Source organism: Cannabis sativa, chromosome 2 (genome assembly GCF_029168945.1).
Source record: "Cannabis sativa cultivar Pink pepper isolate KNU-18-1 chromosome 2, ASM2916894v1, whole genome shotgun sequence".
NCBI classification, from domain to species: domain Eukaryota; kingdom Viridiplantae; phylum Streptophyta; class Magnoliopsida; order Rosales; family Cannabaceae; genus Cannabis; species Cannabis sativa.
In genome coordinates this window covers 29671338-29743426 of record NC_083602.1, presented here as the reverse complement: position 1 = coordinate 29743426, position 72089 = coordinate 29671338, and the positions used below count along the sequence as shown (strand labels likewise).

Here is a 72089-nt window from a genome sequence, read left to right as displayed (position 1 = left end):
TTATTTTTTAATTATTTTTTATTAAAATTATTATTTGGACTAATAATGGCTCAACACGTCGTAATAATAATAACTTAATGGATCTGTCAAATTTAAGACTAACGGGCCTACAAAAAATGTGATCTTGAGAACTATTGCTACTATTTTTCAAGGTTGGGGATTAATCTGCATTATAGTGAACTTTTTAAGGACTTTTGCTACAAATTTTGCTTTATTAAATAATATAATGTTTAAGATTAAAATTATTATATATTATGTATATTATTATGAGTATAATATATGATGTGATTGAGAATTACATACATGTAATATTCACATAAATTGTAATATATGAGGTGGAGTTACTTACATTTTGTAACCTCCACATTATCACCAATTATGTGTGTAAAGAGTGGTTACACAACTTAATCTTTTAAAATTCAAAGCTATAATACAAATATAGTTGTTGAGGATTTAATTTTATCATTTATAATGTGTATAAGTGATATAAAATAAAATGAGAATGATTTTGAATGCTTTGGAGAGTTATTTACAAAAGTTAAAAAAATTTGGTAACTAGTAACTAGTTACGGTTTTTTTTTTTTTTTTTTTTTTTTTTTTTTTTTATGATTTGAATGCTTTTGACAACGGGGATGCTTTCTAACAACTTCCATAACCTCCAAATCACTCATTTAATCTCATTTACACCCAATTAAGTGATGATAACAGCCATTGGGTGTAAAGTATTTGAAATTCAAAGTGTGTGATCCTAAACACTATAAATAAAGACATTGGTTCATTCTTTAAGACATACTCTTCTCTTCTATCTTTCAAACACAAAGCTAAAAAGTTCTAAGGCTTGATAATTCCTAGAAGTATTTCCACAAAGCCCTAAGTGTTTCATAGAGGGGGAAATAATCTTCTTGGGCAAAGGTGTAAAAACCTTGTTCAAGCTTTTAGTGATCTTTATCTCCACTTTGGGTGTTTGTTCTTTTATTCTTACTTTATTCTATTCTCTAGTTTTATATTATTCTCTTTTTCTTCTCTAAACACTCTTATACATACATACATACTATTATATATATTATATCTTTACTATATAGTATTATATATTATATATGTACATAATATATACACTCTTTATATATACTATATATCTTTAATAAATGTCATCTATATTATATATATACTATATCATGTTAGAGATTTTATTACAATAAAAGATAAATCAAAATATATACAACTTAATCATAAAAATAATACAAGAACAGTAAAAGAGATTGATTAAATAGATGTTATAACACACTTATATACACTATATATATTATATAAAGGAAAGGTAGAAGAAAAAGAATACAACATATGTAATATAATACATATAACAAGAGAAGAATATATATACACTTACTACAATCTTGAGTGTAGATTAGTGGGAATCACTATGACTTGAACAAGGTATTACACCTTTGTCTAAAAGCTTATTTTCCCTATCTCTAAGCACTAAGAGAACTCTCATAGTAAAGCTTTGAGAATTATCAAGCCTTAGGGTTTTCTAACAATGTACTTTTTTGATAGAAAATTTCTCATCTAAATGAGCACATTAGACTCCTTTATATATTGTGTTTATGTGATCACACTTCAAACACATCATCTCATTTCTCTCATATAAATGAGTATTTATATAATTTGTAACGATTATATTTCATAACTTTTGAATCCTATCATCAATTTTGTGTAACATCTTTTTTATTACACCAAAATATGATCAACCAAAAAAAGTTACAAAAGTAATTAATTGTAACTCTTCTCCATCTTACAAAGTGTAGGTTAAATAAATCATATATTACACAATTTATTTACTAAATACTTAATATATATTTTCACATAATAATATATTACCACATTTTAATCTATACATTATATTATTAAATAATATAACAATCCCCTACTAGATTAAAATGTGTGACACACATGTAACATTTATTTAATCAATCAAAATCAAAATATAATATTTCCCCACTTTGATTAAATAAATACATACTTTCAAAAAAAATCTTGCTTAGGTGTATTAGGTAAATGTCTTTCGACTTAAATTTTACGTTAGTGTAGTTACCACAAAATTTGATGAAATTTTAGTTTCCATAACATTGAATCACTATTCATTTAGCACAAACCGGTGATAACACACACACACCCTTGGTAATGCTCACTTGAGACCGCATGTCTCGCTCTTGCACCGGTAATAGCCATGTGCAAAATTCTAATTCATGGACTCTCTAGAGAATACTCCTAATTCTCATAAGAGGCGGCACCACCTCTAGTCCATATAGGTGGAGTTTTAGTATCTCATTACTCTTTAGACACTTCTTAAGCTTAAGTGAGTTTTCTTAAGCTTAAACTCCATTAAAAAACTTTTCGATTTTAACTCTCAATCTTCACCACATGTACTCATCCATAGATGAGACAATTGAGTAACACATTCACTCTATTAACTTATTATTACCTATTGAACTTAAGACTAGATTTTTACTAGTGTTAAGATAGGTTACCATCAATGAGCAAAACACTAAGAGAGTTTAGGTCACATCCCTAAAAAATTCATGCTTTAATCTTTTATGGAGATTAAATGATTTGTTATAACATCTCACTATTGATTCCATGTGAATCATGCATGCCAAAATATAGTGTTCGCTTTGTGACCACTTTTCTCCTTAAGTACTTAAGCTTTGAAAATTCAATCATAAAAAATTAATTTTCACACACAACTCAAATTTTCAATAATTTTGATACCAAACATATCAAAATTAAACACTAATTTAGACACCAAATATGTCTAAATTACACTTTATTTTAAGACACCAAACATATCTCAAATTCTCATATTGGAGTATGCACCCCCACACTTTCAGATTTTACTATCAAGATAAAATTTTATATCTTATTTTGGAATATAGATGACCTCTTTGTCTTTATAATTTATCTTAAATTTAATTTCTTTTTTGAAATTATTTTTAAAATTTTTTACGCCAAATATTGTTGTTGGAGGAATTTCGACAACACCAAATAAAAATAAAAATATAATTATTTAATGAAAAAGTGCGAGTACTCAACCTAGAATGGCGAGTATTCAAAGAGCAAACAAACAGACGTACTGGAAAATATAATGAACACAAGGGAATTGTACTGGTTCAGTCAGATCACGGTCTACTTAGTCCACTGTTGCAAGGATTTTTCTGTCTGTCCATTTCATATTGGATCACTCCTTTATATACAAAGCAAGTGTCATTTGATTATACAAAAGTTAATTAATTATCAAACCGTTTTACATTTAATATCAACATTAAATCAATGAAAACGTAAATGGAATAAATGAAGAACAGTTTCGACTCAATTCACTAAATACAACAACGTATGCGACCTTAATGGTGCAAGTTGTCTGTTCATATTCTTGCATAATCTCGCGGGCCTAGTGTAAAGCCCGCTTAGTTAATTTGGAAATTAGCAGTTATTTATGTTAATCAGGAAATTATTTATAGCTATTTAAATAATTTATCATTGTTACTTATGGAATTCAGATATGCATAATTATGTCATCAGCAGTTTTTATATTTCGCATTTCCGGTGTCCGGTATTTTGGAACTCGGCGTTTAGCTCAGTAGAAATCACAACTTAGTATGTTAGTATTTTGGGGACGGGTTTTAGACATTGGGAATGTCGGGAATGGCCGGGAATTTAGAATGTCCCAAAAATACCCCTTTAGTATGATTTTAGTGATTTTATGGTGGAGGGGCAAAATGGTCTTTTTGCCCCATTAGTGTTTTGGCTTTTAGTGGCTTTTAATTGGAATTAAATGTTTAGTTGTTTAATTGTCTTTGGCTGAAAAAGGATTTAATAAATGAGTAATGTGTTGTATGTTATTCCTTTTTTTTCAAAAAAATCATTAAGTGTCAAAAGTAAGAAATTTTTCATGCAAACTCTCTCTTTCTCTCTCCCTTATTTCGGCTGAGCTTTGGGGTGCAAAGGCTGGATTCTTTTGGTGATTCAAGCCCTAAAATTTCATCTCTTGTGATCTCTTGTTGTGGCAGGTGCTTCCTAGTCCCCTTCCCTTGATTTTCTTGGAAAAATATGTTGAAAAAGTTGTGTAAATGCATGTGATTGTGGAATGTTGTTACTGCTGTGTTTTGTTGTTGATTTAGGTTGATTCAAAGCATGATTATTGATGTTAAATGAGTTGTTTGAAGCATGAGTAGCTAGGTTGTTCAAGCTTTTAAATTATATGTGAAAATTGATGATTTTTGTGTGAAAATGCTAGGTTTAGTTTCTGTGTTATTGCTGGATGTTATTGTTAGTTTGCGCAGGTGTTTTAATGCTTAGTTAAGTAGAATTAACTAGGCTAGGGTGCATGCTAGTTGGGTTTAACCAAGTTTGAGTTCTGGAACTCAAAGCTTGGTCTTCAATGGTGAAATTTGCTTGTGAGGTTTCGGGTAGGTTTCGAGGCCTTGGAATGGTCATTTGGGACCTATAGAGCAGGTGTCCGGGAAAGTTTGGGATCAATTGGGTTCGAATTGGTCATGATATGAGAATTTTTGGTTGTCGCTCGCGAGAACCGGAATTCCGCTGAGCATCCGAATTCGGATGGGGTTCGCATTTTTCCGTAACCGAATTCGGTTGGGCAACCGGCCTTCCTATTGGGGATTTTTCAGAACCCTAGTTTTCCTCGTTTTTGGGTTTTTAGGGGTATTGCCATGCTTTTTATCGATAGGGAAACTTTTAGTTTCAAGTTTTAGTCCCCGGGAAGTGATTTAGCGTGTCACTTATAGCGTTGTGATTTTTATGGTTTAGGAGCCAGTAATCCGCCGTTCGCCTTCGGCCGATCGGGTTGACCTAAGACACTCGAAATCTAACTGTGTAAGATTAGTATAACGATATGCATATGTAGATTACATGTTTAGCGTGCATGTAGGAAGCCTGTTAGATTACATTAGATATGTATTTAGGCTTCGAACCACCCAACCCCGTCACGTCGGTACGACAGCCGGAGTATGACCCGGCGGAGTATGACCGGCTCGACCGATCAGCCGACACCGGTTGGTGGTTCGGGCTATTGACCTATCCCGTCTGGTACGACAGTGCCGAGTATGACCAGCAATGAGTATGACCGGTTCGACCGATTAGGAGGATACTTGTCAATAGTACCGTCCCCCGAACGTTCAAAACTCCGCACCATGTTGGACATGGCAAGGTAGGTGCTCGCACCATGTTGGACATGGCGGTAGGCGGGACTCGCATCGTGTTGGACATAGCCGGGCTTTTATGTATGATATTAGTATGCTTTTCTTACCGAGTCCGTCGACCACGGTTTACGTTCATGTGTAGGTAAAGGCAAGGCGCTAAGCCGATGGACCGTGAGCGAGCTTATGGGATTGTACATGTCGTGGCGCAGTTAGGCTGAGCGTACGATCCTCGGGACGCCAGGCCGAGATTTTGTAACGGTCGTTAGATGACCTTATTTTTGATGTAAAAGTTGAATAGTAAAAACGTTTGTAAATATTTTATAAATCGGGATCCCGAGACTTTTTGGTAAAATGGTTTATAAGTTTAATGAAAAAGCAAAATTTTAATTAATCACGTTTTTCCATAAACCTCGTTGATTAGCAACGAGCTGCACAGTACGTTTAAAAATCACGTAATACGCCTAAATTAGTTAGGGTGTTACACCTAGGATGCGTAAAGGACTAACGAGTCTATGTGTTAAGATATCTGTGGCTTATCCGAGCCGCATATATGGATATCTTGTAAAACTCGATGACTTAGGATGTGCAAGTCCTTACTGGGTCATCGAGCGCGTTTAGGTCATCCGGACCAGCTCGCAAAGTAAAGAATCGATCTTTACTGATTTATAGAAAAATCTTTATAGACATCAAGATATATATACGAGCCTTAAACCCGACCTTGTTGGTCCTGCACCATGTGAGGCGTAATAATACGACTAGACTCTGTTAGGGTCACATCATCTCGCTGAGTCTGGTTTAGGCGAGGTTTATACTCGAGTGGTCTCCTTTTGACAGCTCAACACTCCTCGAGGAGAGCAAGTCCACGTGTCATCTTTATGAGAGCCTGGTCTCGAGTTTTTAGGTGAAAAATTCACACTATAACACATGCCCCTAGTTTCACGATTGACAGCTATGTCGTGAGGGAAACTATGAGAGAGAGAGAGCGAGACGGGCAAAAGGTTGTCACGAGGTGGTGACCTTTGATTGTCTTGTCGAGGATTTCGAAAAGACAGCTCTAATTATTACTTTTAATCCTTTGAGGTGCCACATCATCAGAACCCTTCGAGGTTTGTGCAGGCGTGATTATTGGTAACCATTGGATTGAGAGACTTTAGGCATTCTTTTGCCACGTGTCTCCATCCCAATAAATGAGAGATATTAGTATTTAAACTCCCTAATACGAAATGATATTTTATTCATTTCCCTCTCATTTTTGTATTCCCCTTTTCTCTCCTCTGAATTTCGAACTCTCAAAATTTCTTTGCATTTTCTAAGTTTTCTTCATCTGAGAAGGACTTTGAAGTTTGCGATAAGCCAAAAAATACTTTCACCTTTGGTGGTATATTAAGAATCAAACCCCATTCCACCAACGAGATAACCAGATGAATCTGCAACTCTCTCCTCAACCTGGAGCGACCACGCCAAAGCGTAGCCACTCTTGACATTATAAACCCCGTCTCTATCATAGTGCCAGCACCAACCATCTTCTACCCCACGCCTCGCTAATGGAATAGAGAAAATTATGTGCACATCCATTGGCAAAAAAACTTGTTGAAGCTTTCCCACATTCCAAGTACCAGATGGAAGGATAAATTCACTCACCTGGCAATTATCATTAAGCCCTCTTGTGATGGGCTGAAAAGACCTCGGATGCGGGAGCCATGGATCCTTGAAAGTCCTAACTTGTATTCCATCTCCAATGGACCTTTGAGGACCACATTTAAGCAATTCCATGTCCTAGATCAAACTCGACCAAAGATGAGAAGAACCATCTTTTTTAGTGGCCTCAAGGACAGAGCAATTTGGGAAATATTTATATTTCAAAATTTGAGTAGGCAATGAATCTAGATATAGAAATAATCTCCATACTTGCTTAGCTAACAAAGCTTGATTAAAAAGTTGAAAGTCCCAAAATCAAAACCCGCCCATCGCCTTAGGCTAACATGCAGTTTTCCATTTCTCCCAGGGAATCTTCCCTTGATCACAAGATGAACCCCACCAAAATTGTCTACAATAGACTTTAATTTTCACAAGTTGTTGACGAGAGTTTAAAGACACTCATCATATAAAGTGCAAATAGCTTGAAGAATAGATTTGATAAGAACTTCTCTCCCACCAGCTAAAAAGAAATTTTGCTTCCATCCTCGCACATGCTTCCTAACCTTCTCACATATCCCCTCGAATGCCTGCTTTTTGTTTCTACCAATCACCATAGGCGAACCCAAGTACTTGTTATGAGTAGCTGCTGATGTGAGCCCCAATACGCTCAAAACCCCATCTTGATCCACTTGTTGCACATTCAGACTAAAAGTGATGGCAGACTTCTCAAAGTCAATCTTTTGACTAGAGGTAGCGTCATAAGTTAGAAGGATACGCTTTATAGTTTCAGTATCACCTTTATTAGCCCTACCAAACACAAGGCTATCGTCTGCAAAGAATAAGTGAGTAACACGTGGCCCCGATCTAGAACATCAAAACTCCATCAGTTCAACTCTGGCCTCCGCAAGAGAGAACAACGAAGACAATGATTCCACACAGAAGAGAAAAAGATAAGGAGATAAAGGACATCCCTGTCTTAACCCTCTATCGAAATCACTCGACCTTTAAGATGACCATTGATTAAAAAAGTGTACTCTAGGGTCGTCACACAATCCATGATATTCCTAACCCAACCCTCAGCAAAGCCAAACTGGCGCATCATATTGGCTAAGAATCTCCATTCCACCCGGTCATATGTTTTACTCATGTAAAACTTGAGTGCCATAAATCCCCTTCTCCCATTATTTCTTTTAAATAGTGAATGAAGTAGCTCAAAACTAACCATAATGTTGTCATGTATCGAACCCCCTTGAACAAATGCACTTTGGAAAGATGAGATGAGGGGGCCAAGAATACTTTTCATCCTCAGTGATAAAGCTTTTGCAATGATTTTATACATTACATTACACAAAGTAATAGGTCTATACTCTTTAACCAATCTTGACTTTTGTACTTTTGGTATCAACACTACGTTTGACTTATTAAACTGTCACACCAAAGCACCATCATTTAAGATTGCAAGGTGTACATGGCTAACCCTTTCACCCACAATATCCTAAAATCTCTAAAAAAAAATAAAGCGTGATATTCGTCTGGTCCCGGAGCTTTAGTGGCGCCAATGGCCATAACAGCCTGGTGAATATCCTCCTGAGTCAATGGTGTAATTATGTAATACCCTACTAGTTTAGGCATGTTAATGTGATTTTTAACTAACTGCGCAGCTCGCTGCTAATAAACGAGTTTATCGAAAATCGTGATTAATTAAAACTTTACTTAATTAATTATAAATACTAAAATAATATACTTATATTAAACCGGGATCCCGTTTACAAAAGTTTTACTATGCATATACAAAAGTTTGTCGCGTAGCGACTATACAAAATAAGCCCTAATGTCCCAAAGATCGTATGCTCCAGGCCTAACCGCCCCGATATGTACAATCTTCATTTGCTCGCTCTCACGGCTGCTCAACCTTAGCCTTGCCCTTACCTTCACATGCAAACAATAACTGTGAGTCGACAGACTTAGTAAGAAAAACATAAACAATAACATAACAATAACCAGGATTATAATCAGGCGCCCATACACCTAACCATCACCCTATCCCCGTGTCAAACATGGTGCTAAGTCTAGAACATACGACAGTACTACTAACCATAATATCAACCTAAACTCGATATGCTAGTCGTACCAATACGATACTATCAAGTAGTACAGTACCATCGACCATGATATCAGCCTATACTCGATACGCTAGTCGTACTCTAGTCGTACCGATATGATATTATCGAATAGTACATAAGCCAACATACATTTATCGATATCCAATATAATACTAAATATACTGATATCGCTATTAAAATATAATCTAACAGGCTTAACTAACATGCACACTAAACATGTAAATTCATATGTATATCATTATACTAATCTTCCCTTATTACCGAATTCAGGTGTGCTGGCCAACCTGAGTGGAACAGATGCTCGACGAATTACAGGCCCCTAAATCACATTATTCAAAAAACTAGTGAGTGATATGCTAAATCACTTTCCGGGGACTTAAACTTTAAACTAAAAGTTTCCTTATCAATAAATAACATGGCGATACTCTAAATATCGTAAAAATATGAAAAACTAGGGTTCCCAAAACTGTCCTAACCGGTAGACCGGTTCCCTAATTCCAGTTCTGTGGGGTTTCCTAGGGACCAATCGATCGACCAGTTCCTACAGGTCCCCCTGAACTGGAATTCTAGTTCAGTGTAGGAATTACACAAAATTCCATTACAGCCTCAATTCAACCCCAAACTCTACCAAACTTTCTAGACCTGCTATATATACTATAATAAACATATTCCAAGCAACAAAATAACTAAACAAGCTCAGAATCAAAATCTACCATTAAAGAGCAAAGCTTGAGTTCTTAAACTCAAAGCTTGTTAAAACATCACAACAACCCTTAAATACACTTCAAATCAACATAATAAACCTTAACTCATCTCCAGAAAACAATTTCGAACAACACTAGAAGCTACAACACCCAAACTCCCAAAAATAAAGCAAAACTTAACTTAAAGCTTAACAAATCTATAGAGCAAGATGCTAGAGAGGTTACCTTGGGTGGAAACACTAAAAGCTTGCTGGAAATTCTTTAAATTGAGCTGAAAAAGTTCAAACCCTAGTTAGTTTCCAAGGAGAGAGAGAGAGAGAGAGAGAGAGAGAGAGAGAGAGAGAGAGAGAGAGAGAGAGAGAGAGAGAGAGAGAGAGAGAGAGAGAGAGAGAGAGAGAAAGAGAGAGAGGATGTTGTTCTTAACCTATTTCTATTTTTAATTTTGCATAAAATGAAATAAAAGGGGATATCATCTAATTAATAATAAGGTATATTTTTAGATTATTAACATCACATAACATCTCTAAAGGAAAAAATCTAAATAGCCAAAAGGACTATTTTTTCCTCACTAAAACCATAAAGCTTCAAAGACAATTAGGGGTATTTTGGTCAATTATAAATTGTCGACTAATCCTGACATTTCCAATGTCAAACTATATTGCCCCGCTATACTAAAAAATTACTAAAATGTAATTCTAATGGCCAAACACCGCGTTCCAATATTGTCGGGCACAAAATATGCAAAAACATAAAATTCCATGTATGGCATATACAATGCATTCTGAATTCAAATAAATCTCCATAAAATGATAAACCATAAATATCATGCAAGTTTCATAATTAAACCCTAATTATCTGCTAATTTCTAAATTAAAGTTAAGCGGTCTTTACACATTAGGCGCTTATTATCAGCCATCGAAATACACAAAGTAATAACATCTATACCAGGCTGGATTTGCTCATTTGTCGGATTGGCTGTTTGAAAAATATTTGTAAAATACCGCTCCACTTCACCAATAATCTCCTCCTAAACACATAATTACGTTTGGCCAGTTTCCATCATAATCTCCGTAATAATATTTTTCTTCTTTCTCACCGATGCTTTGTTATGAAAATATTTTGTGTTTCTATCACCTACCATCATCCATTCTGATCTTGATCTCTGCTTCCAATAAAGTTCATCTTTATTAATTAGGTCATCCAATTCAAGTTCTATAGCTTTCACCTCATCCACTCGAACATCTCGCGCATTAGCACTCAAGAATTTATCTATCTCCTTTTGAGTTTCCACAATTTTCTTAGATAGCGACCCAAACCTTTGCTTATTCCAAGATAAAAGGCGATTTCCACAGTGATCAAGCGAATCCCGAATTGATCGACAATTTTGATTTTGTCATATTAAAAAATTATTCACTAAAATTAAACGCATAGTATAAATTCAAAATTCGCGACGGTCCCAAAAATAATTTTTTTCGGGGACCGTTGCTAACAATATTAAGTGACTATTTATAACCTTCAGAAAAAAAATGGGTATTCCCGATGGTTTAGAACACTCAAAAGGGAAATTCCCGATGGTTTTATGGGTTTTGTCGTGATTTTAAATAGTCGATTATACCTGACGATTTTAAACCATGGGGTATAACTGACAATTAATAAAAGTAAACCCTAGCTACATCTCTCTCATTCAGCGTTCTTCCTCTCATTAAGTCTCTTCTCTCTCTCTCTCTCTCTCACACACTAGCAGCGTCAATACCCCACAAAACCCACCCACGATCTCCCTCTCTCGTCTCTCTCATGATCTCCCTTTGAAGCCTCAAAGAAGAAATCCACATCCACTGAGAAACCCCATTTGCAGCGGCATCCACCATCGACGAAGGATAACCACCAAGAAACCCCCATTTGAGTTCCACTACCAGCAATACTTTTTCTCTTTCTTCTCTTGGTCCGTTTGCTCAACCACTGACCATTTCCAACTACGATCGTCGTCTTCCTCCTGGCCATCGGCGCCCACCACCTCCTTTAGGTATATATTAAATTATTTATTAAAATTAATTCATAAATATTTTATATATACTGTTATATATACATATACATATATACTTATTTATTTAATACTTATTTTTAAATTTAATTTAGATTAATTGTTTAATTTATTTTAGATTTAGGTAATTTGAAAAATATTTAGTTTAGATTATTTGGTGTTACGTAATAAAAAAATTTATTTAGATTGTTTTTTGTTAGGCAATAAAAAATATTTAGTTTCGATTATATTAATTGTTTAGGTATTAAAAAAATAGTTTTTATTAATTACTTAAGTATTAGCTTGATTTTCCTTTAAGTTTTTTATTAAATCGTTATGAAAAATTTTATGTTTAGATTATTTACTTTTATTTGAATTGTTATTGAATTTTTTATATATATTTTTGACTTTTTTTACGGTCTTTTTGGAAAAGACTCCTTATTATCGGTAATATATATATTTAGTTGATACATATATATATAAGTTGATAGTAGTTGTAAAATTTAAAATTTAATCAATATTAATATTTTTATTATTTTTTAGGTATCGAGTTTTTGGTGTTGATTGAAGAACGCAAAAGTAGCTAGCTTTATTGGCGAAATGTACAATTACTAAAACTTTAAAACTATTTATTTAGTGGAGTTTGAATATCTTGGATATTCATTCGTAGTGAAGTAGATTCTACGATCAGTTGTATTGCGGTCGAATGGGTGTATAATTTTTGTATTGTTAATGTTATTTTGTTTGTTTTGTGTACGTTTTATTTCTTTTTTCTTATACATGTTTGAAATTTTTGGGAACGTCCGATTATAGTTATTATGATGTCAAAATTTTGATTGAATTAGGATAAATTTTACTAAAAATGTATAAATATTTGACGAAAAGTATTAGATTAGAGTAAAAATACATAAATTTTTTTTCATAGCATTTTAATTTTAATGTTAATGTTTATTTTGTTACTAGAAAAAATATATGTAATCATGTTGTTTAGTTAAAGAAATTTTTTAGTGTAAGTGTAATAGTTTTGGAAAAAAAAAGTTTAGTATTTTATTATAACTTTAGTATAGTTTAGGTAATGTTTAATTTTATAAAGTTTATTTGATATTAAAATAATTAAAAACTTTGATTTTTTTGTGTTGATGTGTTTGCAATATGGTAGGTTATTTTTTACAAGTTTGACGTGCTTATTCATCAATGATTTTTTTTTTTAGAATGTGCATGTATATCGTTAAGTCTTTCTTTGGAGCAATACTAGACGAAATTTGAAGTTGAGATCTTAGGATTTAAAGAGTGTATTTCATTTTGTAAACACTTTTTTTGCTTCATAGTTGATGATGATAGAATTGGAATTGAGTTAAAAATTTTATAAGTCTAAACTAGTGCACTATATATTGTAATTATATTTGTGTTATTAATAAATTTTTATTTATGCTCGATTTATTTAACAATTATGATTATGATATTAATGAATATATAGTAAAAATTTAAGAATTTTAAAATTTTATAATAATTAAAAAAATAGGTTATTATACAATAGGTGACGGTTTAAAATCCTCGCCTATAAAATGTAATAGGCGACGGTTTATAACCGTGCTTAATTGTAATATCCTGATAAGCCTAATGGTAAATAATTAGGATTTATAGTTATATTTATGTGTTAATCAAGTAATAAGTGGGATTATGATCCTACTAATCTAGTTTAACATAAATTATAAATTTGCTGTAAGTGGATAAAAAAGCGTAATTTATAAATTACGGAGATTTATATAGCATATGTGAATGTAATATGAGTTACTGGTGTAATAAAAATATTTTAAGTTTTGGTGACCTCGGAGACTCGATCGGGAGTCAAAATTGTCATAACATGCTTAAATTGATGGAATTAATAGGAATATTGTGATAAGTTGATAATGTATATATTGGGATAAATGAGAGTATGTGAAATTTAATTTAGTACCTAGAAGTAAAAAATTTTAGTAGCTAAGAAACGATAGGGTAACTATTAATAATTTTTTTTATTAATATTATTATATTATTATAATTCTTACTTTAATAATATTATTATATTATTATATTATATTTTCATAATATCAGTTTTAACATATATATATAATATATGTTATAAATTTATAACAGTAAACGAACAAAATGAAAATATCGTTCTACTCTTTCGATTTTTTTTCCTTTTATATTTATTTTCTTTGATTTTCAATCCGAAACCTAACAATCTAAGCTCCGGTAGTAGCAGAAAAATAAATTCTCAGAGCGAGAAAGCTTAAGGCAAAATTTAATTTCATTTTTAAGTTTAAAATAATTAGTTTTGTATAGGGATTTTGTGAATTAGAATAGTTATAAAGGTTCTGACCTTATAAGATTGTTCTCGGGTAGTCATGGGACTAGTTCCGATGTTTTCTTGCTAAAGTTGAAGTAATTTTGGGTTAGAAATTGAGTTTGGAACTCTTTAAAGCTTAATTTGAGCTTTAATAGCGTTTTTCGTTCAAGAGCTCAATTTTAATTTCTGTTACGTAAAAATAGTAGTATTTACGGTATATATGTGCCCTGTGAAGTTTGGAGTGATTTAAATAAGTTTTGGTAGTGATTGAATAAGTTTTGGTAGTGTTTCGGTGAGTGCGAAGTTTGAGATTTTTGTGTTTCATGGTTTTTGGAATTTCATAAGAGATCATAAATCGTATTTTTGTCACAACTTTTCACTCGGGTGTCCGTTTTGGACGTTCTATATACCGTTTCAAAGCTTGCAATGAGCTTTACGATATGGTGTTTGTTTTAGAGCCAAAATATAAATTTTATTTTAGTGTATTCGTACTACAGGGTTTGGTAGGAAATCCTCGGTTGTCATTTGCAACTCTTAAGTACTGTTTTGGGGTAAACACTTATTGATTTATCATTGTTATGAAATAGGATCCGGGATCATAGATCGTTCTCCAAGCAGGTCAGCCAATATACCTGAACCGAAACTTGAGGTAAGGAAAGTATAATGTACCACATAGCATGACGGGTTCTGAAATTATCGATTGTCTGATTTGGCAATGATAATGTGATGATACTCTGAACATAATATATGGGCTTACCTGATTAGGTGATGCGATATACCTGGCGATGTACCGATTGTAGGTACAGGCGTTAGTGACATATGATGAGTACCGAGCGTAGGTACGGGCTCACCTGATTAGGTGATGCAATAATATTCCTGGTGACGTATAGGGCTTAGGTACGGGCGTTAGTGATATGAAATTGCCTGGTTATGGCATAGATTAACACCATTGTTGGGTTTCTTCCTAGCAACGTATCAGGTGTAGGTACAGGCATCAGTGACATATGATAAGTGCCGGGCGTAGGTACGAGCTCGTCTGATTAAACGATGCGATATATTAGTGCCAAGTTATGGCACGGGCTCACTTAATTAGGTGTCGCAATGGTATTAATATGATACTGTATTATGACACATGCTTGCCTGATTAGGCAATACAAATATGTGAGCATATCTATTTCCATGCATAAGATTTGTTATATTACTTATTGTTGAATGGTATGGTTTAATCATTTATGATAATGAAATGTATATTAGCTATTTAATGTATCATTCTTTATTACTTTTCTTACTGAGTCTATGTGATTCACAGGTGCTCTGTGGTTTAGGTAGGGGCAAGGAAAAGTTAGAACAACCATGAGATGACGATCTTGTCCAGGAATGTACATATTGACCCCACCAGTCTGTGTCTCGAGTTGCCAAGAGTTGTTTTAGACTGGCTGCATCCGATGTATTTTGAATTGCTATGCATATAGTCTTTTGGGTAAATATTTCATAACAGGGATCCCTGGAACACGTTTTTACTCCCGTTATAATGTCTATTTTTAGTATTCAATTTAGTCAAGTTTTTGTTATCCCTATTTAATAATTAATTAATATATTAGTATTAAATTAGTTTTATAAAATTACACACGTGACGTTCCTATGGATTAGAGTGTTACACTAATACTATAAACCGTAGCCTATAGTATTAGGTACGGTTATAAACCGTCGTCTATACCCTATCATAGACGACGATTTTAAATTATCGAGAATGAGAAAATGGCGACGGTTTCAAACAGTCGCTAATTTTTTCTATTTTGCGACGGTCGAATAGACGACATTTATAGAAACTGACGGTAATACTTTACCTATCTGTGTAAAATTGGGAAAAATTAATTTTGTAGTAGTGATTTGTTCCATTTTGCAATATATGTGAAGTTCGAATGTTTATTTGACAAAATACGAAAACTTTTAGAGTATTTTTACTAAACATAAGAGTCAAATTAATATTTTCCCGATTCTGACCAAAAACAAAATTAATATTTTCTCATTTCATTTATAACTTTTGTGGTTCTTATTTGTTATTATATAAAATATTTTAATAGATAGTTTTTGCTAATTTAAATGTTTTAATTTAAATATATCTTCAAAATATAAACAACTTTGAGTGAAATTAGAGAAACTTCGAAAATAAACATGGTCAAACTAATTGGTCAAGTCACATACCATCTTTTTCATAGAATAGTCAAGTCATGTTGTCTAAAAACAACCAATGAAACATTCTTTTCTGTTCTGTCTGCCTTCTCCTTCCTAGTTCTGAACAAAGTTAACAAAGCATAATCCTCGACAGTACTTAGCTAAAAAAGGAATCATGTATGTAGTAATTTTTTTTTTGAACAATGGATATGTATAATATTATTTACATAACTGAAACCAATAGTAAATTGATTTCGAAAAAAAAAATAGGCCTTGTTAAAATCTCAAGAATGAGTTTTTTTTTTTTTTTTTTTTTTTTTTTTTTAAAATAATAATAAATACCATTTTGGACCCTATATTTTACAAAAGTTATAGATTGGACACTATGTTTTGTTGAATGACAAAATGTACCCTGTATTTTCCAAAATGGTAAAAATAGGACCCTGAGCATAATTTTCGACAACTTTTTTTTTTAATATAACCAACTTGAAGACAGTTTCTAACACGAACAAATACAGAAAATGTAAACAGTTTTGTCATAACACATTTAGATCGGATTATTATTAAATTTTTTTTGACAAAAAATTCTTATAGGGTCTTATTTGTACTATTTTGGAAAACACATGGTCTATTTTATCATTTACCATAACAGATGATCTAATTAATAATTTTTACAAAATATAAAATCTAAAATGATATTTAGCCAAAACAAAAAATATATCAAAGAGATGTTATTAATAGTTATTATCGGCCATTACTAATACAATACGTTTTTTTTAATTAACTCTAAATAATGACAATTAATTTTAATTTGTATATGTTAATAGTTAATATATATGGAATACTTTTCAATTGGTATTATTCATTGATGATTACTAAATAAATTTAACTATAAATCTTAATTTTAAAAATATCAAACAATTAGATTTTGATCTACTGACAAATAATAAAAGTAAAATTTCTACACTTAATTTAGCTACTTAATTAAAAAAAATATATCTTTTTATACTATATCAAAAATATATTTATATACAAATTCAACTTTCTTTTTTTTAATTTTTTTTTCTTCAACCAATGGAACAACTCCAACACATATAGTATAAAAATGAGAGATTTTTTTAACTAGATAAGAAAATTAAGCATAGAAACTTAAATTTTCTTAATACTACCTATTCATGGGTAATGCCCATTAAAATTTTAGAATATGTAGTTGTTTCCTATGTTTTAGCCAAAAATATGTAATAACCCTTGAGGAAGCCATGTGGCAGTGGGGCCCTTCACTATAGGACCCGACAAAAATAAAATGTGTCCCCATGATATAAAAGGAAGAAAAAAGATAAGGACTTCGGGAGTTTTAGTCATCTCCGAGAGGAATCTCTGGGACTAAGAGTATGTTGGACTTTTCTCCTCTGGGGGAAGAGGTTCCCCCTAAAGCAGTACAACCTCGTGGTATGACCTTGGCACTTCACCAAGGATTGGGAACTATACATATTTAATGCGACATGACAAAGGTCAACCTACTCTCTGCTAGAGAAAGTATGTTTAAGGGTTTCAACCCATAGTTCTCTGACTTCATAACATCTCATGCATCACTTGACGACTGCCTTGTGAATTGTCAAGTCATCAATATGAGAAGAAGTCTTATCTCACCAAACACTACTTTGGGCCCAAGCGCTTTCTTATAGAATATGAAATCATGCCCTAAGGCCATGCATGGGAAATTGTGTGAAATAGAATCAAACAAGCAAGACAAAGGTACCCTTTTAACCACCATTATGAACCTATATATACCCCAAGAATGTAGAGGAAAGGGGATCAGAAAAATCATTCTCCGTAAGAAAATATAGAAATAAAAATGACTCATGGACTAAGGCTCTTTAATGCCCTAACCACGTAAAAATACTCTTCTTAAATTCACATTAAATACTCAAATAACCTTAATTAATTGTTGCCAAAAATCTTGGTGAATATTTTGGTGCTTTCATTGAGAGTTGCATGAAGCTTTCTAAAAAGAAAACAATAATCAATCCTATACCACAATGGTGCTAACAAGAAATACTTTGCGTCCTCTAAACCAACTTGAAGCCCCAAAGCATCCAGATGAGGATGTTGTTGGAAACTTGTTTTGCCAGGATCTTATTCACTATTCAAGTATGTTAAATTATGACTAATCTAACATCCTAACATGAATTCTTTAAACAAAAAATTAAACACATAAGAGTTATAGAAAACCTTCAAGTGGTTGCAGTATAATATTATGACTCCTTTCGTTTAGATCTCTAGCCCTTTCTTCTTGTCTGTAACAGAGTATAATCAAGATCTGAACCTAAATTATCCTTCAGGATGTGAAAGACTACATAGTCTTCCACACTATCCTGAGTATTACCTTGAATTGTGTGGACAATCTCTCAACACTAAGGAGAACAAAATTTTACAAAGAAAACCAAGAGAATTTTTGAAAATATAAATAGAATAATAATAACTTTCTTTTGATTCAGTTTTTTCAGACATGAGAGAGTCTTGAGTTGTTATGAATCAAAGGTCATTATGTTCTATTTATAGGGAGATACTAGGGTTAGGTTTTAGAATGAATGGGCTAATTAAAAATGATATATATATAATGACACTAAATTACAAGCCCATGGCTAAAATCGGGTTTGAATTTTGTCATTATTTTATTTCCTTAAATGAAACAGCCTTTTCTATCTTCAAAAATGTCATTTATCTATTATAATTATTTAAATACTAACTTTATCTATTTAATAATTATAATTAGTTATTAAATAAAATTATTATTTAAATATATTTATTAATTAAACTCTCCAAGGTCTCTTAATTAATAATTAAACCCTAAATTCTCTTTTCTTCTCAAACATGCCATTCCTTAGTAAAATTCATAAATAATATATACTCTTATTTAGAATCCTAATTGATTAATTAAAACCAATTAATTAAGACTACAAAACAATATTATCTCAGCTAGTGTAGGGACCATGAGCCTATGTAATCAAGCTCACAATAAAAAGTTTTAGAATTTACCAAATTCTCCATCTTTATAATTCCTCATGACTCCATTATAGATTCGAAATTGTACTCTTGATTACATAGAATGCTCTATACACCAAGTATAGATACACTGTGAATTTATCCATTGTTTCAATAACAACAATCATTGATCCTCTATAGACAGTTTACATTGAGTAGGGACATAATTACTGTTTTACCCTTCAATTTATTAATACTTAAAATACTTAGCTACTAGTAAATGATATTTCAAGAAACTAATATAATTACTGAAATGAAACCTCTATCATTTATCGCGTTAAGCCCAACTCTAAGAAAAGCATTGTTTCATTTCTAACAAACATAGAAGCTATAAATGTCCATATCTATGATTAGTACTCCCACTCAATTAGACTACCGAGTTCTCAAGATATAAGTATGGACTAGTCCCTTAGGTCAACTGGTAATGAACAAGTCAAAGAACCTGTGCTATACATTTAAGCTAGAGCTTAACCATCTCAGGATTGAGATCAAATGATCTATGATCAACTAAGTGACATTGACTTAGAAAAGATATAACAGTAATTTTATGATACATTTTCTACTGTCAATATTGGTCTAGTCTGATGTATAGTCAATACATACGATACTAGTTTACTTTACTAATGCCTTGGAAAAAACATTCCACTCACCCAAATTTAAGTAAACCTTATCGTTGATTATCACGCCAGTGTAAATCTAGTGCATTGATAAATCATTTTGAAGCATATAATCACAATTACTTTACACTATGATGACATCACTGTACTTGTGAATAATTATATATTCTGGATTTAATAGAACTTATATATTGAACCTATAATCATGTTTAAAACATGTGAACAAAGCATATGACTCGGTCATGGTATGATTTTTGATCTTTATTGAAAGTAAATACAATTACATTGAATTTGGTTTTATTTAGGGTATAAAATCCCAATAGATGGGCCTCTCGAGTGGATGTTGAAGGAGAAGGAGATACCAACAACACTGAGTATACAAAAGACCATGATGACTACGAAGCATACAAAGAAGATGACTATACACAACCAATCACATTAAGGCAACGAGTCGCTGAGCATGATGCCAATTTGGCAGAGTAAAGAGAGAAAAGTAGAAGGATGCAAGAAGCATTGGTCACTATGAAAAAGGTGATGGAAATTATTGATATTCATGTGTACCCAATGTTGGGTTTTATGCCCTAAATAAAACTCATTTCAATATAATCAGATTTACTTATTAATATAGATCAGAAATAACATTTAATGTTGCATGGTTCACATGATTTATTTCATGATTATATGTACATAATGTATGAATTCTATTTAAGTCCAGAACATATCAATTTGTTAATGATTATAGTGTTGTCAACACAGTGGAATATAATCTTAATTATATGTTCGAAATTTTATTCCCTGATTTGTCAGAACACTGGATTTAGACTGACATGGTATAATCAGCGATATGTATTCTTACACCTTGGATAAGTGTTATGTCCTTTCCAGGACATTGGCAAAGTTTACCAGCATCGGATGTATGGAGTATACATCGGAAGGGACCGATATTGAACTTTGATTAGATATATTAGAATTTACCGTAATATTTAATCAATTGAATATCACCTGTTGATCCTAGATCAAATGATCTTAATCCTGATATGATTAGGTTCAATCTCAAGAGTGTTATTCGTGTTCTTTGATTTGTTAGTTAAGCCTACTTTTGGATCAGGGTGATACGTACATTTTGGGAACACGGTAGTGCAATTGAGTGGGAGCGCTAACATAAATATAGAATCTATAGCTTCTATCTGGCGAATAGAAAGTAAAGGATGATTTCCTTCGAGCTTAACCAAACGAAAATAAATGGTGGAGATCTGATTTCACTTAGCTGAAATATCATTTATACAAGGTTAAGTGTTTTAAGGATAAAATACATTGTAGGGTGTTACGGTAATTTAATCCCTTTACAGTGTAAATCATCTATATAGAGGATCATTGATCACATTAGGATTATAACAATGGATAACTAATGACGTGTCTATATCGTGGAACATATAGAGCGTTCTATATACTGAGAGTGCAATTCTAAGTTCTATGCGTGGATTCAACGAAGAATTAATAAGTCAGTGAATTTAAGATATAAATTCTTGATCTACTTATTGGAAGCTCGGATATATAGACCCATGGTCCCCATACTAGTTGAGACCATACTGCTTGTAAGACTCAGTTAATTGATTTTGATTAATCAATCATAATTCTAAAGTTAGACTATGTCTACTTTGTGAATTTTCACTAAGCAAGGGCAAAATTGTAAAGAAAAGAGATTCTAGGTTTGTTTATCAATTAAGAGACTTTATATGTGAAATTGATAAATATATTAAATGACAATATTATTGAATAATTAATTTTAGTTATTAAATAATTAGAATTGGCATTTAAATGGTTGAATTTGAAAATTGAGGTTTTTGAGAAAATCAGATGCAGGAATGATAAAACAGCAAAATTGCATAAGTGAGGCCCATTATCCAAGGCCCATGGCCGGCCACACTTATAGGCTTTTATCATTTATTTTTTCATTATTTTAATGCCAAATAATTCTAACCTAAACCTAGGTAGTTACCTATAAATAGATAGTGATGGCTCTCATTCACACTTAACTTCTGTCAGATGAAATTTGAGCCTCTATCTATTCTCTATAGCCGAAACCTCTTCTTCTCTTTTCTTCTTCAATAATTTCGAATTCCTTGAGTGAATGAGTGAGTGCCCACACACATCAAGTGGTATCTCAATCATAGTGTGTAAGACTGTGGAAAATCAACCAACAAGAAGGAGATTCAGCATCAAAGGAAGGAGAGAAAGAGATCCAGGTTCAGATCTTGGTGATGCTCTGCTACAGAAAGGAATCAAGGGCTAGAGATCTAAACGGAAGGAGTCATTATATTCCGCTGCACCCAATGTAAGGTTTCCTAAACTTTATATGTGTTTATTTCATTGTTTTAGAATTCATATTAGGATGTTAATGAAACATACTTGTTAGTAAATCTAGATCCTGGTAAAATATATCCAACACCCAACTATTGTGCCATCTCTGCATGAGAAGGCAAGAGAATGACCCACACAACCCACAATGAACCAAAAGCAGAAAGGAAGAGAGCCTACCCCCATCAGGTACTCTTCTAAAGGACCATCATCTCCTAAGGCAAACCCAACGACAATACCGGAGGGGAACAAAGCAACCCGTGATCCACGGAGAGTACGTTCTGATCACCCAAAAGGAAAATATCTGTTAGGGGACAGGTTTCCTAAAGGGAGGACTGGCCCCCAAGACTGTGGGGATCGCTGAAGTATTTCTGTGCACCAAAAGCTTAGGGAAAGAGGAGTGTCTGTGAGTTAGGATCCTCCGATTGACTTACGAGAAAAGCTTAATGCAAAGCATGGAGACCTCAAGGCCTGCCTTAGCCATAGGGAAAATGCTCTAGCCTCGAAAGATATCCTAAACAAAGGAATCTTTGTTGAACATGCTTGCCATGGAAAAGATATAGCAAGAGTGTCTCACAGGCAAAAGAATGATGATTCGGAATCCAATTGTGAGGACTAGCAGCCCTCTGCTAGGAACGCACTTGAAGCTGAACTCCCAAAAAACTTTGAAATGCCAGAAATGGTATAATATACGGGAGACACTAACCCAAGCAATCATCTGTCACGGTTTAATACGGTCATGACAGTATTGAGGGTTAGCAATGACGCCAAGTGTTTGTGCTTCCCATTGACTTTAGGAGGATCTGTGGAAGAGTGGTTTAAGAAACTAGAACATGGGTCCACAAGTTGCTGGAATAAATTACATACTTGCTGTTTCTGAAGATAATTTGTCACAGGAAGGAAGATGAACCTTGAAGTCAGTGCCTTAACTAAAATCAAACAACTGTCCATCAAGACCCTAAATAATTTTATCAAGAGATTTAAGGAAGAAGCTTCCAAAACAAATAAGGTTGACGATGGGCAATGATTAGAATCATTACAGACCGAGATCCAAACTAGAACTCCTCTCTAGAATTAGTTCCAACAAGAAGGTGCAGCCAGCATGCAAGATTTTGAAAAAAGGGCTCAAAAATACATTAAATTGGAATAGGCCCAAATCACAACTTTTGGTAGATATTATCTAACCAAAGGGCCTAGATATACGTCCGAGATACAATATCTCAGAGGATCGCATCCTGCAGCTACCCAAACCAACGAGATTCTCAGTATACAATTCCAGGCACCACCAGCTTACTCACAAAGTCTTGTTGTCACTCTGACCCATTCAAATTACAAATTTTTCAGAACCTATATAAGGACACATTCCTCTCTTTTCTCATTTTCTTCACTCTTCAACTTCTTTAAACTTAAAAACTCTCTCAAACTTCTCTAGAACTTGTCACTCTTCAAAGGTTTTGACTCTTGGACCCTCTTTGGACCTTTAATTTTCTCAAAACTTTGATCGTCATTTGTTGGAGAATCAGTCTCGCAGAGAAAGTTTAGGATACCTTGCGCCGTTCTTCTATGGATAAGTTTCGAACCCTTTTTTTTCTTAAGTTTTTGCCATTGATGAGTTTCTAAGCTTATGAACTTTTTGATTTTCATGTTTTAGAGTAGTTTTACTCATTGTAATCTGTTTATTAGCTTTAGGATGTATAATGCATGACTTTTTGATAAAAAAGATTGAATCTTGCACTATATTTTGACATTTGAACTTCGAGTTTTGAAGAACATGAAGAACACAAAGAACTTAGCTTTGAACATATAAATAGGATTGTTTGATCTGTTTAGGGACCCTACCCAGTAATTTGGGTTTGTTAGAGATCCTATTCGATTATTTGAATATGTTCTGAAACCCTATCCGATTCTTGTTGAACTTATTTTAATTTGGCTGGTTAATGGTTTTTCATTACCAGGTTGTCCGGTTAGTAACCTTAGGTTAAAGTTGGCCGGTCAACCCATTTTTTGTCCAAGTCTTTTTATGATCTCCAGTTGTTCACCTCAGTCTTCATTTATGCATAGATGAACCTACGTGACTATTGGGGAGGTGACAACAAGATCGATGAGGACTTACTTAGCCTTCTATACGAAGATTAGCGCCCAGTCTAGACAGCTAGTTCCTCCTATAAGAGCTCACTGTGTAGCTCTTCGAGTGACTTTGAAGTGAGTAGTGGTTCTCCGAAACCTGAAATCTAGCATCACCACTATTCTGAGCAAATAAGTGGTGAAATTTATAGAAGGTTCATTTGGTAACTGAACCAGGGGTGGAGACGATTCCTCTCAAAGTCTTGGACCTACATTGTCCAGCAGGGTGTGCTTGACACCTTGCCTATTGGACAGACGTATTCTTTACTTAGGGAACTTTCTGTAGCAGAGGCTTTTGTGACCATTGCTCAGTACTCTAAGAAATATCCAATCCTAGTTAGGACTAAGCAGACATACTGCTAGGCAACTCCAACTGATCCTCATATTTCTGAACTCATGGAAAGAGGAAGAGCCTACTATGCTGAGCAAGCTAAATGTCCTGAGGTCGGGCTGGCTGAAGAGCTTATGGCCGGTTAGGAAGAGGATCCAGAATCTGGCAGCCAAGCCCAGGGCTGCCTGAAGGTGTGCTAGGGACTGTGATGTGATCTAGGGTAACCCCTTGGGTTCTTAAGGCGAGGCTAGACAACCTCTAGCATGGGTCAACCCTCTGAGGTTGGGGTTGACCACATTGAGGATGAGGTCGTCGTGCCTTGGATTCTACAACACGGGGATGGAGAGAGATGTGTATCCCTTTCAGCCATGCCATCTGCCGCCAAATTGTCTGACATTATCAAAAGTGGACTTGTTGGTGAAGTCTGATGTATTAGGCCGACACCAAGCCATCTTGCTCACCATCCTTAACTGAACTGGATAACATAGTTTGGTCCCCATCCTGAGTAAAGGATGGTTCTTCTTTTACACCTATACTTTAAGGATATAGCAAACTTCTTCAAGCTCTGTCCAACTCAAATTACACCGAAGGGTATAAAATACCTTTTTACACTCTCTGTCGTGTATGCTGAACTAGGCTGGTCGCAGCCTTCACCTTTTGAAGTAAGCTATTACTTTAAACTAAAATCAGTCCACACTAGAACATGACTAGATACTTTTATTTTTGCCAGCAAGGCTACGAGTGGTTGGGCGGCACAAATGACGCAGCCATGTGAAAAATCAGGGGTTATGTCAAGGGTTTTCTAATGGATTATGACATAAAAGGTGTTTGTCGGTTCTTCCATAAAGTCCCCACTTATATTTAGCCGATTTCCTCGCTAGAGATAAGGGACAGGGCTAACATCATACTATCTCTTTCTGCTGAGTGGCGCAACATTTGTAGGTTGGATTGTAAAGAGAACATTAGGAAGTATAGCATGTACCCTTCCGGTAAGGATGTTGAGGCTTCAGGCAATCCTCTTGAGGATCCAGGCAGTGCTCCTATTGAGAAGGAAAATGCCAAGAAGAAGACGCTTGCAGTTAAAAAGGAGAAAAGTAAGTTCGACGATGAGGTTCCTCTAGCTTATATTTCCTGTAGAGAGACTAGGAGGGATCTAGCTTGACAGAAGCATCTTGTACGGGGTGGCATGGTTGGTCACACCTCATTTTTTATTAGGCCTAATGGACAGAAGTCAGTGAGACTTGCTCGGCCTGTGCCAACAAACAAAGGCAAAGACAAGGCTTTTGTAATTGAGGAAAGCTTTAATGAGTCTTCTTTTGAAGATAAAGGGCCTTTAGATGGTTGTCCTTGGGTAGATTATCTTGAGGAAACTATTGGTAGTAATTCTTCTACCATTATTTGCTTTTGGTGTTTATAACGTGTATACTGACTTTATTGCTTTTCTTTTGCAGACATGGCTTCCAGGATTCAATACCTTCTAAAGGGAAAATCAAGCAGCCCTTGAGCTGGCCGGTCACAGCCCAAGGTTTTCTGAGTAGGGGCTACCTCAGATGTGACTTAGACCACTTTTCCTCCACTTTCGATCAACCAGTCCATGATTTGGGATCCTTCACCTGAGGCAACACCTCTTCCTCCCAAGGCACCGGGTTAGGGCAGCCAAAGGCATAGCTAGGCAGCCTCTTCTAGCAAGGCTGACAAGGCCAAAGAGGTTTCCTAAAAATACACGGGCAAGTGTCTTTCAGATGCTGATAAGTAGCTCCATGGGCTAGATATGTTGTCTCCTTTCACTATCTGACGACCAGCACCATGAAAGATGTGGCATCTATAAGTTTTTTTTAATACTTACCTGGTTCTTTACTTCATGCACTGTGCAACCTTATTTATTTTGTTTCTTTTGTATATCAAGCTTTTTTGAAGCTTGGCCATACCAATGCTAGGGTCAAGGGCTCTGCAGTAGCCTTTAGGAAGGACATTGAGAAAAAAGACGCTGAGCTTGCCAAGAAGGATACCCAACTTAGGGAGCAAGGTGTCAACCTTAAGACGGAGGGCATTGAGCTTGAAAAGGTGAAGGTCGATCTGGAGTTGGAAGAGAAAAGGTTGAGGGAGGTGAAGGACCACTAGAAGGTGTGGGCGAGCTGCTTAGCCACCACAATCAAGAGGTGACTAATTTGACGGCAAGAAATGCCAAGTTGAAGAAGGAGTTAGATCTTGCGGAGAAGACTTAAAAGGAAAAGTAAGAAGAGCTTGATGCTTCCCTATAGGCTTAGGAGACTCTTAAGGATCAATATGCAAACCTGTCCATCGAGACATTTTATGAGTGCTACATAAACAATCCCAAGGGCAACTTCATGTATATGGATATTGCTCTTCGCGAGGACCTGATTGCTCGAGGCAAGGAGTTGTTTGTAGCAAGGCCACGTAGGATAGCGCTTCAGAGGCCTCTACCAGCCAGCCAGATTGAAAGAACTAGCCAAGCCTCTTCTAAGATGCTTGCCGACGAGATAAAGAGACCGAGCAGGCTTCTACTGAAGCACTTTCCGCCCAGAGTGCAGATGAGGCGCCTGCCGTGCAAGTTGTTGGTGAGGTTTCAGGTTCAGTTGAGCCTGTCTTGGAGACCCAACTTGTCCACGTTGATAATGCTATCCTCAGTTGCCAGTTGTCGAGAGTCTGAATCCATCTACACCTCTTATTCTTGTGACTAAAAGTTACATTTAGTCACAAAAAAATTATGTTGTGACTAAAAGGTTGTCACTACAAATATTAATTTTTTATAGTGTAGCTCTAGCCTATCAATTGGGAAATGAGTATACTAAATAAGTAATTAAGTTAATTTATAATCTTTACCAAAAAAAAAAAGTTTATTTATAATCACATAACAAAAAGTCAACACATATACTCATAGAAAGAGAAATGTTTAAATGTATTTTTGGTGTTTAGCCTTATTTTCAGTGGTGTCATGCCCTTATTGCTATAAATAAGTATTGGGTCTTATATAATTTAAGATAATAACTTTTAAAGAATATCGCTAACTAATTATAAGATGTTACCTATAAATAAGTAGTAAACGCTATTGATATCTCAATATGTTAAGTTTGTTAGATTCAGTTGTTGAGTTGGTTAGAATCAGTTTTTTGGTTAGTTAATAGTTAGTTGTAGGATCAAGTGTTAGTTATGACAGCTGTAACTAAACACCAGCTACTATAAGTAGCTTGATTGTATCTGTATTCTTTACTGAGCAATTCAATAATAGATTCAGTCATTTTTCCTTCTATTCTCTCTGTTTCTTTCTGCTATGGATTTGTGAAATGGTATCAGAGCCACCATTGTTGGTTCGGCTTCATCTTCATCTTTCTTCTTGCTTCTTTGATTTCTTATTTCTCCTTCAATGGCACGATGTGGAGGAGCTCAAACTCGAACCAATTGTGATGCTGCTAATGCATCAAATGACTCGAATAGGTACTCTGTTCTTGGAGAGAACTCAAGATCCAGCACTGCCAATGATTTGTCGAATCCATTTTTTCTTTCGAATGGTGATAATCCAGCTACAGTTCTTGTACCAAAGATCTTAACAGGGAGTGAAAATTACAGTACCTGGAGAAGATCTATGATGATTGCTCTTGTTGCTAGAAACAAAATGAAGTTTGTTAATGGGAAGATTCCACAACCAGATGAGGAACATGAGGATTTTGATGCTTGGTGTCGATGTAACAGCACTGTAATCTCTTGGATACTTCATGCGATTTCTGCTGAAATTGCTGACAGCATTATGTATCTTGATAATGCAACTGAGATTTGGTCTGAGTTACATGAAAGATTTAATGAAAAGAATGCTCCACGAATTTACGATGCAAAGAAGACTATGCAGAATCTTGTGCAGGGTTCGAGCAGTGTAACTAGCTATTTTACAAGATTGAAATCGTTGTGGGATCAGATTCGTGAACTTAGACCACAACCTGTTTGTAATTGTGGTGCTATGAAGGTCATTCTAGAACAGCAGGAAGAGGATCGACTTCTTGAGTTCTTGGTTGGGTTAAATGATTCTTTCAGCAATGTGAGATCACAAATACTGATGAGAGATCCTCTCCCTACTGTAAACAAAGCATATGCCTCAGTTGTTCAAGAAGAAAGGCAAAGGAGTTTAACCTCTGGACCTGTTGGATCTATTACTTCCAGTGATAATGAGAATTCCTATAATGCTACTGGTGCTGGACAATTTGCTGGTTCAGTTCAACCTTTTCGATCAAAATTCAATTGCACGCATTGTGGAATGAATGGCCACACTATAGATCGATGTTTTAGGTTGATTGGATATCCACCAGGGCATAGACTTCATGGAAAATTTCCAAACCGAAATGCCAAAGGAAATCCAAACAAAACTGGTTCAGCATCTGCTAATTTCACTGGTGTTGATGATGAAAAGGCAGAAAATAATTCAAGAGAAAAGGATTTGGTGTCCAGCTTGTCTAATATTCAGTGTCAAAAGCTCATGGCCCTCCTTGCTCAGAAAGCTGCAAAGAAAACAACCTCTTCTGTTCCTGATGAGCAACCTGTTGTGTCACATTTCCTTGGTAAGAATTTTCATGCTCATAATTCCAAATGGATCATTGATACAGGTGCTACACATCATGTGTGCCCTGACATCAATCTATTTTCTAAAACTTACAAGGATTCCAATCTTAAAACAGTCTTGTTACCAACTGGTTTACATGTTAAAATCTCTTGTGTTGGTACTGTTATCTTATCCAATAATCTTGTTCTTGAAAATGTCCTATATGTGCCTAACTTTCAATGCAATTTGTTATCTGTTGATTCATTGACAGCTACAGCTAATTGCACTTTTATTTTCACTCATGATAATTGTGTTATTCAGGACAATGTCAAGAACAAGATGATTGGGATGGGTGAAAAATGTGGCAGCCTCTATTACTTGAATTCTAATCATTTTCATGACTCTATTTCTGTGTTCTCTTCATTTTCTGATACTAGAATAACAAATGACACCATTTGGCATTATAGAATGGGTCATCCTTCTTGTGTAAAAGCTCATTCATTAAATAAAGATTTGAGTTTCCATTTCAATTCCAATTCTGATTCTCATTTCCATTGTTCCATATGCCACTATGCCAAACAAAGGAAATTACCATTCATTTCCAACCATAACATTGCCAAGAATTGCTTTGATCTTATTCATGTTGACATATGGGGTCCCTATAACACTCTAACTGTTGAAGGGCATAGATATTTTATTACAATTGTTGATGATTGTTCTAGGTTTACTTGGATCAATCTCATCAAAAATAAATCTGATGCCCAATCTGTTATTCCCCATTTTATTCAACTTGTTAAGACTCAATTTGGTAAAGTCATTAAAGGTTTTAGATCTGACAATGCCAAGGAATTACAATTCAATGATTTGTTTTCCAAATTAGGGATTATACACTATCATTCATGTGTTCAAAGGCCACAACAAAAATCTGTGGTTGAAAGGAAACATCAACATCTCCTCAATGTAGCTAGAGCCCTCTTATTTCAATCTCATGTTCCTTTATGTTATTGGGGGGATTGTATAACCACAGCTGCTTATTTGATTAATAGAACACCTACTCCTAATTTGAAAAACAAATCACCATTTGCTGTTATCCATTCCAAACCAGCAGCTTATGCTCATTTAAAAACATTTGGTTGTCTTGCATATGCATCTACTTTGAGTCAATCAAGATCAAAGTTTCATCCTAGAGCTATTTCTTGTGTTTTTCTTGGCTATCCACCAGGCATGAAAGCTTATAAGCTCCTGAATTTGAACACAAACCAGATTTTTTACTCAAGAGATGTTCAGTTCTATGAACATATTTTCCCTTTTATTAAAACTGAACATTTACCTGCTGCATATGATCAGTTTTTCTCTGAAATGCCTACTCATACTCAGTTGTTTTCTCCTTGTTCTGAACCTAATTGTGCACCTGATACTACACATGCCCAGAATTTTCATCAACCTGTTGTGCATCCTGAACAGGTTTTTATTTCTGATCCACACAGTGAGCAGGTTCTTAATTCCAACCTGCATCATGATCAGGTTTTTTCTACTCCTGCAACTGATTCCTCACAGGTTCAAACTCCTTCTGTTGTCACTCGAACAGGAAGACAAACACATAAACCCTCATATCTCAATGAATATCATTGTTATCTTGCTACTAATGCTTTTGCTTCCTCTTTTCAAAGCAAGTCTAACACACCTTATCCATTATCTGCTGTGTTGTCTTATCACAGGTTGTCCCCTGCCTTTCAAGCAACTGTTATGGCCATTTTGAGTCACTTTGAACCTGATTTTTTTAGTCAAGCACATGGCATACCCGAATGGGATAATGCCATGGACACTGAGATAGATGCTCTTAAAAGGAATGACACTTGGATTGTGGTTTCCTTACCTGAGGGACAACATGTCATTGGTTGCAAATGGGTGTACAAAATCAAACTCAATGCTGATGGGAGTGTTGAGAGATTGAAAGCTCGGTTGGTTGCCAAGGGGTACAACCAACAGGAGGGGATTGATTACACTGATACTTTTGCTCCTGTTACTAAACTTGTGACTGTTAAATGTGTCATTGCTCTTGCTGCAATTAAGGGCTGGCACTTACATCAGCTGGATGTAAACAATGCATTCTTGCATGGTGATCTCAAGGAGGATGTTTATATGACTCTTCCTCAAGGTTATAAACCTAAGGGGGAGCTTCCTCACAATCCTGTATGCAAGCTAAAGAAATCACTTTATGGTTTAAAGCAGGCTTCAAGGAAATGGTTTGCAAAATTCTCCACTGCCTTGTTTGATGAGGGATTTAATCACTCGGCTACAGACCATTCATTGTTCATTAAACACTTTGGTAGCCATTTCATATTCTTGTTGGTCTATGTTGATGATGTAATACTTGTCAGCAATGACCTTCAAGAATCGGAAGCTTTAAAAATCAGATTAAATGCCCGATTCAAATTGAAAGATTTGGGAAATCTTAAGTACTTCTTGGGGCTCGAGATAGCTAGATCACACAAAGGCATATTTGTGTCACAAAGACCATATGCTTTGCAGCTTCTTGAAGACTTAGGATACCTTGGATGCAAGCCTATGAACACACCTATGGAAGCCAATCTCAAGCTTGGACAGAATGAAAAAGAAAAGTTGGCAAACCCTACTCTATACAGAAGGATAGTTGGAAAATTGCAATATCTGACCATTACAAGGCCAGATATCTCATACTCAGTTAATAAACTGAGTCAATTCCTTGCTGTGCCAAAACTCAGCCACATGAATGCTGCTTTTCGAGTCCTACAGTATGTGAAAGCCACACCAGGTCAGGGAATTTATTTCCCTGTTGAAACTGAAGTTCAATTGAAGGCTTATACTGATTCGGACTGGGCTGCTTGTCCAGACACAAGGAGATCGACGACAGGTTTCTGTATTTTCTTAGGAGACTCTGTTATTTCATGGAGAAGCAAGAAGCAGCATACGGTTTCGAGATCCTCAGCAGAAGCTGAGTACAGAGCAATGGCGAATACCACATGTGAGATAGTTTGGCTGCTGTCAATCTTAAAGGAGTTAAAAGTCGATCATAAAGGGCCAGCATTGCTGTTTTGTGATAACAAATCAGCACAACATATTGCAGCAAACCCCGTTTTCCATGAGAGAACGAAGCACATAGAGATAGATTGTCACTTGGTAAGAGACAAGGTTCAAGCTGGAGTTATCAAGACTGTTCATGTGGCTTCCAAAGAACAACTAGCTGATATACTAACCAAACCTTTGTTCCCTAATCAATTCAATTACATTAAAAGCAAGATGGGATTGAAGAACATTTATTGTCCATCTTGAGGGGGAGTGTTAAGTTTGTTAGATTCAGTTGTTGAGTTGGTTAGAATCAGTTTTTTGGTTAGTTAATAGTTAGTTGTAGGATCAAGTGTTAGTTATGACAGCTGTAACTAAACACCAGCTACTATAAGTAGCTTGATTGTATCTGTATTCTTTACTGAGCAATTCAATAACAGATTCAGTCATTTTTCCTTCTATTCTCTCTCTTTCTTTCTGCTATGGATTTGTTAAACAATAATAATGATTTTATAGAAAAGAAAAAAAATATATATCACAAATATTTTATTTTTGCTTTGATATTGTAAGTTTCCAACTATGGCATTGCATTGCATTGCATGCTTACCACAAAGGGGAAAATAATTATAATACAGACTATATAATGAAAAGAATCTCCATCTTCCAAGTTCAAAAAGGGGCCGGTTATTGCTAATGAGCCGCATCTCTCTATTGGGCTGGAGATCAATAAGGCAAATTTAATTAACTGTGATAAGAATATTAATACTACTTCTAGTGGAAATGGGGCAGACAAGAATTTTGAAGAGAAGAAGGCTTTGTCTCAGTTTTTTAAAGCCCAAGAAGAATTACTTCATGACTTGAAACACTTTGGTAAGTTGGATTTATATGAGATCAAAAGCTTGGGTGGTGACATTGGAGTACCGCCTTCCTCGGAAACTAATGAGCGCACTACGCCTTTTAAAAAGAGGAAATTTGAGGGCTCTGCTTCTCTTTGCTCGAGACCTCATAAGCTAGTGAGAACTTATCATGGTGTAGTTAGAGATTTTCCTTGGGACACTAAGAAGAGGATCCATGAGACACGTGCGGAGGTTGATGACCTATCTGAGGAGCCTTCGGAGGAGCCATCTGGTGAGAGCTCCAGCTGCAATTTTGGAGTAAACCGAAACCACCTGATTGGCTCGTTTGTGATTGAAGAGTCAGGCTCCAGCTTATCTGTCCGCTCATCTAACCCTGTGGAGGAGAATGTCAAATCTCCTCCACAGGCGCCATGAGAGGTGTTGCTTGGAACTGTAGAGGGTTGGGGCAGACCTCTACAGTTCAGGAACTGAAGTCCCTGCTCAGATCGCGCTCCCCGGATTTTGTGTTCTTGTCTGAGCTCAAGGTGGATGCCAATCCCCTGGTACGTATTTTGAAAGCTTTTCACTTTTACTTTCATATTTTTGTGCCTCCCATTGGAATTGCTGGGGGAATAATTTTAGCCTGGAAGACTGGTTTTTGTTTTGAATGTATCACTTGCTCTCAAAATCATATTTCGGGTATTGTCTACTCGGACCCCCCATCCTACCCTTGGCTCCTCTCGTGTGTGTATGGCCCGCCCTACAACCATGCAAAGAAATTATTTTGAACGGAAATCATGGCATTAGGAGACAGATTTGGAGGTCCTTGGTTGATAATAGGGGATACTAATTTTGTCCTTGATCCCTCTGAGAGGGAGGGCTCGTCGGGTAGAGACCCCTTTATCCCTTTTATCTCTAACCTGGTGGAGTCCCGTGGTCTAATCAATATGCGTATCCAAGGGGACATGATGACCTGGGACAATCACCGTTCGGGAGACAGCCACGTGAAGTCGGCCCTGGATAAAGGCATTATGAATGAAGCCTGGCTTCACCTGTTTCCCAAAGCGATTCTCTGTTCGCTTCAGACGAGCACTTCTGACCATAGGTCGTTGTCTCTTGATACGGTAGGGATAGAGTCCAAGTTCAAAAAGTGTTTCAAGTTTGAGGAAAACTGGACGAGGGATGGTAGAAGTAAGCTTGTTGTTGCCAATGCTTGGAATTCGGTACACCATCTGTGGCCTCCCGCCCGTGTTTTTAAGAAGATTGGTGCTACTAGAGTGGCGCTCCTTCAGTGGAAGAGATCGCAGTTTGGGAAAATTGATGAGGTTATAAAAGATTTGGAGATAAAACTTGATAGAGTTCAGTCGTTGCCTGCTGGCTCTAGAGATTGGAACTTAGAATGTGAAATCCGTCGGAACCTGAATGAAGCTCGAACCAGGAAAGTTGTTTACTGGAAACAAAGGGCGAGAATTGACTGGCTTAAGGATGGAGATAAAAGTTCCAAATTCTTTTTTCTTTCTGCTGCTATTAGAGGAAGAAGGAATTCAATTGGGTGCATTATGAACAAAAATAATGTTTGGATATCTGAGCGAGAACTAATTGGTCAGGAATTCTTGGAGTTCTTTGAGAATATTTTTGCTCGGTCTAGCAATGTAAGCCCGCTGGATTGTGGCTACCTTTTTAGGGAAAAGATTTCTCCTACGGACCAGGCTGGGGTGGTGGAGTGCCCCTCCCGGGAAGAAATTAAAAGTACTCTGTTCGCCATGAGTAATCATAAAGCCCCTGGACCTGATGGCATGTCTGTTTTATTCTTCAAACACTATTGGGAATCTGTTGGGAAAGATTTCTGTGATGCTGTTGAGGATTTCTTCGACAAAGGTAGAATGCATAAGGGTGTGAACTCCACGAATGTTGTCCTAATACCTAAAGTGCAAAACCCGAAAAGACCTAATCAGTTTAGGCCCATATCTCTTTGCAATGTGTTGTACAAGGTCATCTCCAAAATTATTGCAAATAGAATTAAGCCTATTCTCCCCTCGCTCATCTGCCCTACTCAAGCTGCTTTTGTCCCCGGTAGGAATATCCAAGACAATAATGTTCTGGTGCAAGAGATTATCCACTCTTTTAATAAGAAGAAAGGAAAAGAGGGTTTCTTTGCGATTAAGATTGACCTCGTCAAAGCGTATGATAGGCTAAGTTGGAGTTTTATTGATCATGTTCTTGATTGTTTCGGTTTCCCCCAAAAATTCTGCAGGTGGGTCTCTCAGTGTATATCCACCACCTCTCTCAATATTTGCCTTAATGGTGGGCCGGTGGGTAAGATCATGCCCTCGTGCGGAATCCGACAGGGGGACCCGTTATCTCCCTACCTTTTCATTTGTGCAGCGGAAGTGCTCTCTAGATTGGTAGATGAAGCTATTGGGAAAGGAAGTATTCAGGGAATTAAGCTAAGTAGGGGAGGCCCGGTGATTTCCCATCTTTTCTTTGCTGATGACCTAATCTTGGTGGGCCGGGCTAACCTGGGTGAAGCAAAAGCCTACTGGGAGTGCCTTGACAAGTTCTGCTCGTGGTCGGGTCAGACAGTTAACAAGCTTAAAACCTCAATTTTTTTCAGCAAAAATACCCCGGTAGGGATGAGGAGAGGAATAAAGGAAGCTCTGGGTATTGGAACTCAGGAAGGAGTTATCAAGTATTTGGGGTTGCCGCTTTTCAGATCAAGGCAAAAAGATGCTGACTTTAATTTCATCATTGACAATCTAACTTCTAAACTTCAGGGGTGGAAGGCTAAAACGTTATCTAAAGCAGGAAGGGCTACCCTGATTAAATCTGTTGGTCTGTCAATGCCCATTTATGCTATGCAAACCACTAAGTTGTCTAACCGGCTTGTGAACAGGATTGATGCCTTGATTCGTGATTTCTGGTGGGGCTTTGAGAAAGGAAACCATGGACTCTATCTTAAAGCCTGGGATAAACTGTGCCTCCCTAAGTCCTTGGGGGGACTGGGGTTTCGGAAAACCAAAGAAATGAATATTGCCTTTTTGTCGAAATGGGGTTGGAATTTAATGAATGGAAGTCAGTCTTTATGTTGTAAGATACTTGAGGCCAAATACCTAAGGGGAAAAGACTTTCTCCATTGTAAGTATAAAAATTCGGATTCTTGGTTCTGGAAGAATGTTGTTAAAACTAGTATAATCCTCTGGAAAGGGGCCTGTAAAAGGGTGGCTGACGGAAGAAACACTAGCATCTGGAGGGACCCCTGGATCCCTCACTTGAACGGTTTCGTCCCGAGACCAAACAGAGGTGTTGCCATGGATAATAAACGTGTGGCTGATCTCCTTTCCCCTGCGGGTGGGTGGGACTATTGTACGCTGAAAAGTCTATTCGATGAGGAGACTGTGTCAGCTATCCTGAAAATGGCCCCCCCCCCCCCCCCGGGTATGGGAAATGACGGATGGATGTGGACATTGGAAAGTAATGGGAACTTCTCTAGCAAATCGGCTTATTTGGCACTGGCCATGGAGAGAGCGCCTCAGCGTACTGTTGCCCCTGCTCTTTGGAATAAGCTTTGGAATAGTAACATTTTGGAGCGACATAAGGTTCTATGGTGGAGTATTCTCTCACAAGCTCTCCCGGTCCGTGCAGTTATCAACAGAAGAATCCAGATTGAGGACTCCAGGTGCCCGTTGTGTGGTGTGGGAGATGAAACAATGGAACATTTATTTCTTACTTGCGATATTGCAATGCATTTATGGCGCTCGTCTCCTTGGGGAATCTTCCCTGTGGGTGATACTGGTATTAGAGTCTGGGATTGGGTGAAGTTTATTTGGTCCCTTAATGAGAGGGGTATCCGAGTAGATGATGTTTTCCTTTATGCCTCGATTGTGGTGGACCAAATATGGAGAATGCGCAATGATGTGGTACACAACAATTGCTCCCCTAATATTCATGATTGCATTGACCATATTTGTTCTTCTTATGCAGAGGCACATCCTTCTCTTCTGCCCAGACCTTCGCCACCTGTGAAGGATACCTGGACGCCTCCACCTCTGGATTGGATAAAGGTAAACTGTGATGTTCGTGTGGGTATGGAGAGTATGTGCACAGCTGTTGTTGCTAGGAACCACCTGGGAAGGGTGATTTCTATACACACGTCCCGATTGGATTTCTCGGAAGCTCTGTATGGAGAAGCGGCGGCCTGTTGCTTAGCGGTGTCAGTAGCTCTAGATTTAAAGTTTAATTATGTTATTGTGGAGAGTGACTCGAGCATAGTAATCAATGCGCTCAATGGGAAGGCGTCCCATTGGGGCCTTGAGAATTATGTCTCCTTTTGTACTAAGTCTTCTCCTTCTTTCATGTGTTGTACCTTTTCTAATATTAGTAGGAACAGTAATTATGCGGCTCATAATGTCGCTAAGTGGGCTTTTACCCACCAAGTCTATGGATCGATCCCGATCAATTCTGTACTTGCAAACATTTTATGTAACGACCATGAAGTCTAGCTTTCTTATTTAATATAATCATACGCTTGCTTTTCAAAAAAAAAAAAAGTTCAAAAATTTCGCAGCTAATATATAAGTTGTAAATTGATAAAATATATTTCAAAATTTCCAACTTATTAAACACTTTTTATTATTCCAAAGTGTTGTAAGATTCCATTCAAATATTCTGAAGTTAATTTTGATTCAGTACTGTTTTGAATATTCCAATTAAACTTCTCAGGACTCGATAAAGTCAAAAAAGTTTCAACCGACTCTTTTGAAAATTTTATATCAATCCATGGACCACGGTCCACGTTACATATACTATAGTTTATAGTTTTTTTTTTTTTGGAAAAGGATAGTATATAGTTATTTCATAAGCACTTTTTATATGTATTTCAAAATTTTCAACATTCAAGAGTATGAACAGGGCAAAAGGGTTTTCACTCACTATTAGAATTTGTTTGGCTGTGTTTTCAGTTTTCAGTTTTTAAAATTGTGTTTTTAAAAGTAAGAATAGAAAACAATTTTTTGTCATTTTAAAAATTTAATGGTGTTTGGCACAAATTTTTAAAAATTGTTTTTAGATTAATTCTTACGAAAACAAATCAATATTTTAGCACCATACCATGACAATAACCCATTCGGGTCTAGGTTCGGGTATGGTTTCGGGTCTAGGATTCGAGTATGTGAGCGAAATATAAAATATAATATGTTATACCAAAAAAATTGTTTTTAAAAATTGAAAAGAGCATTTTGATGTTTTTTGTTTTCTAGTTTTTTAAAAATCAATTTTTAAAAAATAATTTTTAAAAATTTTTGTCAAACGACTCCTAATAGTTTTTAAAAACTGTTTTCAGTTTTAGAAAACAAAAAACAGTTTTTAAACTGTAAAACCAAACAGCCTCTTAATTTCTCTAACCAATTCGTACATAATCATATATTTGTATACATACATATTTATTATTCCCAAATTAGAGTTTTAAATTTTAAACTATAATTAGTTTGTGTGTGATAATACTAAAACGTACATCATATTCATTCTGATCTTCTGTTTCAACCAAAAACTTATTACATCATATTCATTAATTCCTATTTCAATTGTCAACCAAAAAACATATATGGAGTATTCAGACTAAATATATAAATATGCACTAAAATAATATAATCTGTGGTGTCATACTATTTTATTTTAAAAAAATAATGGATCTTGTTTTATATAAATATTATCAACTAAAAAATCTATCACACTATATGAACTAGTAAACATCCGCACTTCGCGGCGAATATATAAAATATTTTAAATAATATATAAAAAATAAATTATGTATTTTAATTAATAATAATTACTTAATAAAATTATATTAAAATTTTAAGTTTACTATTAAAATTTTTTTGACATAAATACTAAAAATATTAAATCTATTGCTAATAAATATCGAAATTCAAAAAATAGTAACATAAATCCTCATTTATGATTTAATTTTTATTCTGACGTGTGTGTTAAGTTTTGGGTTCGAATTTTATTGTGTGTGTTTTTAATATTTGAGTTTTAATATTTTACTGGGGTTCTAATGTTTGAGTTTGTGTTTATGAGATCTGTTTTTATTTATTTATTTATTTATTTTTATAGATTTTGAGAGCTTGAAATTTGATGTTGTTTCTATTGATTATTGGGATTGAAAGTTTGATTTTTCATACGGGAATTAAAATTTGCCTTTCCGTTTCATTGGTTGATAAATATTAGTAGAAAGTTTATGGAATGAGAAATTTGAATATATGAAAATAGAATTGAAAAATAGCATTTGAATCGAGAATCAAAGTTTATTATTAATCTCTTTACCAAAAAAAGTTTATTGTTATTCTGTAAAATATTAATTTTTTAAATTTGTGCTTTAATAAAATATTAAAAAATTGAGAGAATTAAGGAGAAAAAAAGAAAAATAGCTTTGGAGAAATTTTAGACCACCACGTCACCGCTTTATACTTCTCCTTTATATATATAGATAGATTATTATAGATATTTTTTTTAAAAAAATATATGTTATAGATATTTTGAATAAATATTAATTAATATTTGGTTTTTTTTTTGGTCTCTTTTAACTAATTTTTTATTAAATTATATTAATGTTTCTGTTAGTTATTATTAAATTTAAAATTATATGATTTTTATAAATCTTTCTTCATTAATTAATTATCATCTAGAAGGAAAAAGAAAAAAATAATAATAAAGTAGTTTATAACATAGATAATATACTCTATAAAAATTAATGATATAGATAGATAGTAGACTCCATAAAAATTAATTTTGTAATTAGTGTTCTTTTTAAAGCATCATTACAATGAATTATGCTACAACACCAAAAGTAATTAACAAAAATCTATTTTATCTAGTAAAAGATAAAATCGCCTAAAACTAATAGTTATTTTTAATAAATTAAAAATAAAAAGGAAGAGGTTTCAATGGTTACATTTTTATTGTAACCATCATCGTTACATTTTTTTAAGCCATTTGATTACTATTAAATGGTTGTGATTAATTTGGAAATTAAATAAAAATAAATAATAAATAACTTGTAACCTGAAAGTAACCTAATCATTTATTTCCTTATAAAACTTTAATTAAGATTAATTATATCTTAAAATTAAATTAATTATAATTATTAATTAATTTTTTGCAATTTATTACTATATAAGGATCTTTTAGCAATTTATTTTTTTATACTTAAATTATTTAAAATTTTATAGCAAAACTTTTTATAATTTAAAATTATACACATATAATTTCATAATTTAAATTTTATTATACTTGTAATCTTAATTTTAAATTATTACAATTAATTAATTATTTAATTTTTTTATTTAAATATTTAAAAAGTAAAAAATGAAATAAGATGAGAATTTTAATTTGTGTCAAAACAAGTTTAATTTTTGTAAAAAAATAAATAAATTTTATTGTAAATATTATAATTAAATGGCTTAATTATTAAAATAATTCAAGTAAGGATTTAAATATAAATATTAATTGCTAAAAGAGGTCCTGTTGAATATTTAATTAATTATTTTAAGAAAATAGTTAATTATAATTAATTAATTCTAAAAAAGGAATGTCTACTATTTAATTAATTATTTTAAGAAAATAGTTAATTATAATTAATTAATTCTAACAAAGGAAAGTCTACCTATTAGTAACCTGCTATTACAAGTCATAGAAAAATGTAACCATGTGGTTACAAGAAAAATGTAACCATTGAATAGTCACCCAAATAAAAAAATAATAAAATAATTTATAACATAAATATTATATTCCATAAAAATTAATAATATAGAAAGATATAATATACTCCATAAAAATTAATTTTGTAATGAACCGAAATTATGCTACAACACCAAATTTAATTAACAAAAATCTATTTTATCTAGTAAAAATAAAATTGCCAAAAACTAAAAGTTATTTTTAATAATTTTTTTAATATTTAAAGTAATAATAGATAAGAATTTATAATAACCAACTAATTAAACAATGATCCTAATAAAAACGTGTAACCAAATAAAACACGGAGAAAAAAATATATAGATGTTTAATATAAAATATTAACGTACGTGTAACCAAATAAAACACAGAGAAAAAAATATATAGGTGTTTAATATAGAATATTAACGTGTAACCTAATTTTTTTTCACCTTTTAATTTTTCATCTTCACCATAATCAATAACCTGAATAAAAAGCACACCTATAAAATCTATTGATTGGAATATTTACTATTTTTTTTTTATTTTAGTCTCTTTATTGAAGTTGTAGTCAAAAATAAAACTTTATAGTAATTTAAAAATAATCTATACTCAATCTAAATCCTGTGATTGCAATAATCTTGAAATTTTGTACACAAAATCTTTACTCAATAGGTTCTGAAAATATATAAATTATACGATACATTAGAATGGCATGATTGACAAATAAAAAAAATAGAAAAAATAATAATTGAAAAAAAATTATATGACACGTAAGTATAAAATTATCACAACTTTCTCATCAATAAAATCATATCTAGACTTACTAATTCTACAAACTTGATTAAAAAGAATACTCATGATCAAGAATTGAAGTAGTAGAGAGAATTATATAATTAATGGAAAGAATTGAAGGCGAGAATTATAAAAATTAATAGGTATATAATTTGAGATATATAGACTAAAATTATCCAAATAAATAAATAAATTAGTTACACATGAAATTATAAATGATACATTTTTCTTTAAAGTATGTGTTTGAAGCTTCTTCATGAAATTTTTTGGTTTCTTCACTACTATTTTTTTTATCTTCAACTTTTTTTTCTATGAATATATATGTATAGAAAATTGATATTAAAAAAATGAGAATACGTAAGAATATTTTACTATTTTTAATATTTAAAATAAGATAAAAATAAAGAAAATTCATTAATTAGATTTTATTGAAAAAGAAATTTAATATCACATGTATATAATTAAACCGTATATATATTTCTTATTATGTGGAATTTTATTTATTTTTAATTAAATTCAAAATAAGATAAAAATAGAGAAAATTTAGGAATTAGATTTTATTGAAAAAGAAATTTAAGTATCACATGTATATAATTAAATCTTATATATTCTTTATTTTGTGGAATTTTATTTATTTAAAATAATTAATTTTAATAAAAGAATAGAGAAAATGAGAAAAAAGAAATAATACTTTCTATTGTTTTTAGACCGCTATATTACCGCTTCATAATATCTCTCCTTTATATAATATATTAATTTTTTTATGCATATGTTAAGTGTACTTATCATATCGTGTACATAGCAAAACAAAAATTTCAAAATATATTTTAATTAAATAATTATATATACATCATATAGAATTTGGTAAAGCTCTAAAATGACTATATATATAGAACACTTTTTAATGGGTATTACCTATGAATGGTTACTAAATAAATTTAACTATAAATATTAATTTTAAAAATATCAAACCATCGAATTTTGATCTAATGACGAATAATGAAATCACAAATTTGAATTTCTATGCTTAATTTTACTACTAAATTAAAAAAAAATATCAAAAAATATATTTTTTTACACTATATTAAAAATATGTTCATACAAAATTATTTAACTCAAACTCAACTTTTTTTTTCTTATTTTTCTTGCTAATTTTTTTTTAACATTTTTTTTAACCGATGGAACAATCTCAACCTATATGATATAAAAATGAGAGATTTTTTTAATTAGATAGAAAAATTAAGCATAAAAACTCAAAATTTTCTAATTTTACCCATTCATGGGTAATACCCATTAAGAGTGCACCCATATATATATTACTATTTTCGTAATTAGCACATTATTATATATAGGACTCTCTCTCTCTCTCTCTCTCTCTCTCTCTCTCTCTCTCTCTCTCTCTTTCACTCTCATGTATAATCTTACTGTTAACGCAGATCTTCGATAACAAAATTTGAGCCTCACGGTAATAATTCCATACAGAAAAAATAAAAGCTATAGAAAAATAATATATGAACATAGGGTTTTTTACGTGATTTTGCAGTTAAAATTCTGCGTAGCCCACGATTCAATCTTATTCAGAATTCTGAGTATTTTTTAGGGCCTCTATCATATGAGTTTTTTCGTCCCCCTTTTTTGAGATTGTTTGTCACTATTTATAATTACATAGTGGAAAATTAATTACAAAATTGACCAGAATATATTTACAGCCATTATCCCTAAAATCGTAGGATCTGATTACACATCACGAAATATAAATGCGGTGTATGATTTTAAAAATTGTATAGCTGTGATTTTCCCGCTTTTACTGGGTAAGAAATGTCATGTATTAAACACGTCTTTAATTACTGAATCTGGAGATGTCTCGACAAACTTGATTATAGTGATCCCAATAGCGACCTGGGACCATTCTTCTTTCCGAGGTCGACAATGTATGTAACACCCTAACTAGCATAGGCGTGTTGACGTGATTTTAAACGTACTGTGCAACTCGTTGCTAATCAACGAGGTTTATGGAAATCGTGATTAATTAAAATTTTACTTTTTAATTAAAACTTATAATATTTCATACAAAATACTTTGGGATCCCATTTACAAAATACTTTACAAAAAGTTTACTGTTCAATATACAATATTTTTTGCCTAGCGACTAACTACAAAAGCACTGTTGTCCCGAGGATCGTACGCTCCAGGCCTAACCGCCCCGACATGTACAATCTTCATCGGCTCGTCCTCACGGTTTCTCAGCCTTGGCCTTGCCCTTACCTACACATAAACATAGCACTATGAGTCGACAGACTCAGTAAGAAAAGCATAAATAATAAAAAATACATAAATCCCAGGTTATGATCAGACGCCCATACCCCTGACCACAACCCTAATCCCAGTGTCCCACACGGTACTGAGTCTCGAACGTTCGTACGACGGTACTTTTGACAGAGTAACAGCCTATACTCGGTACACTGGTCATACTCCAGCTGCTAGTCATACTCTAGCCTTACCGATGTGATACAGTATTAGCCTATACTCGGTACACTAGTCATACTCTAGCCTTACCGATGTGTTACAGTATCAGCCTATACTCGGTACACTAGTCATACTCTAGCCTTATCGATTTGATACAGCCAAACAGTACAGTACCATCGACCATAATATCAGCCTATACTCGGTACGCTAGTCATGCTCTAGCCGTACCGATGTGATACTGTCGGATGGTACAAAGCCAACATACATATCTAATGTAATCTAACAGGCTTCCTAACACGCACGCTAAACATGTAAATACATATGCATACTGTTATACTAATCTTACCTCGATTCCGAATTCAGGCATGCCGGTCAACCTAAGTGGAACGAACTGCTCGGCGAATTACAGGCTCCTAAACCATAATAATCACAACACTTGATAAGTGACACGCTAAATCACTTCACGGGGACTTAAACTAGAAACCAAAAGTTTTCCTATCGATAAAAAGCATGGCAATACCCTAAACAACACAAAAATGGGAAGAACTAGGGTTCCCAATTTTTCCCCAACCAGCAGACCGGTTCTACAACCGGAATTCCGGTTCTGGGAGGAACCCAGAACACCAACCGAAATTCCAGTTCCTACAGGCTATACTGAACCGGAATTTCGGTTCAGTGCAGGAAACTTTCAAAAATTCATATCTCATGCAATTTAATCCCAAACCATATCAAACCTTCCAAACCTATTCTAAATACCCCAAAGAACATTCTCAAAGCATCAAAACAACCCAGTAAGCACAGATACAAAAAATGCCATTAAAGCTCCAAGCTTTGAGTTCAAAACTCAAGCTTGGTTAAACCCCACTAACATGCATCAAGACCTGCTTAAATCTACTCAAATATGCATAATTAAGCCTTTGAAAACACAATCAAACAATAACAACAACTACAGCAACAAAATTCATTATTTTACCTTAAAAATCAAAGTTTTGAGCTCAAAGCTTACACAAGGTTAAAAACCAATTAACTAACAACAAAACAAGCTTGAATCTACTCAAATAACATATCTAATCTTCAGAAAATAACAACAATCATACACAGCAGTTACCATCAACAAAAACATCAAGCATGCAATCATTTTCTTCCTTAAATTTCAAAAAAACTAAAGAGAGAGAGCAAGAGCTATACCTAGAGCTTGGATTCCCTCAAAATCTGCTTGAATCCACAAAGAAAAATGACAAATCCTTGCTGCTCAAAGGGGCCGAAAGAGGGAGAGAGTTTGAGAGGAAAATTGGTTTTGCTTTTTCTTTGATTTTTCAATTTTGAATAAAATGAGTTATAAAAGTAATTTTAATTATTCATTTCAGCCAAATAAACACATCACAAATCACATAGTCACATAATACTAAGTCCACTAAAGGACAAAGGTTTATGGGGCAAAAAGACCATTTTGCCCCTCCCACACTAAAAGGGTTAAAAAGCACTAAAAGGGTATTTTGGGAAAACTCTAAATTCCCGACTAATCCCGATATTCCCAATGTGTAAATAAACTGCCCCAATATACTAAAATACTAAATTGTGATTCTACTGAGCCATACACCGCGTTCCATGTTGCCGGGCACCGAAAATGTAAAATTACGAAATTTCACAATATGATATAAAATGCATTCTGAATTCAAATAAATCAACATAAATATTTATTTAAATATATATAAATAATTTTCATAATTAAACCTTAAATATCTGCTAACTTCTAAATTAAAGTAAGCGGTCTTTACAATGTATGCCTTACGTCGATCGCGAGTATAAAGAAATCTTCTAACTTGCCATGGTTATGAGCCTCACTCCTGTTAGTTGGATGAAACTATACGAAGTTTCCTCATAGCGAGATGGTCATCTCGCATACTTGTTCTTCGAGCCGATCCGACTTTTACACTTAGTTTGTTTATTGCAAGCTAAGGTATGTGTCACTTTTTTCTGGTGCCTCACTATTCACCTTTAGCAACATATAGTTTCTCGTTAATACACTAAGTGCCAGTTTGTACATTGATTTCTCGCCTAAGACCTTACAATCAGCAGGTTACAAATATACTCTGATACTTACGTAATTAATGAGTTATTCCATAAAAAGATATTGCACCGACTCACATTCCCTTTATCTTGGCACGTGTCCTCCAGCCAAATTTCGATTATAACAATTGCCCCTTATAAAGTTCTTTTTTAGTAAAAAGAGCTTTTTAATAATTACAGATGGCGTTTTCGTCAGGATCTTTTCTTGAAAAAATGCATCCTTTAATTCTGGCAGTTATACGATTTCAAGAGTCATTATGAATCGTCTCTTCATATTTTGCACAACTTCCAACTGTTATATTTCTCAATCTTTGGCTTTCTTGTCAATGAACTTCGTGTATAAAACGACAGCTCAAGCTTGTCATTTTTCATAAACCTCTGGCTTCTTTAGTGAAATCCATTTTCAGATTGGATTATATCCTTCCTGCCAAAAAGTCTCTTTCGTGATCAGAAGTTTATCCTTCAAAACTCATAATACCCAGATGCACCAACAATTTTCCATTTGTTCCTACAGACTTCAAGCCTTAGCTGGAGCTGGAACAATAGATTCCAAGGCTGAGGAGCTTCTGACCAATCCAAACCAGGGGAACCCCGTAGCCTGCCATGGCCGATCCTCACAAGTGATCCTAGAGGGTATAGATCTTGTGAGTGATCTCAAAGGTCCTCCTCAGGCTGATGAAGAATTTTAGAGGGAAATTGGCATGGTTTCAGGTGGATCTAGGAAGGAAGTTGGTATGGTTTCTACCAAAGAATCCAACCAACCCAAGACCCTAACCTGTGGTAGGAGATCTTTGCGTCAACCTCTCTCCAGTGTTGAGAAATTTCCTGAGGTTGGGAAAAAGATCTCGGCTTCAGGAAATGGGATCCTCTGATGATGAGGGGAAAGAGGTATGTGCAGAGATCAAGGCTCTCTACGTGTAGCCGGTCTTTCTCAAGCTATGTGTAGTCGGTCTTTCTCCGAGCTACGTGTAGACTGTATTTCTCGAGTTCATCGGCTCCCCCTCTCATCCTTTGTTTAGGAGAATGACTTAATGGTTTGCCCCTAGTTGTATTTTTGTAAAGACAAGTTTATAACCAGTCTTAGGTTTTTCTTATCTTAAATGTCTCGTACTATTTTTATTCAAACATAATACAATTGTATTTGCTTGCGTTTTTATTCACAATGTAAACAACTATATTTTGATCAAATGTACACTACTTTTGGGTTTTTCCATTGCTCGTAATCTTCCTGTTTAAGTAGTTAGTAATCTACTAAACTTTATGATTTTTGAGCGATTCTCAATTCTGCCTCGCAATTGCAGTTATAATCTGCCTTAAGCAAACTTAAATATACTTTTAGGATTTTATCACTTTGTATATTTTAATTTGCTTGTATGAATAGTTATATTATCTATCCATTTTCTAGATTTAAGTACTTCTATCAAGGCGTCGTGATGCCTCGTTTAGTACTTTCCTAGCTCGCGAGAATCGTTAGTATTCAGTTTTATACGCGAGTTATAACTTTTGATTTTTCTCTCCCGTCAGATAGGTTATAAATCAAAAATTGTAGTTGTTTGATCCCTTCTTCGTCAAAAAGGTTTGATCAAGGTGTTATAATGATTCGACCCCTTTCTCGTCAAAAATGTTTGGTCAGGGAGTTATAACGGTTCGACTCCACTTTCGTCAAAGAGGTTTAGTCGAGAACCTTTGAATTAAAAAAAAATTGAAATGACAGGTTTTCATTATACAATGTATTTCCAGATGAATTCCGATTAATCATACATAAATGCCCCTTAAGTAATTTTTAAAGAATGAAACTTTGTAATTAGTTATTATAAATGATTCTCTTTATTCGTAACTGAAGTTTAAAAGTTTACATCAGTAATGGGAGTTACATCATTTATTTATTGATAGTAGGGTCACAAATGTTCTACGTTCTAGTAGTTCTTTATTAGCCAGCCATCAAGTCAAGCCAATTTATATACTCCAACTCCAACTACTGCTATGATGACATATGGACCCTTCCAGTTCGGGTCGAACACTCCTGCTGATGCATCTCTCGTATTTGCAAAGACTGTCTTAATATAGAGTCTCCAACATTGAATAGGCTTTTCTTGACTTTTTTGTTGAAGTATCTTGTGACTCGGTGTTGGTATGCGGCGTTGGTGATTTGCGACTCAACTCGTTTTTTCTCAAGTAGATCCAACGACAATTTTAAAAGTTCATGGTTTTCTTCTTGATTATAAAACTCTCTTCTGTGAGTCGGTATGTTCACTTCAACAGGCAGCATTGCTTCCGAGCCAAATGCTAGTGAGAAAGGAGTGTGTCTCGTGGCTGTCTTCTCGGTAGTTCTGTGGGCCTAGAGTACCTGAGGTAGCTTGTCAACCCATCAGCCTTTGGCAGCGTCTAACTTCATCTTGATAGTATCCTTTAGGGTTTTATTGACGATTTTTACTTGTCCATTTGCCTGAGGCCTGGATACTGACGAGAAGCTTTTAATAATTGTATTCCTCTCGCAGAATTCAGTGAACAAGTCGCCATCGAATTGTGTTCCATTATTTGATCTATCTTCATGGGAATTCCAAACCTATAGATAATGTTCTTGACAACAAAGTAAGGGACTTTGTTGCAGGTTATGGAGACGAGGGGCTCGACCTCCGTCCATTTAGTGAAGAAGTCGACTGCTACTACTGCTTACTTAGCTCCACCTCGCCCAGCGGGTAATGCCACAATTAGATCGATCCCCCATTAGCGAATGGGTAGGGCGAGGTCATCATTCTAAGTTCTGTTGGCGGTACGCGTGGTATATGTGAAAACCTTTGACACTTATCACAATTCTTGACAAACTTATGTGTGTCCTTATTGATCGTTGGCCAGTAATATCTTTGTCTAATGATCTTTCTAGACAGACTTTGCCAACCCGCATGATCCCCACAGAAGCCTTCATGAGTTTCTCTAATGATTTTGTTTGCTTCTGCGGGGAGAACACACCAAAGTAGGGTTATTGAATACCCTCTTTTATATAGTTTGCCTTCGATCATTGTGTAGCAAGGCACTGAATACAATAGTTTTCGCGCCTCGTTTTTGTCATTTGGAAGTCGCCCATCGAGTAAATAATTAATAATAGGTATCATCCATGTTGGAGAGCTATCTATCATCTCGATGTCTTCAGTTTCACATATACTTGGCTTGCTCAGCATCTCTACCAGAACAAGATTTAGTTCATCCAGGTCATTCTGCGAGGCCAGCTTTGCTAAGGCATCGGTGTTGGAGTTTTGTTCTCTCGAAATGTGTTCGATTTTAAAGTAATCGAATCTTTCCAAGTTCTTCTGAACTTTCTCTAAATACTTCGCCATTTTTAAGCCTTTGACCTGGTATTCCCCGAGGACCTGGTTCACGATCAGCTATGAATCACTATGACAAATGACATTTTTAACTTTCAAGGCCTCTGCTATCTTTAAGCCGGGGATCAAGGCTTCATACTCAGCCTCGTTATTTGATGCGTCAAATTGGAACCTCAGAGCATAGTGAAACTTAAAGCCTTCCGACGATATTAATATTACCCCTGCACTCGAACCTTGTTCGTTGGATGCGCCATCCACATAGAACTTCCAGGTTTCCACGTCTCGCTAATCAGGTGGAATTTCTTCTGGAGTTATACCTTCTATCAAGAAGTCAGCTAAAGCTTGGCCCTTGCTGGATGTTCAAGGATGGTATGTTATGTCGAACTGCCTTAGTTCAATCGACCATTTTATCAATCTTCCAGAAGCATGTGGTTTTCATAAAACTTGTCTCAAGGGCTAATTGGTTAACACTTTTATGGGGTGAGCCTGGAAGTATGGCCGTAGTTTGGGAGGCACATGGACTAGGCACAACACGAGTTTTTTTAAAAGGGGATATTTGGATTCTGCCCCTAGTAACCTCTTACTTACGTAGTAAATAGATTGCTGGTGCTTGCACTCTTCTCGCACTATAGCTGCACTAATAGCATATTCCGAGATGGTTAAATAAAAAAAATAATGTCTCTCTAGTTAGTGGTTTTGCCAAAATTGGAGGCGTTAGGAGATGCCATTTTATGCTCTGAAAGGCTTCTTAGCACTATTTTGTCCACTCAAACTTTTTGTTGCCTCGCAATATGTTGAAGAATGGCACACACTTATCAGTTGACTTTAAAATGAACCTGTTAAGTGCCGCCATTCATCCTGTCAGGGCCTGTACTTCCTTAGGCTTTGTTGGGGATGGAATGTCTATTAATGCCTTGATTTTTCAAGATTTGCCTCAATACCTCTCTCCTTAACTATGAATCCAAAAAAATTTCCTGAGGAGACTCTAAAGGAACATTTTTTTGGGTTTAGCTTCATGTTATACTTTTTTAATATTTTAAAGCATTCCGCGAGGTCTGAGGTATGATCCTTACTCTTTATCAATTTCACCAACATATCATCGACGTAAACCTCCATGTTTTGCCCTATTTGGATTGCGAACATTTCGTTTACTAGTCGTTGATACGTTGCCACAATGTTCTTCAGTCTGAACGGCATGATTTTATAACAATAGAGTCCCATGTTTGTTACGAAGCTTGTATGTTCTTGATCTGGGACGTAAATTTTTATCTGGTTATATCCAGAATATGCATCCATAAATGACATAAGCTCGTGCCCAGCAGTTGCATCCACTAACTAGTTGATCCTAGGAAGTAGAAAACAGTCTTTTGGGCACGCCTTATTCAGATTGGAGAAGTCAATACAAGTTGTCCAAGTTTTGTTAGGTTTCGGGACGAGAACAGGATTGGCTATCCACGAGGGATAAAACACCTCGCTTAAAAAATCATCGACTAACAACTTGTCAACTTCCTATTTTAATGCCCCTTGCCTCTCGAAATCCAGCGGCCTCCTTTTTTGTCTTTTTGCCGGGTACTTTGGATCAACATTTAAGTGATGGCAGATAATCTTAGGGTCGATCCCTATCATATCCCCATGACTCTAGGCGAATTGATCCTGGTTTGCCTTCAAAAAGCTTATTAATTGCTATTTGAGCTGCTCGTCCAGGTTCTTCCCAATGTATACACATTTTGTGGGATTTCCTGTGTCAAAAAATAACCTCTTCCAATTCTTCAATTGGTTGTAGCAGGTTTCTTTCATCTTGAACTCGGGGATTAAAATCTTCATCTTTCATCTCGTTTTTTTCTCCTGCCAAGATTGCCACTAACTGATGACCGACCTTTCTATGCTGCAACTCTATGCGATAGCAATTGGGAGCCAACACCTGGTCACCACACACCACTCCCATGCCATCTGGTGTTTGGAATTTTAAAGATAGGTGCTTGATCGAACTGACTGCCCATAGTACGATCAGTGCTGAACGACCCAACAATATGTTGAAAGCTGAGGGCAGGTCGACAACCAAGAAGTCTTCCATAATAGTAGCAGTTAAAGGTGCCTCGCCTAAAGTTAATGTGAGCTCGATTATGCCAAGGCTAGCGATGCTGTGTTCGATGAACCCGCAAAGCTTCACCATACAAGGTCTTAATTTGGCCTTTTTTTCGAGCCCCATTTTCTTTAGAGTCTCCTCATAAATGATATTTACCGAGCTCCCACTGTCTACTAACACTCTCTTGATCCTCTTATTGGCGAGTTGAATGGTTATGACCAGCGGATCGACGTGAGGATATCTCACATTCTTCTCGTCTTCCTCTGTGAATGTAATGGGGGGTTGCTTGGTTTTCACCTTCTTGGAAGGTTCTGGGGCAAAGACTGACTGCTCCTTCTTTATCTCCTTCACATATCTTTTCTGAGCGTTATTGCTTTCCCCTGCGATATGCGACCCTCCCGAAATAACCAAGATGTCTTCTCCTTCCACAGGAATAGGTTGTAACCCCCGCTTGTTTGGGTTATTAGGCTGACTGGGCTGGTTGTATCCCTGGCCCTGTCTTTTCACATATTGTTTGAGATGGCCTCGAGCGATGAGACTTTCTATCTCATCTTTTAATTGGCAAAATTTGCCGGTCGTATGCCCAATATCTTTATGGAATTTACAATATTTGTTAGGATCTATTTTCCTCCTCGAATTCCTCATAGGCTCAGGTTTACCGAAGGCTACCTTCTCCTCATGTGCGAGGTAAATATTTTCTCGAGTTTCATTAAGCTCGGTGTAAATAGTATACACTGGCACGTATTTGTCATGCTTCTTTTGTTTCTTTCTATCCTTCGACGGTTCCTTAATTCTATCCTTTCTTTTCAGACCAGAAGCCCCCGAGTTATCAATTCTCGAGGAAGCAGTTCCTGTTGAAACATTGCTGGGTTTACCTCCTGAGCTTGTCTTCAAAAGTTCATTTCCTTTCGGGCTTTTTCCTTTTGAACAAACACCTGAGCCCTCTCGTTGAAGTCAGTGATGTTTCTTACCGGATGTCCTTGTAAATCATCACACAACTCGCCCCCCACTGTTAATGGATTAGTGGAGATCCCCGCCTGAAGGGCTGTAAGTTGCTTGCTGTCATCCAAATTTCTAATCCTAGCAACAGCCATGCTAGAACGAATTAAGTAAGCCTTAAGTGTTTTTCCAGGCTGCTGCTTTATATTGGTTAGCGAGGCCACTTCGGGTCACCTATCCCTGGACAACTGCTCCTAGGAAGTTATTGAATGATGAGTAAACTTGTTAAACCAGCTACTCACTGCTCCAATAAGCGAGGTGGGGAAAAATACAGCATAAATTGTTCGTCACGTTACTCGCTCGCATTATCGTGTTAAAGTTATTCAAATGCGAGACCAGATCTGTGGTTCCGTCATAGGACGAGACATGCGGGTTTTTGAATCCTGAAGGAAAAGGGGTATTCATAATATATGGGTGATACGGCTCAAGCTCCTCGTCAGAGTCATATCCAGATGATTTCCCTAATTCCCCCACTTGATATCTCCTGAACTTGTTCTCTAGCTCGTTTATCCGCAATTGGATTGGATCCTCTTGCTTTGGACCAAGCTATTGGCGAAGGTCAGGTTATTTCCGATTCAAGTGCTCTTGCAGATCTAACTAGGAGTAATTGATGGCAGATCTCGTCTTACTCATAGACTGCGTCCTACTCATAGACTTTGTCTTTAAGTGGCTCGTGGATTTACTGGTTCCCATACTTTCCCGATCATTAGCTCGCTGAGTACTTTCTCCTCTTTGAGTTGATCGGCTATGGGTTCTAGATCACCTCGAAGTCACACTTGCTTCTTCACGCTTTGTTCTTTCCTCCTGAGAGCGGTTTGTCGTATTTCCCCCATTAGGGTACGTACGAGTCCTCGCTCTATAGGTTTGGGAAGAACGTTGGTGATTCCTGGCAAGTGATCTCCGTTATCCCGGTTAAGTTCCAAGATCCTCCTCATTTTCATGAGGGATTTCTCGTTCATCAGTTTCTGATTGTCTCCTTTCTCGCTGTTCATCTTGATTCTTAGGGGGTTTCTCATTTTCCCCGGGTTGTTCTTCCTGGGCCTTTCCCTGTCTTCTGGTTTGTGAGCCACGAGGTTGGCCTCATGGTCTTCTCACTCTAAATTCAGGTTGATTTTGAGCGTTTGTCCCCTGCGCCACCCTGGCTGAGGCTGCCTCACGTTCTAACTCAGTGTTTCGATGTTGGCCCTCTTCCAAACGATGTCTCAGGCAGCAACTTTCCATTTCATAAGTTCTTTCTCCCACAGATTGGGCACCTCCACGGTTGAGCTCTTCATCCCTCGTCCTGGGATTCTGACCATTTCCACGGTGAGTTCTCCTCGAGCGGGTTGTTCACGTACTAGGACCAACGTTGGTTTAAGTTCTTCGGGGATGTGTGGTCCGAGCACTGGGGCTACCCTCAGGTTGAGCCCTCCTGGAACGGGTAGTACTTCTAGACTGCGAATTGGTAGATATTCTGGAGCCCATGGGATCTTTTTCAAAACGATGGTTAGTTTTCTCATGTGGGGTGTTAATATTCTCTGGATTTTCAGCCATGAAGGAAAAGGTTTTTCTTTAAAAGAAGGCAGGGTTTTTTTTGAAGCTTTTTAACAGAGGCTCTCAGTGAAAGCACCAAACTGTTAACGCAAATTTTTGTTAACAAAATTTGAGCCTCATGGTAATAATTCCATACAGAAAAAATAAAAGCTATAGAAAATAATATATGAACATAGGGTTTTTTACGTGGTTTTGCAGTTAAAATTCTACGTAGTCCACGAGTCAATCTTATTCAGATTTCTGAGTATTTTTTTAGGGCCTCTTTCATATGAGTTTTTTCGTCCCCCTTTTTTGAGATTGTTTACCACTATTTATAATTACATAGTGGGTAGTTAATTACAAAGTTGACCAGAATATGTTTATAGCCATTATCCCTAAAATCGTGGGATCTGATTACATATAGTGATCCCAATAGTGAACTGGGACCATTCTTCTTTCCAAGGTCGACAATGTATGTCTTACATCGATCGCAGGTATAAAGAAATCTAGTGACTTGCCAGGGTTATGAGCCTCGCTCCTGTGTGTTGGATGAAACTATAGGAATTCTCCTCATAGCGAGATGGTCATCTCGCATACTTGTTCTTCGAGCCGATCCGACTTTTACACTTATTTTACTTATTGCAAGCTAAGGTATGTGTCACTCTTCTTCGGTACCTCGCTATTTACCTTTAGCAACATATTATTTCTCGTTAATACACTAAGTGCCAGTTTGTACATTAATTCCTCGCCTAAGACCTTACAGTCAGCGGGTTGCAAATATACTCTCATACTTACGTAATTAATGAGTTATTCCATAAAAAGATATTGCACTGATTCACATTCACTTTATCTTGACACGTGTCCTCCAACTGAATTTCAGGTATAACACTTACGCCTAGTCGCCTAGGATTCAGTTTTGCTTTCTCTTGGCTGGGGTTGCTGTTGGCATAGTTGTGTGGCTTGCCTAACCCTAGTAGAGGGCATATGGGTCACGACATGTAATACCCTAAGATTAAGAAAACGGATTAGCGAACCCTAACTAGTTAAATGTGTATTATTGTGAAAATATATTATTATATAATTTAATATGTGTCAATTATACTCATAAATGACATGTTAAGACCCTGTTGGTGAGCCAGGGGTATTTTCGTAATTTTGACCCGAGAAGTGTAAAAATTCAATTTTAATGTTATAGCGTGCTCATGAACTATATTAATATATAGTATACTTGCTTTATACTTGTACATGTGTTTTTTGGCAAGTCGGCGTGGTATACTCACAATCAGGTATTTTGGACCGAACTGGGTTCGGGGCCGAAATACATTTTTAGGGTTTTATTTTGGAATTTTATTAATGATTGAATAATCTGAAAAATTATTGGTGTGGAATGTGATAGAATGACATATTTGCCCTTGAGTTATGCTTATGTGATATAATGGCCATAGGGGCATTTTTGTATTTTTGACCATTTGTTTTACTTTCAACAAAATGAGATTTTTTTGGAAAAAATAGAAAGAAATTCATTTCTGGTTTTTCTTGCACTTGGCCAAACCCCCTCCCCCTCTCTTTTACTCATCTCTTCGAAGCTTTTGATTTGAGAAAATTACTTGAAATTGGAGGTGATCTTGAAGTGATTCTTGTTGGCACTTTGGAGGCTTGCATATTGGGGTAACATCTTGATTTTTTCTTTGTTGAATTCTGCATTTAGTGAAGCTTAAGATATGTATTTTTCCATGGTGTATATTCTTGAATGCATGTTGCTTAGATTATGTTCAAATAAGTTATTTTATGCTTGAATTGGTTAGTAGGATGGAGTAGATTGCTTTGTGGTGTGTTTTTGAGAGAATTTTAGGGTTGTATTGGTGTTTCTAATTTGATTTGCAGCTCTAAAATTATAGTTATTTTCAAGCTTAAGTTTATGGTTTTTGTGATCAAGATCTTAAATGGAAGTTATGTTGAGTTTTAGCTCAAGTTTGAGCTTACTTTGATTGTTGGTGAATCTAATTTTTGATGCATGTTCTGTTGAGGATTAAAGCTTGATTTATGTGTTTTAATTCTCTGTTATGATAGTTGCAATAAGTGGAGTATGAATTTGAAGTGTATGCATGTTTTGGTTGAGATTTTTGTGCATATTGGGTTGAAATCGTGTGGTTGTTTGGGGTTTTCTGGGTATGGAACCTAGGCGCTGCAGCCCAACTCATTGGGCACTGCAACCTGCCCCCTTGTAAATCCTAGGTTTTCAACCATGGTGCCGCGACTCGTATGGGGAGTGCTGCGACCCGCCTTGTGGTTCTGGGCAGTTTCAAATGCATTATTTGAATGCTCATAACTTAGTGATCGGGACTCCGATTTAGGTGTTTCGAGTATCATTAGAAAGCTCATTCCGAGATTTATGTATTTATTTGAATTTGATTGTCAATTTTATAATTATGTAAGAATGGATTTAGGGATTAACCCTATTATGTGAATCCCAAAAATTGTGACTAGGATTACTGACACTTGATCAGGAGCACCCGGAGATTTGGAATCTCCACGTACTCGGAACAATAGGTAAGAAAGTAGTTAGTACGTAGAGTTAAGCGCATTGGCACCCATGTTGAATATTATAATTGTGATTAATTTAAGAACCCGGATTAGGATTATTACCCGAAAGTGAGCGGTTATATGGTCTAGGGTTATTACCCTAGTTATTATTGATTTTTAAATCCTATGCCATTATTTATATATTGATTTAAAGAATTATGCACTGAAAGCATAATTTGGTTGGACTCAGCAATTAGAACCGAGATGAACTGTTCTAAGGCCTTATTATAAATAAAAGTGTGAGCGTAACACGTGGGTCTATGCCACATAAATGTAAATAGGCGTGTGAGCGTAACACGCAAGTCTATATCAAATAGACATTAAGTGTAATGGCATTATTACTATACATGTGAAATGTATATTGTGATTATTGATATTTATAATGTCTTGCTCGACTTGGCTCACGGGTCCTCTACTGTGCAGGAAAGGGTAAATCAGTCTATGATCAGCCATGAGTACGAGAGCTTGGTGATGCTTGTACATGTTCGAGCCACACTAGACTAAGCCGGTTGGGTCTATCAGTGATTGTATTTTGTAATCTCAATTTTGGCCGCTTAGGTCGACACGTAAATTAACTTGTAATATTTTGTGAAGGTTTTACGGGATTTCCTGTCATGTAACTTTTTGGTTTGTTTATAAAGTTAAAAATTGTTAGAAATTATATTTTCATTCTGTTACAGTTAAAGTTTAAGTTTTCTCGCTTTTATCTTTCTAGTAATCCCAGATTAGAGAGATTAGTGTTTTATTAATGGTTTTCGTAGTGTGCCTAATTGTTAGGGCATCACAGTTTGGTATCAGAGCGCTAAGGTTCTTAAACTTCCTGTAAATCGGTTGAACATGTACAATCATTGTCAGAGACAAGCTCGGCTTGTGGTGTAGTAAGTGTTGAGAGTAAATGCTTAACTGCTTATGTGATTATGTATTTACCGCTTTCCATTTTAGGCAATACGTGAGCATTTAGTATGTGATATGAAACTATTTTTAGTGCATTAAATTTATAAATGTTTATTTATATGAGATGAAATAGTTGAGTTAGGGTTTAAAGGCAATAAGTGCATAAGTGTGGCATTGGTGTTTGACTTGTCGATGTTATTAATTACAGGGTTATTTGTGAAAATGGACCCGCCACAATTATTTAGACCACATGGCGGGCAAGTAGAGCCTGCTGTAGACCAAACCAATCCACCAACACCGCCTGTGCCTCCGTAGAATCTGGGGGATAATGCGGGGGTTGGCAAAGCTAATCCCCCACTGACTTGCAACAGATATTTCAAGAAATGCAAGGTATCATACTTTGTCAAGAAGAAGAATTACGTCGATTGAGGCAACCAACAACAGCACCTCCTGTAGAGCAAGTGTTACCACCAGCTCCTGTGCCAGTGGTGGGTAACCATGGATTCATACTGCTGCATAGAGATTCTATATTTAAGCGCTTTGTAAAGCTACAGCCTCCAACGTTTCTTGGAGGTACTGAAATAATTAAAGTTGAACAATAGATGAGTACTATCACCCACATCCTTGATAATATGGGGGCGACAGGAATATAGAGAGTGAATTGTGCTACCTTTATGTCATAATGACTTGGAATGAGTTTAAGAGTCTGTTTAAGGAAAAGTTCTATAACATCATTGTGAGAACGTCACATATGGAAGACTTTATGAAATTGACTCAGGGAAAGATGACTGTGGCCGAGTACACTTTGGAGTTCGATCGGCTATCTAAATTTGTTGGTGATCTGGTGCCGACAGATTTCACCTGGAAGTAGAAATATGTGAGAGGACTGAATGCCACAATGACTCGAGACTTGAAGATTACCACTGCTCACGACACTTTAAATAAGAAAGTGGTCGAATTAGCTTGATAGCTGAGGAGGCTGAACAATATGTGATTAAGGAGTAGGTTGTAAAGGATGCCGCCACAACATCGAATCCTCTTGAGAGTGGTAATGTTAGTAAAGGGACCGACGGTGGTAACCCTAATAACAAGTAGAAGGCTGATGCTTCCAGAACATCAGGGGGTAATAGATAGTTTTGGCAAAAAGAGGTGGCCGTCAGGGCCGCAGATTTTCATTCAGATCATATCCAAAGTGCTTGAAATGTAAGAAATACCATCAGAGTGAGGTTCGGGCCAAAACTTGTTTTCAGTGTGGCATGGTGGCCCACTTTATCAGAAATTGTCCACAAGCTAAGAAAGAAGAGCTGAAGAAGAATACTAATCAGAACCTTGGACTTCTATTTACTATGACTCAGGTTTATGCTGATGCTAGTCCATTAGTGGTGACAAGTCAGTTATCTATAAATGGTTGTTCATATACTGTGTTATTTGATTCGGGAGCTACTCATTCTTATGTGTTGAGTAGAGTAACTGAAAGTTTTCATAAACTATGTGATGTGTATGCTTCGGGGTTTGGTACTCTATTACCTTCGGGAGACCTAATAGTATCCACTTGGTGGATTCGGTCCTTGTCTTTTTGGATTGATGGTTATGAGTTAACCGCCAATATAATTGAGTTACAACTATCTGATTTTGACATAATCCTGGGAATGGATTTTCTATCTAAGTATGGGGCAACGATCGACTGCAAGCGGAAGATGGTGATGTTTGAGGATGACATTGCTAACCCGACAATGTTTTTGGGTAAGGTTCAGGGGATGTGCATACCAAGAATAACACTTTTAAAAGCTAAAGATCTAATGTGCAGAGGTTGTTTGGGATTCCTAGTCACTATGGTGGATACCTGTCAACCTTTGTCATCTGGACCTGAGAATACAAGATTGGTATGCAAATTTCTTGATGTTTTTCCTAAAGATCTGTCGGGATTACCACCTTCCTGAGAGATTGAATTTGTGATTGAATTAGTTTCGGGAGCAGAAACTGTATCAAAGGCACCATAACGAATGACTCCAATAGAATTGAAAGAATTAAAGATCCAACTCTAGGACTTACTTAATTTATGGTTCATTAGACTGAGTTACTCTCCTTGAGGTGCTCTAGTACTATTTGTAAAGAAGAAAGACAGGTCATTGCGGATGTGTATTGACTCTCAAGAATTAAACAAGCTTACTATTAAGAACAAGTATCCTCTACCCCGAATTGACAACCTGTTTGATCAATTGAAGGGAAAGACGATCTTTTCTAAGATTTATCTTCGCCCAGGTTACCATCAACTGAGAATTCGAGAGGAAGATATCCTAAAAACTGTGTTCCGTACTCGGTATGGACATTATGAGTTTCTGGTGATGTCTTTTGGACTCACTAATGCCCCAGCGACATTTATGGACCTTATGAATCGGGTGTTCAAGGATTACCTAGACATATGTGTGATTGTGTTTATTGATGATATTTTGGTTTATTCTGAGTTAGAGGAACATGAACTACATCTCAAATTAGTATTGTAATGGTTATGAGATCACAAGTTGTACGCAAAGTTCAAAAAGTGTGAGTTCTGGTTATCACGTGTCTCTTTCCTAGGGCACATAGTGGATAAAGATGGGATCATGGTTGATATGGCCAAGATTGAAGCTGTTCGGGATTGGCCAACACCAAAATCGGCTACGGAAGTTAGAATCTTTTTGGGTTTAGCTAGGTATTATCGTCTATTAGCTGAGGGTTTTTCAAAGATTATTGTACCCCTAACGGAGCTGACCCAAAAGAATTTGAAGTTTTATTGGATTGATCGGTGTGAGAAAAGTTTTCAAGAGTTAAAGGAGCGCTTCATTACCGCTCTAGTATTAACTCTTCCTTTAGATAAGGAATTTTTTTTGTTTTTGGTGACGCATCGAGACAAGGCTTGGGCTGTGTTCTTATGCAAGATGGAAAGGTAATAGCTTATGCTTCTCGGTAGTTAAAGGAGTACGAGTAGAGGTACCCTACTCATGACTAAGAACTTGCAGTAGTAGTATTTACGCTAACAAATTTGGTGGCATTACTTATATGGCGAGAAATGTGAGATATACACTAATCATAAAAGTTTGAAATACTTATTCACCCAGAAAGACCTGAACATGAGACAAAAGTGTTGGCTAGTATTGGTTAAGGATTACGACTAGGAGATTCTTTATCATCCTGGGAAGGCCAACGCTGTAGCCGATGCCCTGAGTAGGAAAGGGTAGAGTCAGATGAATACCGTGAAGAAAATCTCCAGGTAGTTAGCAGATGAGATGACCCGAGCGAAGATTGAGTTTGTTGTGGCACAGATGGCTAATATTACCGTACAATCTACTCTTCTACAGCAAATCAAAGAAGCACAATTGCAAGATCCAGAGTTAGTGAAATCTTGAGATAGGGTTTCAGCTGTAAACGTTAGTGATTTTATAGTGGATGACACGAGAATACTACGATTTATGAATCATGTTTAAGTGCCTATAGATGATGGCATTAAAAGAGAAATATTTAATGAGTCTCATACGAATTCTTATTCAGTTCATCCAGGAACAACAAAGATGTACCAAGATCTTAAGCCATGTGTTTGGTGGCCTGAAATAAAAAATGATATAGCTGAATATGTTGCAAAGCATTTAACTTGTCAGTTAGTGAAGGCTATAAACCAAAGGTCTGCAGGGTTGCAGCAACCACTGCATCTTTCGGAATAGAAATGGGAAGACATTACTATGTATTTCGTGGTTGGATTGCCTAAGACTACAGGACAGTACAACTCTGTGTGGGTCATAGTTGATAGGTTTACAAAGTCAGTGCACTTTTTACCTATTTGAACGAACTTCTCCATTGATCAGTATGCAGAACTGTATGTTAGAGAAATTGTTCGTCTTCATGGTGTCCCAAAGTCCATTGTTTCTAATAGGGATCCAAAGTTCACATCGAGATTCTGGGAGAGTCTACATCGAGCCATGGGTACTCAATTGAAATTCAGCACAACATTTCATCCTCAGACGGATGGACAGTCTGAAAGGACCATTCAGATTTTAGAAGACGTGCTACGGGCATGTGTGTTAGACTTTAAAGGATCATGGGTAAAGTACCTTCCCCTGATCGAGTTCTTGTACAACAACAACTATCAGGCAACAATCGGGATGGCTCCTTATGAACTGTTATATGGAAGAAAATTCAGATCACCTATTCACTGGGATGAAGTTGGTGAAAGAAAGTTCTTAGGTCCCAAAGCTGTTCAGAGAATAAGTGAGGCAGTTGATAAAATTAGAGCGCAAATGCTCGCGGCTTAGAGCAGACAGAAGAGTTATGCAGATCCAAAGCGTCGGAATATTGATTTTTCAGATCGGGGATATGGTATTTCTCCGAGTATCACTCATGAAGGGCATTAAACGCTTTGGTAAGAAAGGGAAACTTGGCCCGAGGTTCATTGGACCTTTTGAGATCCTTAAGAGGATAGGGCAAGTGGCATACAGGTTGGCTATGCCCCTAGCGCTGGCAGCTGTACATGATGTGTTCCATGTTTGGATGCTTAGGAAGTATGTTTTAGACCCGTCCCATATTCTGAGTTATGAAGCATTGAAACTTCAACCAAATCTATCATACGAGGAACAACCAGTGCAGGTACTTGATAGCAGAGAAAATGTCTTGAGAAACAAGACCATTGCACTGATAAAAGTATTTTGGAGGAACAATATAGTAGAAGAAGTAACCTGGGAACTTGAGACGAATATGCAGCAGAAATATATGAAGTTGTTCAGGTAAATTTCGAGACAATTTCTATAAGGAGGAGATAACCGTAAGATTGAGAAAATAGATTACCGAACCCTAACTAGTTAAATGTGAATTAATGTGAAATTATATTATTATATAATTTAATATGTGTTAATTATACTAATAAATGACATGTTAAGACCCCGTTGGTGAGCCAGGGGTATTTTTGTAATTTTGACCAAAGAAGGGTAAAACGATAATTTTAAAGTTATAGCGTGCCCATGGACTATATTATTATATAGTATACTTATTTTGTCCTTCTGTAGGTGTTTTCTGACAAGTCGGCGCGGTATAGTCACAATCGGGTATTTCAGGTCGAACCGAGTTTTGGGTCGAAATATATTTTCGGGATTTTATTTTGGCATTTTATTAGTGATTGAAAAATCTAAAAAATTATTTAAGTGTGGATTGTGATAGAATGACATATTTTCCCTTGAGTTATGCTTATGTGATATAATGGTCCTAGGGGCATTTTGGTCTTTTTGACCATTTGTTTTACTTTCAATAAAATGAGATTTTTTTTTGGCAAAAATAGAAAGAAATTCAATTCTGGTTTCCTTGCACTTGGCCGAACCCCCTCCCCCTCTCTTTTACTCATCTCCTTGAAGCTTTTGATTTGAGAAAATTTACTTCAAATTGGAGGTGATCTTGAAGTGATTCTTGTTGGCACTTTGGAGGCTTGTATTTGGGGTAACATCTTGATATTTTCTTTATTGAGTTCTGAATTCAGTGAAACTTGAGATATGTATTTTCCCATGGTGTATATTCTTGAATGCATGTGGGTAAAAATTAGCTCAGTATGTTTACTTTCTTAAATATTTATAAAAATGCGCTAAAATATTTTAATATACATTGAATGTTGATTTTTTTGTTTTAAAATTTTTACGTGCGTATACCGAAGCCACTATTATATTTTTTGCTATCTATCAAGTGTCAATATATAGTAATTTAATTAATATCAAACCATTTCAATAAATTTTTATATGAAAATGTTACTTTTAAATTTATTTTCATCAACTCAAATTGGCATCATTGATTAGTCTAATTTTTTATTATTTTACATTAAAGTTACTAAATAATATACTTACAATAAATTTATTTAATATGTATCTATAAATAATCAAATAGTATCTTAAACATTATATTACATCCACTAATTTTATTGAAAAGCTATAAAGTAAGTACAGTAGAACCTCTATTTAAGAATACTCTATTCAAGAATAACCTCTAGTTTGTTATAAAAAAATCAAGTGCCGATTTGGGCTAGTTATAAATAAGAATAACCTCTAAATTGTAATTAGTTATACATTTTCTAAGTCCCGTATTAACAAAGTATACCTCTATATAAGAATATTTACATCTTCAAAAAATATATACATGTATTTTATAAATTTAATTATGTAAAATTAATAATTTTATTTTAAATTATAATACATGTATGAAATTATATTTACTCTAAAATATTTCTATTATGATATAGTATTAATGATTATTTATTGTTATTATTGTTACATTGATATTTTTTGGTTTTTTAATTTTTCTTTTTCTAGTGTAACTCTATTTAGTTATAACCTCCCAATTAGAATATAATTTACTTGGTCCCAAGTGTATTCTTGGATAGAGGTTCTACTGTACTTATATACTTATCTTATCTCAACTAACTTATTAATTAAAAATATAAGATTTGATAAATGTTAGTTTTAACATTTTATCTTATTAGATATTTTTTAATTAAAATTAATTTTAGAAAAAATAATATGAAAATTTTGAAAATTGGTTAGTTTAGGTTTGAATAGAAATTTTAAGGTTTCCAACCATAAAATTTTCAAACTTAGTTTATTTTATTTTATTTTTTAAAAAATAAAATTGATAATATCCTAACCATAAAATATCTTATTTTTCAAATTGTTTAATTTGTAATATTTAATTTATTAAATTATAAGATTAAGAATATAATATTAGGTATATCTATTTTTTTTTTTAAATTCAAGTTATATATTATATTATCTTATTAGAAATTTAAATAATTTAAATTTTGAATAAACTTGAAATTTAAAAATTGGTTAGATATTTCAATTTAAGTTAGAATTTAGGATATTTAGGAGATTTGTTAGGTTTTTGAATTTTTTCAAATATTCTCTAACAACCTAAATTTTGAATTCTAGTTAAGATATATTTTAAATTTTAAATTCTAGTTAAGATATATTTTAAATTTTAAATTTGAAAATAGAAATATCTTAACCTACTTTCGAGATTATCTGTTACTTGTTTTTGTTTGTATTGTTTGATTATTTATTTATTTAGTCATAATTTTTTATTTACAAACCTATTATCTATTTAATCTAAATTGCTATGATTAACTTGTTGACAGATCCAACGATCTGATTTTAATCATAGTTCAATTGTCAATAGATCTTATAAATAATTTGTAACAGGTTAAATTTTACAATTTCTTTCATCTGTGTAAACCTAGTAACATGACAGGGCACATCCAAATTATTTGACTTGTGTGAGCCTATATGTTTGCTTTTGGACTTAGAGGTATATAGGATACCCATTTAAATTTAATTAAATAAATGGACTAGGTTGCTAAAATAAAATTTCACTTAAGTAATTTTATTTAGGCCCAATTAGAATTGGGCTTATTCAATGAATAACAATTATTTATTTAATTGTTAAATTCCTCTCTTTTGGGCCTTGTGTGAGAGTTAGGGGGCCATAGTAGTGGGTACGACATACTGAACCCAGCCCTCCCTCACATGAACCACCCCTATTGTGAAGGCTCATTTGCCTTATTTAAATAATTGTATTAGGTTAATTATATTAGTCTTGTGATATCTCGGTTTGACCGAGTCAAAAAGAGCATATATATTATATATATAATAAAAAAAGAAAAAGCAAACAGTCAGGACCTTTTCCCTCACTCACCCGTCCTCTTCTTTACTCAATCTCTTTTTCTCTCTTTTTAAACTCAAACACAAAACAAGAAAACCCACAAACCACCATCACCACCACACTCCGGCGACCCACCTCCAACCACCGCCCAGCCCCACGCGCTGGACAAATCAGAAGCCCAAATGTCGGTGACCTCACCCCCAAGTGGCGCTGCTCCTTTCGCAAGTCAAAGTTTGGTGTTTCAAACTTTGAACAGATTTCTCGGTCACCTCTGGCGTCCGTTTGACGAGATGTTTTCACCACTAAACTCAGCTCGTCGAGGACAACAACCTACACTAAACCATTTTTCCCGGTTCGCTACTTTTTCCGGTGACATTTTTATAGCTCCGCCCCTTTCCGGTGACTTTCCGGTGATATCGTGTACCATTTTGACAAACGGTTGGCATGGGTGTGATCTACTCGTCGAGGTGGTCGTCTTGATATACACTACTCCTATTTTCGGCAACATTTCCGATACACCAATTTTTACCGCCACCGATTGTTAATGTGCACCGCTTAGGTGAGGTTTCGGAACCCCAAATTTTAAATATAGTCATATTATATGTTGTTGGACTCGGTTTTGAATGTAGAATGTGATGATGATAATTATTTAACCATTTGATGGTATAGGTGAGAGTAATATGTAAGATTGGACTAAACAATTGGAGCTCGGGACTTGAGAGCTTAAGATTGTCTTTTGGATAAAGTATAACGATTTGGGAGGGGTAGGGACTCAACTTGATTATTGGACTTGATTTTTATATGTGTTGTATAACATTGAACATATTCCAAATTTTTTTATGATTTACAAATTGTTTGAAAAATTAAAAATTTAATCTACATATTTTTCTTCACTGTTCTGGGGCATTGAGTGCCAAATATATTTTTGTGTGCAAATATTTATGCAGGTTATGATTTTTTGGGTTTATTCAAAATACAGCTATTATGCTACCGAATTTTATAGAAAATAAAAAAGAATATGTTCTTTGTTATCCTTATTATTTGCCTGCTTTGGTTATACTGATGAGAGCCATGTTGATCATGTTCGGTGCATATTGTTGTTTCACGACCTAGTCTCTGTGTCATCATAGGTAGATCAGGTGTGCACTCACCTGTAGGTGAAAGACCTAGAATCTGTACAGGGAGTGAATTAAATCTGAGCCCCGGTATTATGGTGGATATCAGATGCGACTACCCAGTTTTGGATGTCGTTTTCGATGATTGGTATTGAGAGATAAGGGTCTAGTGGACGGTGTGATATGCATTTGACGTTTGATTTGTGATTATTTGTGGTCTCTCTACTTTGTTTATACATTTTGATACTGGTGATGAGATATTTTATTTTTACAAAGCTAACCATGTAGGAATTTTATTAAACCAAGGGTCCTTTGATATTAGTTTTTTTCCTACTAGGTTTTATAAGCTCACCCCCTATTTTCTCCCATTCCAGGAACTCAGTTTGATGCTAGTGGATGAGGATGGTACCGTTGGGAAAGGAAGTCGTTATTAGTTTCGTCTTATTTTACTCTTTAACCATCTAATGAAACTGATTTTGTATTTAAGCTGAAATGGATGGTCTGGATGACTTAATTTAGCTATGTACTAGTTAGAAATGAGGAATGATGGATGCTAGGTATTATTTTGGTATTTTATTGACTTATTTAATCTATCTATTTGGTGATTACATAACTGTGGGGGTATTATTGTTCTTTTATACTGATGAGTGGTCCTAATATTTTCTTATTAATATAGGAGCTAATCCTTTTTTTTTAATTAGTATTTTGTAATATAAAATAAAAGGATAATTTATAAGCTTTAACTTCCTACAACGGTCAAAGTGTGACCTTTGACCACCCAAGTTATGGATATTACATATCTGCCACAGCCTAGGGCTCGGGTCGTGACAGAAAAATCGTATCAGAGCATAAGGTTTAATTACCTCGGAGTGTGTCACCAAATAGTTTAGATTTATTTTAAATAATAATAATAATCTTGGTATTTATATGTATAAGACATATTTATATTATTAGCTGTTGGGTTTTATGCCCTAAATAAAACTCTTTACAATCTGATTAGTTATCAATATAAGAAATTTGAAGTGATTGATGTTTGCATGAATTCTACATGCTAATGGTTTAAATATGTTTATTGCATTTACACACAGAATCAGTTAAATCCAGATCATATGTTTATTCACAATTACAGTATCGTCAACACAGTGGAATATGATTGTGATCATATGAATCAAAAGAATTGGTCCCTGTTTCATTAGTGTTATTGGATTTACACTAATGTGATAATCAGCGATGATGTGTACTTACACTTGGAGTAAGTGTTATGTTCTTTCCAGGACATTAGTAAAGTATACTAGTTTCGAATGTATGGAGTATACATTGGACTGGACCGATATTGCAACTAAGTTAAGATATTACAAACTTACCGTTATACATATCTTTCCAAGTCAATATCAGTAGTTGATCTTAAGATTAAAAGAATCTAAATCCTGATATGCTTAGACTCAACTCAGGAGTGCTATTCATGTTCTTAGATTTATTAGTTAAGCCTACTTTTGGGTCAGGGTGATACGTATATTTTGGGAACATGATAGTATGATTGAGTGGGAGTGCTGAACATAAATATGGAATCTATAGCTTCTACTGGTGTATAGAAGTCAAGTGATGATTCCCTTCGAGCTTAGCAAATAGAAGTAAATGGATGAGCTCTTGTTTAACTGACTAATTATTAGATCACTAAACACCATTTACAGGTAGCTAAGTGTTTTAAGGGGCAAAATACATTGAGGGGTGAGAACGGTAAAGAAATCCCATCTCGATGTAGATCATCTATATAGAGGATCATTAAATCACAATAAGATTATAACAATGGTTAAATGAGATAGCATATTGATATCGTGGAACATACAATATGCTCTATATAAGTCTGAGAGTGCAATTTTTAGTTCTAAGAGTGGATTCAACGAAGAATTAATAAGTAGGAATTTACTTGGTAAATTTGGTTCACTTATTGGAAGCTCAGCATATAGATCCATGGTCCCCATTCTAGTTGAGAACATTCTGCTTGTAAGACTCATTAATTGATTCGTGATTGATCAATTATAATTCTAAAGTTAGACTATGTCTAATTTTATGAATTTTCACTAAGCAGGGGTAAAATTGTAAAGAAAAGAGTTTCTAGGTTTATTTATTTATTAATGGACTTTATATGTCTAATTAATAATTAAATTAAATGACAATATTATTTAATAATGTATTTTAGTTATTAAATAATTAGTTTTGGCATTTAAAAGGTTAGAATTGGAAAATTGGCATTTTTGAGAAAATAGAGATAAAATTTGATAAAACTGCAAAATCAAGTGAGGCCCAATATAACACCATGGCCGGCCACTTAATGTGGGATTTCAAATTAATATTTTCATTATTTTAATGCCAAATAATTACTAACCTAAACCTAGTAGTTGCCTATAAATAGAAAGTGATGGCTCAGTCACAATACATGCTTTCATTAGTAATCTGACAGAAATTTCTCTCTTCAGAAAAACTGAGCCTTCCCCACTTTCTATACCTAGCCGAAATCCCTATTCTCTTTTCTCCTTCATCAATTTCGAACCCTAGTGAGAGAGTAAGTGCCCACACACAGCAAGGAGTAACTCAATCATAGATTGGAAGACTGTGAAGGATCAAACTTGAAGAAGAAGGACATTCGGGCTCAGATCTTGATTATACTCTGCTACAGAAAGGATACAAGGGTTAGAGATCTGAGTGGAAGGAGACATTAATTCCGCTGCATCAATGTAAGGTTTTCTTAACTTTATATGTGTTTAATTTATCGTTTTAGAAAGTTCACATTTAGGGTGCTTAAACAACATACTTGTGAGTAGATCTAAGATCCTGGTAAAATAAATATTCCAACATTAGCATCCAATCCTCGCTAACTGATTAGCTTTTGGTTCTCAGACGTAAGAAAATGCCTCTAAAAGGAAGGAAGACAAGGAGAGCGGTTGGATAAGATGCCCCTCAAGCTAATGTACAACCTCCACAAGCTGAATTCCCTATGAACGCTCTTCTCGAAGCCTTAAGAGCAGTTCCCGCTCAACAGATGGATCCTGCCGCTCGACAAAGTCATCATTTTCAGATCTTTCATCGAAGCCAAGTGCCTGAGTTTGTGGGTTGACAAGATCCCATGGTAGCTGAAAGGTGGTTGAGGCAGATAAAGAAAAATTTCAACACAATAGGAACACCTGTGGAATATAGTGTTACGTTTGTTGTGTCCAAGTTAGAGGTGTTGGAAATTATTTTACCAGGATCTTAGATCTACTCACAAGTATGTTGATTAACATCCTAAATATGAACTTTCTAAAACGATGAAATAAACACATATAAAGTTTAGGAAACCTTACATTGGGTGCAGCGGAATATAATGACTCATTCCGTTCAGATATCTAGCCCTTGATTCCTTTCTGTAGCAGAGCATTATCAATATCTGAACCTGGATCTCTTTCTCTGATTCTTTAGTGCTGAAACTCCTTCTTGCTGAAAGTCTTTCTTCACGATCTTCCTCATTATGATTGAGATATCACTTGCTGTGTGTGGGCTACTCTTACACTAATTGTTTCGAAATCTCAAGGAGGAAGAGAGAGAGGGAGTGGTCGGCCAAAGACAGGGAGAGAGAGAGGCTTAGTTTTTTCTGAATGAAAAAGTAGAAAATTTTAGTGCCAATTTCCTGAAGCCTTCACTATCTATTTTTAGCATTCCACTAGGGTTAGGTTTGAATTATTTGGCATTAAAATAATGAAAATATCAAATTGAAAAATCATTCCAAGTGGCCGGCCATGTAGTGTAATGGGCCTTACTTGAATTTTGCAGTTTTATCTTTTCTGCATCTGATTTTCTCAAAAACGCCAATTTTCTAATTCAACCATTTAAATGCCAATTCTAACTATTTAATAACTATAAATAATTATTAAATAATATTATCATTTATCATATTTATTAATTGAACCATACAAAGTATCATAATTAATAAATATGCCCCTAAACTCTTTCTTTACAATTTCACCCTTACTTAGTGAAAAATTCACAAATAGACATAGTCTAATTTGAGAATTATAATTGATTAATCAAAACCAATTATATGAGTCTTACAAGCAATATTATCTCAACTAGTGGGCGGACCATGAGTCTATATAACCGAGCTTCCAATAAGCAGATCAAGAATTTATAACCTAAATTCACTGACTTATTAATTCTTCGTTGAATCCACGCATAGAACTTAGAATTGCACTCTCAGTATATAGAATGCTCTATATTTTCCACCATATAGACACATCATTAGTTATCCATTGTTATAATCCTAATTTGATCAATGATCCTCCATATGAATGATCTACACTGTAAAAGGATTAGATTACCGTTACACCCTACAATGTATTTTATCCTTAAAACACTTAACCCCGTATAAATGATATTTCAGCTTATGTGAAATGAGATCTCCACCATTTATTTTCGTTTGGTCAAGCTCGAAGGAGATCATCCTTTACTTACTATTCGCCAGATAGAAACTATAGATTCCATGTTTATGTTAGCACTTCCCACTCAATTGCACTACCGTGTTCCCAAAATGTACGTATCACCCTGACCTAAAAGTAGGCTTAACTAACAAATCAAAGAACACGAATAGCCTCTCGAGATCAGGCCTAATCATAACAGGATTAAGATCATTTGATCTAGGATCAACTAGGCGATATTGACTTGAATAGATATTACGGTAAGTTTAATAAATCTAAGTCAAAGTACAATATCGGTGCCTTCCGATGCATACTCCATGCATCCAACCTGAGCTTTACTTTAACCAATGCTCTGGAAAGAACATAGCATTTCTCCAAATGCAAGTAAACTCTGTTGTAGATTATCATATCAGTAAAACCATGTGTCTGATAAATCTAGGAAACTGTATTCACATAGTCATGTTTACTTTCCAATATGTTGACAGCACAATAAACAGGATCAAGTATGTGAAAAGGGTTTCAGATGAATTTATACATTATGTACATATAATCATGAAATAAATCATGTGAACCATGCAACATTAAATGTTATTTCCGATCTATATTAATAAGTAAATCTGATTATATTGAAATGTTTTATTTAGGGCATAAAACCCAACAATTTCTCTCACCTAGAAACTCGAGACCAGACTCCTGTTTAGAGGACAAGTGTACTTAGACTTCCAATGAAAGCTGAGATGTCCATGAGAGACTCCTTGAAGTTTTAAACCTCGCTTAAGATAGAATCAGTGAGATGCAGCGAGCATGACCAAAGTCTGATCGCATGATTATAACTCGTATTATGTGAGACAAGAGAGTAACTCGCATATATCGAACTATGTGCGAGTATCCTCTCCATGTCCTTGTATAAACCTGGAGACCGACTTTCTATAAATGCCAGTTGATCCTAAGAACCCAACAACCTTGATAAACTAATATAGACTCGCATGTCTAGGTTCTGTCAGCTCGTCATGCGATGTCCACAAAGGCGACTATCTAAGAACGCAGACATCCTAAACGTAATGATAGATCTGCGAGTTTACCATCGGAATATGAACAGTCAACTCGCAGATTCGAAAGACGCATACGTTGATGAGCTTAGTAACTGCCGTTCATTTATTAATGTTAACGTTATTTAGTTTAATTATTGTAATTCAATGTGTAAAAATGGATTGACAATGAATGCAATCCTTGTATAACTGATCAGACACCTGCTTTGTATATAAAGGGGTGATCCACCGTGAAATGGAACCTACGGAACTCTTGCTACAGTGGAC

At 35.2% G+C, this 72089-nt stretch overlaps 2 protein-coding genes across 2 annotated transcripts; one reads left to right on the top strand and one right to left on the bottom strand.

Annotated features, from left to right (window-relative positions):
* Positions 1 to 51218: 51218 nt before the first annotated feature.
* LOC115720003 (uncharacterized) lies at positions 51219 to 52654 on the bottom strand. The gene is made up of 2 exons (XM_030649171.2): positions 52532 to 52654; positions 51219 to 52448 (listed from the first exon to the last, which is right to left on the bottom strand). Exons 1-2 carry the CDS (start codon positions 52652 to 52654, stop codon positions 51219 to 51221), a joined length of 1353 nt encoding a protein of 450 aa, XP_030505031.2.
* Positions 52655 to 58804: 6150 nt separating this feature from the next.
* On the top strand, positions 58805 to 59488 carry LOC115720002 (uncharacterized). The gene has a single exon (XM_030649170.2). It carries the CDS (start codon positions 58805 to 58807, stop codon positions 59486 to 59488), a length of 684 nt encoding a protein of 227 aa, XP_030505030.2.
* Positions 59489 to 72089: the final 12601 nt, after the last annotated feature.

What these genes read in the sequence shown, in the direction of transcription:
- LOC115720003 (XM_030649171.2), bottom strand. Translation starts at nt 52,654, where the DNA reads ATGGCTGTTGCTAGGATTAGAAATTTGGATGACAGCAAGCAACTTACA. An exon ending in ATGATTTACAAGGACATCCG is followed by an intron (nt 52,449 to 52,531) that starts GTAAGAAACATC and finishes GAACTTTTGAAG; the next exon opens with ACAAGCTCAGGAGGTAAACC.
- LOC115720002 (XM_030649170.2), top strand. Translation starts at nt 58,805, where the DNA reads ATGGTGGCCCACTTTATCAGAAATTGTCCACAAGCTAAGAAAGAAGAG.